The sequence below is a fragment of the Bombus huntii genome, unplaced genomic scaffold (genome assembly GCF_024542735.1).
Source record: "Bombus huntii isolate Logan2020A unplaced genomic scaffold, iyBomHunt1.1 ctg00000075.1, whole genome shotgun sequence".
Lineage (NCBI taxonomy): Eukaryota > Metazoa > Arthropoda > Insecta > Hymenoptera > Apidae > Bombus > Bombus huntii.
In genome coordinates, this window is record NW_026099333.1 from 347556 (window position 1) to 419644 (window position 72089).

Consider the following 72089-nt stretch of genomic DNA (forward strand, 5'->3'; position numbering starts at 1 on the left):
GTTGGCGTCCGACAGTCGGGAGTCGATGTCTTTTCTCTGAGAGGTAATTGGTGTCACACCGGCAGTCGTTACGTCGGTTTTCATAGGCCTTGGCATCGTGTTTTGTGAATGCGCAATGGTCCATAACGTCTTCGTGTGGCAGATGGTAAGAACATATCGCTATTAAAAAAGAAAACGAACACGTTCAAACACGTCTAAATCATCTTTTATGTGTATTTTACCCGGAAATCATTTTATCGTGAAATTTTGTTTTTCAGAGTTACCATAATTTATCTGGTAGAGTTCATAAAAATTTTTCTGAAATCAATTGCAAGCTTTTAGGAAACCAGGATTTTTCACATTTTTAAGAAGCGTTATAATTATATTGCTGATCTTTATACGTTCGTGCGAAATTGAAAAGTACGCAAATGGCGCAAAATGCATAAAATGCGCTAAAATATACGTATATAAGAAAATAAATCTCGATTAAAATTTTATTTCTTTGATTATGTTCGTAAAACTACAAACTTGTATAAAAATACGCATTCTAGTTATAAGTGTTAAAACATTCGATCTAGTCCTTATCACATTCATGAAAACCTCCATTTAACCATTCGTTGTATCAACAAACATTCATATGCAAAACTTACCACCTACCACATCCTCCGCGTATTAATATAATCCCCTTTTATAAATTATACACTTTAGAGTGGACTGGTTGGGTCAGAGTGATATAAGCTTACAAGTTCTCGAGGAGTTCTACCGAAGTTACATTTACGTTTGCATAATTTCACCGAAAAAGGTACTCTGTAGAATGACAGATTCGTTTGTTTATGTGATCCGCGATCGCAACTATTTCAAGGGGATTTTATAAATAACCATACACACAATGTTCAGTGTATTTTCGTATTCTCGTTTATTTTTGGGAGATTTGTAAAACTGTTGAACAAAATAATTGAGTAACGATTATATTTGCTGAGAAAAAGTCTTTTTCTCTGTACCCCTCCTTCTACTTCAAGCATGTAGTATTGACAATAAGATTGACAATGGCTGAAAATAATCCAAAAGAGTTTTCACATTAATTTTGTTATTTAAGCGTGTATACTATATGTGTTTGTTCCTTCTTCTCTTGTGCGCAGGCTATAGCTTAATTACTTCCAATAAACGCAGTTATATCGAATCAATGACCGATACAAATTTAGATATTAGGATTATTTAAACAAGAGATTAAAAACTAGAAAGTATTGTTTTTATACTGCATATGTACATATGCAATATGAACGACAGTTTGTGTAATAATATGTACCCCTCTTCTTAGTTTACTTTTGTATATTTTGCGACATTTGATATTAATTTTATGAGGAACGTACTTACACTTTATCTTTGTAATTAAATGTGAAATGAAAGAAAAGAAATGACATGAGAAAAGGAAATTCGATGTATGAGTATATACGAATTGACGGAATTAAAATTTAACGCTATATTTAAATAGAAGACGTGAAATATCTTGTCATCTTAAAATAACTTGATCATTCCTATTCTTTTACATAAAAACACTTTTCGACTGTAACTTAAGAAACATGTCTGCTAACGTGAAACGTGCCAGAAAAAATTAACAACTTCCATTAAATTGGCAAATTTCTCATTAATATCGTAAAACTCGCGTTTACAAAGATCAGATCAGTGTACATAATATACAAAACAAATGCAGAATATATAAATATAGCACATACGTTCTGAATTATATTCGAATTGGGCAGGGTAACCAAGTGAAAATATGTAAATTTCACGATGTGTAATGTACACTTTATCGAACTTGTAAGTAGTGTAGAAATAGAATATTTTACACGTAACAAAATATACAAACGACAATACACAAGTTAAATTATTTGTTAGATCCATGTATAACAAGCATAGTACAAAAGTGTTTTAGCTTTATGTACTGGTAATTATGAGAAATACCAACTTAATAGATGTATTTGGTATGTACCTAGTTAAGAAAACAATAAATTATTCTGAACAGATAAAGCGTTTAGTAGCTTGTGAAGTATGAATTTTCGAAAACGTAAGTATTTTATATCTAAGTAGTTAAGAAACGCGAGCAAGGGAAATCAAACAAAGGAACAAAGTTTTTTGTTTAAAAATATTTAATTTGTTGTTCTATTATCCGAGGTTAGAAGCGATAATGTACAAAATCTGAATAAATAAGATTCTTCAATATTATTGAATTTTAATTCTAGGGTAAAGTAATATCTCCGCATATTTTATTTATATACAATATGTATAAATAATGATGTGATTTGACTAATTTTGTTGAAAGAATATTTGCACTTTTTACGTAAAACTTCAGTCTTTTACAAACTTTCTTGTAATTAATAAACCAGTAAACACAATATTAATAAAATCTATTAAAATTATAAACAAACTCATAAGTTTTAATTTTAGTCCTTAAAGGTTGAAATATTTTGCTCCAATGTCGAGACATTTGTTTTAATCCAAAACATTACTATACTGAATCGATAATGTTGCATGTGCCACGAAAATGATGATAGTGTCAGATAACTTGTTGTGAAACGAAAAAGCATTGCATGTACATTTCTGTTGTTTTGTTGACCATGAGTTTGATGATCTTTTAAACTTGCCCATAGCTAAGAAATCAAACAGTATATCTAAACGAAATTAATTTCAAATTATTTTTTAGGTTCTAAGCTTTTATCTAATCCTTCAGAAGTTGCAAAATTTATTCCACAAGAGTCTTTTTTATCATAACCAAGTACACATCTTAAAACCATTTAAGTCTTCCTTAGTAATTTCTTCTTATCTTTAATAGTAACGAAAATAATTTAGATGAACGTTTTAAAATTAACACCCTGTATATTAAAAATAAAAGATATATTTTCTTCATAATTGGATAGGCCTTTTACAATGGCAATGTACAAATATCAAAATTGCAATTATACTATAACATATGTATATATATAAGCTTCACATTTAAACACAAGATTCTTTATTATATTTTTTTAATACCAATATTTTAATAATTATAACAAGGGTTTTTTAACAAGAGATGTATAACATTGTATACAAATTTTCAAAAACCTATAGATAATTTCAGTTATGCTCTTGCATCATTAATTGTTGATGGAACTCTTACCTCAATTCCATCTAGTTCCTTAGACATTACTATTTGACAGCCTAGCCGTGACCTGAGATTAAATATTATATAACTGAATATGTCAATAAATATATTTATTGCTATACAAATTAATACTAATACACAATAAGATTTCTATTTATCCATTTGAAAATCAACATTGTAAATATGCTAATTCCAACATAGATTTGTAATGATTATAGGGTCATAAATAAAAAACTATGAAAATTTATTATAATTTCAGTTTCGTAGTATTCAGAGATAGCGATTTGAAATTCTACATTGAGATGCAGATTTCGAAATACCCAATACTAACCTGTTTTTACATAAATTTAAATAGAAAAATTCACTTTATAAAATATTAAAAGGTAATAGAATTAATAATGTGAATGATTTGATACTGATTATTAATATTACTGATTATAACGTATCTGTTAATTCATATGCTAAATCCAACATGTCTAATTCTTCATCTGTTGGTTTGTCAGGAAGTGCATCATAAACTTCTTTCGAAAATATTAAACGGCACGTACTACAAGTTAATGTTCCTTCACAAGCACCTATATCAATTATATTTTAAGATTACAACATACTTATATAATAAAGTATCAAAAGTTAAAAATAATAAGAATATTAAACTTGATAAAAATGAAAATTTTCAAATATTTTCTACCTCAAAATTATTTATTTTAAATTAAGTAAATTATGCTTCTTTAAAACATACCATATCCACCTAAATCAATTTCATTATTTACTACTATGTCTAATATAGTATCTCCTACTTTCCCTTTTGCTTTGATTCTCTCTCCACTTGCTTTAACAAACGTTATATTTACTCTGAAAATAATATTTATGAAAGATAAAAATTATTTCAATATAATTATTTTCTTTATTTTTTGTGTTTCTTCAATTAATCTTCTCTTAATTATACCTTAATTATATGTATCACTTATGATAATAGAAATAATTTAAAAATAAGATATACTTGTCTTAATAATACATAAATAAAATTCGTATATCATATATTTATAACAGTGTTATATTTTTAGTTGTTCACTGTCAATGTTGTTCTTATTAATACTATTCTATTAATACTATGTTATTTTTCTAGATGTTATACTCCTACAAAGAGAAAAATTTCTTAGACATTATTATTAGCATTATTATTTTGACACCAATTTTATATTGGAAGGCAAGTACTGAAATTCTATTAAAAAAAGAAGGAAAGCACAAGAAAATTTGTATCACTTACTCTTGTTTTTCTGAAAGTGGTTGCGTGGTCGATATTCCTCTTGTTGCCTGCAAAAAGGGCAACGTTGTGTTGCTTGTATATTTTGAATAATTTGATGCAATACCGAGAATTGATCTCGAAAATTTTTGTAATTGATTTACTAACGCCATTCCACTGTTATAAATATCATGAGTATGGGACACCCTGACCGAACACCAGATAAGTATTGCGGAAAATATCAATTGTAGATCAATTGTACTTTGTACAAAAACTTCCACGGCATTCTTCGGCTGCTATACTGGGACGTTCCTTTACTGTGATAGGTTATAAAACGATTCCTAACACAAGTGACGTATCTCTACCGGACACGTGCTCTTCGGGCCACACGTTTTATGATACAAGACCAGCAAAATGATCAATGTGTAATTTTACATATCTTACATTTTTTCCAAATGAAATATTGTTTTTATTAAACGTTTAAAACCTCAGGCAACATTTATTTCATCTGATTTCAGTTTTACAAATATATATCTATAATACATATCTGTATAAATTACGGTCTGGTTATATCAAACAGGGACCGACACTCGCTAGGGAAAACTGCCCAAAAATTGAATCGTAAAAACCAATATGAAAGACAACAAATTTCTCGTTCTGCGGAACAAATAGAAATGAGCAGAGTATCTTTATCTTTATCTGAGACATTCAAAGCGTATCACGCATACGCTAAACATGAAGAAAACTTTCTTGTCTTCCATGTTCATTTTTCCCTTTCCATTTCCGAACGATTTCTTCTATATTTATTTATATGTTCGTGATTGATGCTATTGACAACATACAACTAAGGGGAAATACGAATAGTAATAGATATATGTATAATTCATTATGCAATTTTATAGAATTAAATCTTATTTATCTTCAGATATAAAAACTATATTTACCAGCTGAAACACTAACGCATATGCAGTATAATATAATCTACTTAACAATCTCGTTTTAGTTATAATATGTGATTAATTCTTTTGCTATTTCGCTATAAACAGTTTCTTGTGCATACAATATTTTTTTATAGTATTCTAATATATTGTTAGATATTGTAAAGAAAGTAAAATACAGTTATTGAAGTTTGGGAACATTCAATGTTAACCTTGCTTCAAAAAACAATCTTTCGAATGAATGGGGAATAGATTTTTAGTATTATAGTTGGTATAATGTCATCATTGTTTACAATGTGTTAGAGTTAAAGAAATGAGACAAATTAATATTTCAGAAGCAAATTCAATATTTAAATGATGTTATTTTAAAATGGCAGATGATATGAATGTTCTTTTTATACGAGGAAATGGAAACGTATGTATGGTAATGGAAACGTAATGGTTTTAACATTATTTTAGTACAAGATCTTAGCATAATAGTAATTAACAGTATCCACTACCTTTTAGTCAATTTTTGAAAAATGACATATATGATAATTTGCAATAGTTTGATAATAAAATACTTGTATCAATATTAATAACGTATAATTTGCTATCTCAAAAGGATACAGACACAGCCAATGATAATGTTTGAGATGATAGTGCATTAATAGAAGCATATGACAAAGCAATATATTTAGCAAAAGAAGAAGTTATCAAGCGAATGGGAATGGATGTTGGAAATTCTCAACCGAAAGAAAACCTACAAAATCTTAAGCAGCCTAAACACGCAAGTAAATTACACAAGGTTGTGATTTTGATAGAATATTACAAATTTGATACAGAATATTATTAAATATATTGATTAAGAAGCAAATTATTTTATTTTGCTATTTACTTATATTTATTTGTATACACATCTTCTCTCTATAGAAATGGATCATAGGAGCATCTTATCGTGCAATATACTCAGAGGATGGAGAAACTTATGAAGCTATAATATCAAAAATTTACGAAAACAATGGCACGTGTTGAAGTGGTTACCACTTCTAAGAAAACTCTACATCTGGTCTTTTTTAGTTTTCTCAAGCACTGAAGCCATCGACAGCGTGTAGACAAAAGACTGCGACGAAGTCAGGCCATAAACAGTAGACAGGCGACGTTGGCTTCGGGGTTTTTCAGTTATTAGGTAACACAGCTAGCGTGCGGATCTGGACCAGCTCAAATTGTATTTTTACTTATTACACTTCTATTTAAATATATTTTCTACCTTACAATTTATCCACGTGTTTTCTCTGTTTACACACCGAATAACCTCAACAGGTTATGGGCCCAGGGCTGTAAATTGCAAGGTAGCAACGTGAAATGAATAAATTGTTAAAGTGTTGTGCTTAGTAAAATAAGGGATAGTGCTAAAATGGAATCAGCAAGTGCGAAGGTCGAGATGTTACGCGGCGAAGAAAATTGGCTCCAGTGGCGTTTTGTTATGCGTACACTTTTGGAGGAAGATGACGACCTGATCAACGTGTGTGAAGAGAATTTGTGTCATCCAGGTAACAGCGCGGAGAAAGAAATCGCTCGTGGAAGATTTTTGAAAGCAGATCGATTAGCGAGAAAATTAATCGTGACCTCAGTAGGAAAGAAACCGTTGGATCTTCTTTTATGTTGCACGACAGCACATGAAATGTGGAAAAAGCTGAATACAGTATATGACATGAAGTCGGATGAGAATTTAAATATGGTCCAGAAGCAGTTCTTCGATTTTAAATGGGAAGAATCTGAAAATGTCTCTTACAACCTATCAAAGTTGGAACTCATAGCGGCGAAGATGAAAGTCCTTGGGAGTGAAATTGGCGAGAAAATGCTGATAACACGCATTTTATCGGTGTTACCAAACAAATTCGATCATTTTCACAGTGCGTGGGATTCCGTGGAAGAAGAAAAGAAGACCTTAGACAGGCTTAGTACCAGGCTGATGACGGAAGAAATTAGATGGAAGAAAGACGACCAGGAAACATCGGTGGCACTGGTAACAAAAGGTAATAATTATAAAAGGGAACAGCAGAAGCAGTCAAGTAAACGTGAATACGAGAAACAAGGACCAAGTTGCTTTAACTGTGGAAAAGTTGGTCATCTAAAGAAGGATTGCTTTAGATGCTTTATATGCAAAAGGAAAGGCCACACCAGCAAAAACTGTTTTAAAAATAACAAAAGAAGCAACAATAGAGACAACCAGGAACCTAGAAACCAAAATCGGGATCACAGCGGAATTGGTCTATTAGGAAGTACCTCAGCGATACAAACGGCAAACGCTGATGTTTGGATAATCGACTCAGGAGCTACGGATCACATGACAGGACGACGGGAATGGTTCAGCGTTTTCGAAGAATTCGATAACACGGTGAAGATAGAGATCGGCGATGGTCCGTTCATGGATGCGTGCGGCAAAGGAAAAATCAGAGTAGAGACTTTTGTGGACGGCAAATGGGTAACATGTACAATGAACGATGTTCTATACGTACCAGGTATGAAAAGAAATTTGTTTTCGATTAGATCTGTCGCAAGAAGGGGCATAGATTTTTGTATTTCAAAGGAAGGAACCAATTGCATATTTTTACAAAATCAGAAAATAATAGCAAGAGGTTCTGTTATCGGAAATTTGTATAAAGTAGATATGCGAGTTATCATACCGTCAGTTTGTAATTTTAGCAATAGAGCGGAGTCAAACGCGGACACATTGCAGTTATGGCACGAACGGCTATGTCATCAGAACATCAGACATGTTAAAGAATTCTTAAAGAATTCAAATATGAAAGTTGTAGAGGATAATAACTTTTTCTGTGAAGGTTGCGCGTACGGGAAACAGCATAGATCGAGTTTTCACGAGAAAATCAATCGGGCGACTAAACCTCGCGAAATTATTTATATGGATGTATGTGGACCTATGGAAGTCGAGTCATTAGGCAAGAAACTGTATTTTCTGACATTTAAAGATGATTTTTCAAAATTCACAAAGATTTACTTCTTACGACGTAAGTCAGAAGTAATTGAAAAACTAAAAACCTTTTGCCTAGAAGTTGAAAATCAATTTAAGGATAAAATTAAAGAAATTCATAGTGATGGAGGGAAAGAATTCCAAAATAAAGAAGTCAAAGAATTTTTAAGAAGTCAGGGAATTAGGCACACGATTAACGTCCCATACACTCCTGAACAGAATGGTGTCGCAGAAAGGGAAAATAGAACAATAGTAGAGGCAGGTCGGTCGATGCTATATTCGAAACCAAATCTACCGCTGTTCTTATGGGCCGAAGCCATGAACACAGCAGTACATGTCATAAATAAGACGGGGCCGACAAGACAAGATAAGAAAACACCATATGAACTGTGGTACGGGAAACCGCCGAATTTAGAAAAGTTTAGGGTTTTCGGTACTGAGTGCTTTGCTCACATACCTGCGGAGAAAAGGACAAAACTTGACAAAAAGGCTAACAAAGGATATTTGGTAGGCTATTTAGATGACGGACGAGGGTATCGAGTGTACGTGCCAACAGTAAAAAATGTAATATTAAGCCGTGACGTAATATTTAAGCCTGAACTAGAAAATGCGAAATTCGTAAAATTAAGTTTACCGAAAATTGTCGAGCGCGAAGATGTGAGTGCGCAGAGCGATAGAGCATGTACGTATGAAAGTGCAGAGAGTGAACATGAAAAACAACCTCATGGAACTAGCGACAATGTGAGACAATTGAGAGATAGAGATAAGATCAAACGAACCGATTTTTATGGTAACCCAGTAACGTACGTGGCGGAAAAATTACCGGTGGATTTTAACGAAGCGATGAGATCCGAAAAGAAAGAGTTATGGGAAACAGCTATGAATGATGAAATGAAATCGCACCATGAAAATAAGACGTGGATACTTGTAGAAAAACCTAAAGATCAGAAGGTACTTAGCAATAGGTGGGTTTTAACGATAAAGCTAAATCCGGACAACTCGGAACGATACAAAGCGCGACTTGTAATAAGAGGGTGTTCACAGAAAGAAGGCATAGATTATAAGGAAACATATAGTCCCGTTGCTCGGTTTGACACAATTAGATTAATGCTCAGTATTGCAGCCAAAAATAATTTACACCTCGGACAGTTCGACATTAAAACCGCATTCTTATATGGAAGTCTGAAAGAAGATATTTATATGAAACAACCTAAAGGTTATGATGATGGTACAAATCGGGTTTGTAAATTGCTAAAAAGCCTATATGGCTTAAAGCAGTCTCCAAGATGTTGGACGGAACGTTTCACAAAATTTATCTCGAACTTAAAATTTTATCAGAGTAACGCAGATCCTTGTTTTTATATTTATACAGAAGACGACAAATTAATGTTGATGACCATATACGTAGACGATGGACTGGTAGCAGCTTCAGACGAATCTTTAATTGATAAATTCTTCGATGATTTAAATAAAGAATTCAAAATTACGAGTTCGAAAGAAGTAAAGAGTTTTCTTGGACTTGAAATTAATAGATTAGAAGATGGTTCAATATTCATTCATCAGAGTAGGTATATCGAAAACATATTGGAAAAATTTAATATGAATGAGGCAAACAGTGTTTCTACACCTATCGAGACTAATTGGAACGAAAGTAACATAGGCGATAATGATTGTAACGCACCATACAGAGAAGCCGTAGGGAACTTAATGTTTTTACAAACCGTAAGTAGGCCAGATATTAGTTTTGCAATAAATATAGCGGCGAGACACTTAGAGAATCCAAACCAGTATCAATGGAAATTAGTCAAACGAATTTTGCGCTACATAAAAGGGACCGCAGACATGGGACTCTTATATACAAAAGCAGGCAGTCTCGAAACCTTTAGCGACGCTGACTATGCAGGCGACAAAGAAACAAAAAAGTCGACATCAGGCGTTGTATGTAAGTATGCGAATGCGGCCATCACATGGCAATGTAAGCGACAACAATGTATAGCTTTATCTACGACCGAAGCTGAATATGTCAGTGCAGCCTCAGGAGCGAAAGAAATTATGTGGCTAAAGAAAATATTTCTTGAATGTAAATTAGAGATCCTTAAGTATATGCTATGTGTAGACAATACTAGTGCCGTGAAATTAATTAAGAATCCAGAATTCCATCAAAGAAGTAAGCATATTGACGTAAGATATCATTTCTTGCGAGATTTATACAATAGAGGCGAAATTGATATAACGTATGTAACAAGCGAAGAGCAATTGGCGGATATATGTACAAAGGCATTGCCAAAACCGAGATTTGAATATTTAAGGAAAAAGTTAGGTTTGAAAAGTAAAAAAGATATTAAGATGTAATTGTTTGTAAACATGTAGAGTTTTTAGGGAGGGTGTCGAAGTGATTATTACTTCTCAAACAAAAAGAGGAAAAACTCTACATGATCTGTTTAGTCTTCTAGTTTTTTTTTTTTTTTGTGTAATAAATTAATTTGTATGGAAAAGAGAAAGGCGGCTGGCAAATGTACTTGAGAAGGCATTGACAAATTAATTTTCAGATATTTACGACAAGAGTTAGAAAATATTAAGAGATAATTTGTAAATTTGAGATAATTGTTTGTAGGGATGTAGAGTTTTAGGGAGGGTGTTGAAGTTCACTTCTAAGAAAACTCTACATCTGGTCTTTTTTAGTTTTCTCAAGCACTGAAGCCATCGACAGCGTGTAGACAAAAGACTGCGACGAAGTCAGGCCATAAACAGTAGACAGGCGACGTTGGCTTCGGGGTTTTTCAGTTATTAGGTAACACAGCTAGCGTGCGGATCTGGACCAGCTCAAATTGTATTTTTACTTATTACACTTCTATTTAAATATATTTTCTACCTTACAATTTATCCACGTGTTTTCTCTGTTTACACACCGAATAACCTCAACAGCACGTGTGTTGTAAAATTTGTAGGTAATACCTTTAGCATAATGGTTATGTCAATTAAGAAATGTACTAAAAATACATATATATATGAAGTAAAGGCTTTCGCATAGTCTATCACAGTGTCATTCAGCAGGTCCTTAACTGGGCAGGAGTACCTGTCAATGTCTATGGGGAGACCCGTGGGATATAGGGTCATGAACCATAAACATGCATGTTACTTATTGTTCATTATGAGCTGCTTGGAATATAATTCTCCTCATTAGACAAGTGATTATTACTACATATATCAAGGCAAACATTTATACATATACATTTATGCACGGGAAATTCTAATACATTGCCTGTAAGGACAGTAACCGAATGGCACTCAGTCATTCTATTAAATGACAAAAATTTCTTTTACTCTGTGTTTAGGCTATGGTAATACAGAGAAAGTCGAGTTGAGTTCTCTTTTAGAATCAGAAGGTTTGCAAAGTCAAATAGCACAACAAAAGAAAGCTTTGGAAGATAAATTCAATGAAGAGAACGATGAGACTTGTGAGACTAATTTTTCTACAAATGTAAATTCGAAAAAATATAATGTAGAAAAAATGGATTGTGACTCTGAAGAAGCAAATGCGTATAAACATCACTTCATACCGGGACCATCTTTCAATTCGATGACTGATATAATGCCACCTGCACCTCCTTTACCACCACAATTAATGGCCAAGTAAGTACAATTTAAAAATTCTAATGGAATGCTGAATACTTCTAATATTAATAAGTAATTTGGAATAAGTTTAACATTTTATTTGGAAAAAAAATACGAAATTTTAATAAAATGTACTAGATTACCAGATAATGATACAGACGCACTTTCAAGTATGTTGATGTCATGGTATATTAGTGGTTACATGGTATATTACACAGGTAATTATTTCATATAAGTATTTTATTGTATATTAAATTTTCAATGGACTATGTTATTTCTTTTGTAGGTTATTATCATGGTTTGAAACAAGCAAGAAACAATCAAGAGAACAGGAAGAACTGTTGATTATATCAATTTTTTCAATAACAATATAACAATAATATAAGATATAATAAAATATAAAACTCATTGTATTTATTTACTTCAATTATTTGAAATAAAGAACAGCTTTATTTTCATATAAGACTTTAAGACTTTTTTAAAAATAATTACTAAGATAAGAAAACATAAAAAACATATTTTTGATAAAATACACTCACATATATATGTCGGGTTATCATTAGGATTTAAGGCGCGTAATGATCCTTCGTTTGAATTAGCCATTGTTTTACGAAACAGAGAATATATTTACGCGAATAAACAAGATTTTACAAAATATTATGAATAATGAGTTTAATAAATAATAAGATTAACAAACGATAAGTTTAACTAATAATTAGATTAAAGATTAATAAGTTTAACGAACAATAAGAGGAACGAATAATTAGCCATTGTTTTACGAAACAGAGATTATATTTACGCGAATATACAAGATTTTGCAAAATATTATGAATATTGAGTTTAATGAATGATAAGATTAACAAATGATAAGTTTAACTAATGATTAGATTAAAGAATAATAAGTTTAACGAATAATAAGAGTAACGAATAATATGTTTTACGAATAATAAATTTAACGAATAATGAATTTAATTAACGCTATTAACAATGTTCCTGGGTTCAAACGAATCCACGGTCAACGGGATAACTTTTTACTATGCGTAGAATAATTTTAAACACAAAAAAATACGATTGCTAAGACACTCGGTAAATTGCTCGATGTATCACTTTCCAAGGCGATCACACGAATGAATATCTGATGAAAATCTTTTTCGCTATACGACTGCATTTGTTTGTTATATGCTCGCTGGAAACATCGAGAAGGTTCCAATCGTTGTTGCTAGGCAATTTCTGTCAAAAGTTTGTTGTATACTCTTTGGAAACATCGAGAAAGATTCAAACGCCGTTACTAGGCAGTTTCTGTCTGGAGATTGATTCCTAATACAACGTGTGTCCCATTATATCGACATCTCTAAAGTACAATTCTATGTGATTTCTAGGGAGAACAATACAACCGATCCACACCTTCGTCAGGCAAAACGTTTATCCCGTGACCGTGGCTACGTTCGGCGACCAGTTGTCACCTCGAACCCACTTTCGCTTTCACAAATATCAAACAATTACAAATAACAATTGCTTAATTACAGTTATGATAAAATCTAGGCTAAAGCATTAGAAGGCTTCCTCAAAATTGCAAAGGGAAGGCTCCGGTTTTCCTTTCATCACCGACATATATAATACAAGGATATAATACAACCGAACATTTTAAACTTAGCCTATAGCGCGTGCGCGAACACACATGCACACACATGCGAATGATTTCTCGAACGATAATCCATTTATTTATATTTTTCAATATCTGTCCTTACGATTGCGTATTTATTTGTTCCACGTATCATATTTATCTATTTGCATAACTGTAGGTGACATTTTTTTTAACAATTTTGCTAATATTTCATAACTTTTTAATTCATATTTCAAAGTGGTAACAGGTGTTTCTTTCTTTTCAAGTCTCCTCCATATCGGGCTTATTTCTAGTAGCCACGCTTGCTTACAAAGCAATTTTATATCTGCACAAGAATATCTTTCAGTACATTTTACTATGTGGTTTACAATATCTGTATTTTCTAATAAGTGGTTGCTAAGGTATAATTTGAATATACCAAGTCGAGCAACTTCATTGGGTAATGATACGTATATTTGCTTTTCGAGATGCCTGAGTAAAGCTGCATCAATGCCAATCAATCAAATCCTAATAACATATTTACAATAAATATTATCGTTCTATTATACTAATAATAATGAAGGAATACTTCAAACAACACAATAACATATTTGGAATTTGGAGAAATATTACGATATTTTCTACTTAGAAAACATTGAAATAACGTGATATACGTACCAAGGGGAATTAGTTGTAGCCAGAAGAACTACATTAGAATTCTCATTAGACACTAATCCATCCAATCTAGAAAGAAGTTCTGATCTGAATCTCTTTGCAGGTTCAGACAATATACAGTCTCCTTTATTTGTGGCGATCCAGTCAATCTCGTCGATAAAAATAATTGTAGGCGAATGACTATAGGCAAGTTCAAATAAAACCTGTTCAGTTTAACAAATGTATTATTCATTAAATATTATATTCGAAATTCCTTAAATTCATTGCCTCATCACGAATATGATATCATTTCGTTTTCCAAACAACTATTCTATTTATATATAAATGACGAAAAATAAAATCAAATCTTTTTATACCTAGAATCTCTCCTTCATAGACAAAGGAACAAAGAAACTTACATAGACAAAGCAACTTACACGTATATACTTCTCGGAATCGCCTCTCCATTTGCTGACCAATGAGCTGGCATTTATGTTAAAAAAGGTGCAATGGCATTCTGTCGCGACTACCTTCGCTAACTTCGTTTTCCCTGTTTTGTATATTTCTTGTAAACACGTACAGAAATGAAAAGAATACGAGTATCTTACCTGTACCAGGTGGGCCTTACAGCAAAATACCTTTCCAGGGGGAAAACGGGCCATCAAAAAAGATAGGATACTTAAGGGGATACACAACGGCCTCCTTAACAGCGGTTTTACATTCCTCTAGGCCTATAACGTCATCCCAATGTACATTTAATTTGTTTACTATGATCTCCTGTGACGATACAAAGATAAAATGGCGTCTTCTCTATATTAAGTAAGTGTTACGTAATTTGATATTTGAAGCGTTACTGAAATCACGTCATCGTCGATATACGTTGGACGGTTTATCGACGGGAATTTTATCGTTTAAAAGCTTTACGATACGTATATTAATCGAAAATAACTTACGCATGAGATGTCCTCAGCAATCTTTCGTAATTCCGGATTATCTGAATAAAGCTTTTCAATGCATTTCAATATCTTCGATTGCATGGATTGTTCCATTGGAACGTTAAATAGCTCTTCTGATGAACGTCCATCACTCTCATTGGGGAATATTGACGTCACTGTCATTGCGAGATTAATATGATTCGTATTGTCATCAGTTATCTTCTGCTGTAGATTCGTCTCTTTCACAGGCTCACTTCTCGCTTGTTTACTAACAGATTTGGCTTTTGTCTCAATACTTCTACAAACACTGGATCATATTGTAATACGATACGTTGAATACGTTGAATACCGTTTAATATCGTTAAATAATTTAAATTCTTACGTTTTGCTTGCATTTGTCACTTCCCTCGTCATTTCCCTTCCAGTTATTTTCTTACACAATATGGGATATTTTTGAAATTTCATCTTGTAATAATTTTCATACTCTGCAACGATAATTTCCAAATCGATGTTGTCGCAAACCCGATGTTCGGGAGATAGACGAGCTTCCCGGAATAATACATCGCTAACGTCTATATACATAAAAAAATGTAGTTTTTAATTAATTATAGTTTTTAACTAATTAAAAATATTTTTCGCAATGACTGAACACTATAAGATAACCATCAAACAACTGTTTTATCTCTAGGTAAGACAGGCAAAAGAATGTATTTACTATATAAATCCTCGAAGATAATTTCTTGTCTTCTGCTTTTTAATTTCCAATTTTTAGATGGATAAGAATAATTTGAATTTATACTTCATATATTTGTTTATAACTAGTTAATCTACATAATCGATTGAGTTATTCTTAACTACTGAATTACCGATGTCGAATTTTCAAATTTGGTTTCGCCTTCTCTCTCCATGATGTCCACTGATTTCTATTTCGATTGGTCACTGACACTATTCAAAAGAATTGGAACTAGGAATATATTTTAATTATAATATACTCACCCATTGTGTTCCAAATAATCACATACAAGGTGTAATATGTTCCGATGACGTTCCGAAATACGACTCTCCTCCTAATATAATTATTTTTTCATTACAATAATATAAGGTTTTTCATGTAATTTTTTGTTACATTTGCGAATTCAACGAGTTACACATGATTTTTCATGAAACACGAACGTTAAAAATATTTGATACAGCCTAATTATAAAAATTGTTAGAAGCAAAAGTCATAGATACTATGTGCGAGTATCGCATGAAACGAACAGCTATTAAGAGAACTGCAGCAATATTACAAATCAAATAACAAAACACACTCGTCTGTGACGTGGAAATTCTAAAATCTAAAATCTAGAATATTCCTTACCTTTTTTCGCAGATTATAAAATATCTTATTCATACTACCTTGCATCGATAAATCACCGTTCATAGTGACACTTTCAAATCGCCTATCGTTTCTCAATGCATACGAGAATTTCCGTTTATTGCTTTAAAAACAACCCGTCCATTGCGTTTCTCTTAAAAAATTCTTTCAACTCTGTTGAAAACCGAGCATCAAACAAGAGACAAACGATTTGTTGTCATGGAAATGTTTGGTTCACACATAAGCAACGCACAAATATAATGATAGAATAGCTGAGTGTGTGTACTGTATAGTAAGATGGATGCAACATGGAAATAGAAAGAGAACACCATGTATAGATACTTCCTGTCCTTGTTTAATCAGGCATGCACACTAGTGGACACTGACGCTGCTCGTATACCGCTGTTACATATTTCCTGTACAAGTGCGCGTCATTAGACAAGGACGGAACATCCTCTCTCTACTTCTCTATCGCGTTTTTAGTTCGCTCACGAGCTCTGTACTTATATCTATTACATTTCCACCATAAGCAGCGGCCGTGCAGTGACTTACAAAAGTTCCGAACGGTTCCATCCTGGGCGGACGGTTAATTGCGTTCGGTACTTCGAGGCAGGAAGGTGAGTACAGAATCGCTCCTCTTAGTACTCTTATTAGAAGTGTTATCATCGAATATAAGTTTTTTCAATAAATTCTTATCGTTTTACAATCTTTCTAGAATACAATGACGTCAGCAATCGATCATTTTCGCGAATTTATTGTAAATTAATTGGGGGAATATCTGGAGTTCTTTATCGGTTTCGACTGTAAAATCAGCAACTATTCGAATTTTTCATTCATAATTGTGACATTTTCGACTCTTCCGTTGCCAAGACCCTCTTGAGAGATTTTTGGCACGTTCCATCACCCTTGTTAAACGAGTGCACATTGGTGGATATATTGATTTTAAAAACCAATACGTGTACGAGATTTATTATCTCACTGGGACAAAGAAATCCGTTTTATTCGCGAATTTTCCGTGTTTCTTCTTAATTTTCGTAAGTGTCTGGCGCGGAGCATTATTTGAATGAACTTTTCATCGTTCAGATTATATTTCGTTTAAAAAGATTGAAATTGATGTCGAGAAGAAATGAAACAAGGTGCTCGGGCATTCTTTCGTTTCCCGGGGAAAGAGAAATATGAAAAAAAAACGGTCGTTCTTCCTTCTGCCATTTTCGTCCATTACCAAAATGGCATGACCCAAGTGTCCCGGGCCGTGAATCAATCAAGCGAATTTTGAATAATTTTTGAATAATATCCAGTTAATAATTTGTGAAACAAATTAATTTCATTTTATTGTTGGAAACAAATTAGTTGGATTTTTCTTTCTTTAGCAGTTTTTGCCAGAGTTGACCTGACGTGCTACTTCAGTTTCCATCTTCGCTTCTTGAAACTTCCAACGTCCTTGGTGTTGGAGTCTCCTTGCCCAGGTGAGTACATAGCTTCTAGATACTCGTCGCTGTTCATCCTTACGAGCCTCTCGAGCTTTAGTTGTCAATTGTTATCGTTAAAGGAAGAGAAGCTCGCGACAGATGTTATCGAACAAATCGTTTATTCTCGAAAAGTTCGAACTTGTTCGTTGCGTTTGAATATATATGGACGGACGCCATTTTTCATGACATCATCATGATTTGTCATGTCGTGAGTATAGCTTCTGACTACCATATGTTTGTGATTTATGTGAAATTTGACCACTATACCGTGATAGAATAATATTTCCAATGAATTATAAATATTTTACATTGTGAATTATAAATATTTGTTACAAATTATATCGTACTTGAGATGAAAATGAACCATATATCTGCTTATGGAATATGAGGTAGTAAATCATTCGAAACATAATAACGATTAATTAAGCACATATACAATAACGTTTACGAATGAATATTGCGAATTATTGTATGGCTTTAATGCGGTATTTAATGTTTTGATTGCGGTCTTTGAAATGGTATCATAGGTGCTGATATAATATCGCGCGAAAAAGGAAAGACCAGTGGTTAATATTGCAGGTGCACCAGTGCGTTGCGCTCGTCGAGGGTGGTTTTGACGCTGGTGCCGAGGAAAGGCGCAGAACGTGTTCGATCGACCCGCGAACGTAGCCTGTGCTCATACTGCGACAGAGTTCGTTTCAGTTAGGCTCAGTCGCTGTTTGTCCGTCGACAGCGTATAGTCGCGTCGGCCTACGATTCCTTTTTTCTTCTTGTTTCTTGCGAACTCTCTCGCAACAGCCGTTCTATACGTACGCCGCCAGTATATCGCGTGATCATCGTTCCCGTTGCTCCCCTTACCCTCTCACGTCCTTCGAAGAAGACCTCCCTTTGGTTTTTCCTTGTTTGGAGGGAATTCATCGCTCGGACACATGGACTGCGAAGTACGAGGGTATTCCAATTTTTTAATATATAAATTTAGTTTCCTCTATGGTGTTAGAGAACATAATGCGAGCATTTTATGATATAACGAATATATTCGTATATATTTTAGTTTATTGATTCGTCAAATTTCCCTAGTAGGCCGGCCTGCAGCTCACATGCAGCACTTAGTAAAAATTTGTTTTGTTAGAGGTTGGCCATTCTTCTTGCTATAAAAATATCGTGAAGTCATATCATATGATAAAGCACCTTCTGAAAGCTAGATGCTCGATAACGAGCCTAATGATTCTCGGTAGTTTGTAATGTCAAGCTTTGAATTGGCGAGATCGCTTTGCTGTCAAACCGCCGTCCAGCGGCGACCACATTCTTTAACCACGTTCAAGGGGTATATCACGCTACAGAAACCATCAAAGGGTTTGCAAGTTAGTTGCCTTTTAGAAGTGGGGCAGTTGGTTGTTACATGTCATCCGTAGTTGCTGGCTGTTCTCCTTAGTCGCCATACATCGTAGAGACGACGGTTATAGTCGCCAGTTGTCCTTGCTAATGGTTGCTTGTTGTCGCTAGTTAGTTCTCGTTATCGTTATGTATTCCATCAATCACGCGAAATTTAACGTATGGGATTTTATTCTTCTTTATTCTTTCTGTAGGGAGATTTTTTAAGACGAGGAAAATATAGAATATTTCAAGACGACGGTAAGGTTTGAATTTAAGTAACTATTTTATGATACAACAAAGTGGAAAAACGATTTAATTTTATAAAGTTTAAGGTAATTTTTTAAAAAACTTCGAATTTAAAAGATTCAAATAGATATCTTAAACGTAATTAAACCCTCCATATCGTAAGAAATTAAATGAAATTGCGCAAGAAAGTTGATACATTTAATGTATTATTTTAAACATTTATTTAAAAACATTTATTTAAAATTTAAGTGTAGGCGTTGACGCGCGCGCGCCATTCGAAGCATTTGTCAGTTCGTTACATCTGCGGTAAAAGTTGTAACTACGAAGAAGCTTAACATATGGTGCGTCTCAAGACGACAGTAAAAAGTATTAAGAGATTTTTCGAGATTTTTTCTTTTAAGTTTCCAAGTACTTTTTCTATTTAACTTCATTTTTTTGCATTTTCTCACAATATTCGATAAATAGAGACGAAATATGACAGTTCTTAGTTCGGGGATTTATTGGTTTGAAACTTACTTCAAAAGTGTTTCTGGAGTTCGTGCGGTTAATACTACTGAGTACGACTTATTCCGTATGACTGGACAAATCTTTGTTGATACTGTAAGCGTAACTGGTCCGGATATTGTCTTGTGGAGATAGAAAAATACACGAAGTATTGATTGAACTACATATTTTTTTAATTCTTTTTTAATTCTTTTAGTTCTTCATATATTGATAATAGAACGATATTCCGCTACTTTGAGCACAATATAGTAATGTTTAAATAAATAATAAAATTTACGCATTTCGTCTTCATGCGTCGATAAGAAAATGCAAAAAAAGTTAAATAAAGATGATGCGTAGATGCGAAGTTTAGTCAGCAATAATATTTAAAACCTCTAAAATATATTGTACACATTTATTTGCAAATAAGCTCAATGAAATTAAACTGTAACTGTGTTTCCAATAATGTCTTCGATGTATTGCTCGCCATTATGTCGGATTAACAACTCTAAGTGATCGACCTTAATCACTAAATGGCGGCCGTGATTCAGTGGTATAGCTTTACATATGACGGACATCGCAGGCGCTTATAAGACGTCTATTGTGAAACGTTTCCAATAGCACCGTTTATGTGATAGTGGAATCTGAATATATATATATATCGCTGAAATATATATCGCTTATCACTTGAGTCTGACACGATCGTTTTTAAATAGAATCACAATTTTTTATTCTTTACAAAATCAGTCTATAAAGATTATGTGCAAATAAAATAGATAAATAGATAAATGGTTGTACAAACTTATAAAACAGATATTACAAGTATATCTAAATAAATGATATATTTATAAATTGTAATATTTGATCTAAAGTTTAAATAAATAAAAGAGATACTCGTGACTTACAATAAAAGTATTTTTTTTCAATTTTTAAACAAAGCAAAAGTGGATAACAATTTTTCAAAATGTAAAAATCAACACAATGGTTGGTTTCTTTAATTAATCAATAACGTTTAAAGTTAATTAATGTCCAGAGTGGTTTGTACATTTTGTATTTCGCCGTATTTCAACGTTCGATATGTAAATAGAACTTGATGCCTGAAATATCGAAAAAATAATTAAATCCGATCGTTCTGTCGAATTTGCAAATTGTATACTCGTGTAAAATCGAGTGCGCTTGTGTATGCTGATACGAAATGTGGTAGTATATTTTTCTTTTTTCGATTATCGTTATCACTTTTTGTGTGGAAAAATTAATTCCGTGAAATGGAAGTGCAATCAATACGGTTTATCACGAAATAATAGCACAACGACGGTACATATTGGTATTGACGTCAGCTTCACAAAATTTCTCGAGTATCGCGGTCGACTATTTGGGTTAAGAATTCATTTTCAAGGTTCTACAAGCACGAGTATCTTATGGATATGAAATTTTCAGTGTACATTTTAATAACCATATTTCATATTGCATGCTGCGGTCCAAGAAAAATCCGCAGTTAATATTCTGCTAATCCCTGCTGCTTTTAAGGACCATAAGTAAGGTCCGTAAGGTCGTCCGTAAGGTTTAAAAGATTTCGAGTAGATTTGTATTACGTATTTTATCTTCTAATTTTTAAAGAGAGGGTCGTGTTTAATTAATTGAAAATGACGAAACTGTAATGGGACATTATTATCAAATATTAAACGTGGTTCCATTGGGTACTTTTATGGTCTTTGCGAGATATATATGCATTATATGTTGCTATTAGCAACGCGTAGCGATGAACGATGGAGAGCAGTACCTTCATTATCTCGTCTCGGCTGTGTACATATCAGTAATGCACAGTACTCGTACTAAATATCTTACAAATTCCATACAGATTTTCAGATTAGTTTCGAATAATACCAACACGACCATGATAGTCACAGTACAGTATTAAATAGTGCCACTATGCATAATACACTCCTAAAATGTTTCTACAAATATATTTGTCCGAATATTTTTGTCAGCTACTATATCCTAACCAGGATTTATTAAACAATATATAGATTTAAAAAAGAATATATAACGACATTACTTGTTTAGGCTAGATTGGTTTAACTTGTATAGTTTTAATAACTGTGTAAGATCAAACAAGAACTTATCGTTAGTTTGGCGAGATTTGATTACACGAAGCAACATAATTGCTTTGAAACTCAGGACAGAAAACAATGTCAACCGGTAGACGCGTTTGTCTGGTGAACGTGTAACGCGTGAATAATAGATAGCGACAATCACGCGAACGCTAGTTACAGCTGACTTGGCTTACATTGTAGCATTCAAACTAGAGTATACGAGCCGTAAGCGCTATTGAAAGTTCAAAGGCCGACTAGTGAGCTTCATCCTATCTCATTTTTTAATCAGGCGATGGATCGACGAATCGTATTGATTTCGAGGATTATTATAGTTCTGTGGCAATTTTAAAGCGTGGTTTGTCTAATCTTGTCTCGATAGCTACAGACTCTTTGGCGAGCAGCCTGAAACTTGATCCAGTTTCGAGAAAATGAAAAATTCGTTTCTTCTCTTTGCTTCCCTGTTCCCTCTTTCCTCCTTTTTCCCTTTTTACATCGCGTTAAGACCCGTTAAATAATATTGACTGCCGTGGACGCTGGCTGAGAAGTGCACTTTATAACTAGCTTTAAAATCACTGACGTCGATGAGGACAAAGGTAAGTTAGAGGGTCATTTATCTGAGCTGGTGTTATTCGACCTGAACTCTGCAGCTTTTCAGAGCTTCTTTCGTTTTTCTTTTAAGAGCAGAGATGTTAACTGGTCTTTTGTTACGTGTAAGAAGTATGTACTAAAGCTTATTTAGCACCAATTGGTTGCTCAAAGTCGAGATATACATACCTATATTATATTAATACGTTACAGAAGATTACGCGTTAGTTAGCTTATGAGAATTTATAGTGTGTCACAGATCACAAAAGCAGAATGACTACTTTTTCATAAACGATATATGTATATGAATTGAAAGTTTAACTATTACGCCACATACTTCTCTCGATAAACGTCGTCGAGTGCATATTGTTAAAGAATATTAGCCATTTGAATTAAATAATTTCGAAGATACTAATGCTTCTGTGAAGTTTTTGCAGGCTGTTAATTTTTTATTGAGATAGTACAAATTTTGAATAACTTCGATTAGAAATAAAAATCACATTACATTAACGCGTAGAATGTAACGTAACGTAGATAATGTAAATATAAATTATATTACAAGGAAATAATACGGGTAAGTAATGTGAAACATTCTGGTTAAAATTGCATCCTTTGAAGGCTAGGACACACAGTACTTACGAAGTAGATTAAGTACCAAATGGGGTACTTAAGAAAATTCATGTTGTCATTGTTTAATAAACATCTTCAGCTAATAGCTTTCTGCAAAAGCTGGTTTAAGTTATGCTAGCTTATTCCTTATTAATTGCAATTATATTGTTCGTATCTCCTAGAGGATTAACAATCCATTTTTATAATGGATAATAGAAGTAAATTCCTATTAGGTTGTCCCAAGTTTCTTTCGTTTTATAAAGAAATGACAGATGCACAACATATTTTGTTTTATGTTATTCTATATTATTTTACATTAAATTGGAAAAAGGTGGATCACACGTAATTCAATAAAATAATATAAAACGAAAAATGTTGTACATCTATTACTATCTTATAAAACGAAAGAAACTTTTAAAACAACCTAATATTTCTCTACTACGACGCTTTTACAGTGCTAAAATATTTGATAAAAATGTTAAGAAATTCTAATATTGATTTAAGCGTATCGATTTATCTGCTCTTCATATTTAATCAAACAGAAATTGTTAATTATGATTTCCACTTAAAAGCGGATTGCATATTATGAGGATAAATTATCAAATTCATCTCTAATATAGACATTAGAGAATCATTCATAGCCGCAATCCTGTTTACCGCTAACATTCCTGGTACTCAATAATTCATTAGATGATTGCTTTAGCCGCACAGAATACACCTACAAATAATTAATCGCGATTAATATTCCATCGACTTTTGAAAATCCCTCATGTGATCTATTTCATGCGATGAGAATACGTATAAATTGAGATTGCGATCGACCATCCTCAGTCGGATAAATCGAGTGATTCAAATTATAACACAAAAAAAAGTTAAAACTAGTTACATTATCTTATTCAATTTTTATGTATTATTTGGCGGAAGAAACTTTGGTAATTGGTAAGTAAAGTTCACCTCCTTAATGTTAATGATTTTAATATGTTATTAAGCTCAAAGTTCTAAGGAATTTTCTATATATATATATATACATATACATAACTGTATGCGTATATGTATAATATACGTATAACAACCAAAGTTCAGCTCTCAAGTGTACGCAAAACTTTTATGTTCATTTTACGCTATACCAGTATGTTTCATGAATTTGTTTGCTAACAGTATCGAAACAAATAACAAGCAGAGGACGAGCTATTCATGAATTGTTTTGCCAGCGTGTACGCTCCCAATATTTTCTATTTGAGAAAACATACTTGTTGCTATTGCAACTACAAATATTTTTACAGTCGACGCTTTTGCCGTGAATCATTGTCTAACATGTAAAATCGAGAAAAAACATGGTTTATTGTGATGGAAATGTGGAAAACCGCAAAACCGATATAGAAGGGAAAATAAAGGAAAGGAAGGTTGATAAGTAGAAGCTTGGGGTCAAGTTTAATTCACTGAAACCGAGCTGCTTGTATTATCACAAAACAAAATTGCCAGTACGTCATTTCCGTACTCTCGTCCTCGCGAAAATGGTTTCGCTTGTTAAGGAAAAACGAAGAGACAGGGAAGAGAGGAAAAAGCAGACGGAGAGCGCTTTTAAAAAGCTGGCGAACCGTGTGTTACCACAACGAGACACGCGATGCTATTTGTCGCTTTAAATTGTACCGCAACTCGTTTTTGAGATCTTTGCCAGGGGCGCGTTAAAACATGCTGAAAATATATTTCTGGCTTTTCTGGGGTTTAACTGAAATATGACAAATAACGTTGTAAAACATATGTACTTATGACTTACAGAGTAATTGAGTGTACAAAATATATAGTATACAAAATAGCCAGCGATTTAGGGCTTTAAAAGATCAAAAGGAAAGAAAAGAAAAGAAAAGAAGAAAGATAATATGTTGTGGCAGTCTAAGTCGATCTAAGAAAATAGATAAAGGGAGGGAGGAGCAAAGCTAGTTAATCTGGAAAGAATCCAAGCGTCAATTTCAAGCATTTACAGAGAATCAAGCGGGCTGGTTAAAGTCGTGAGTTGAGCAATTATCCCGCGTTAGGTTCAATCAGGTTAGTCCCACGCGAAATTGATCCAACCATGCGAAAACGAGTGTATTCTGATTTCTGTCGCAGATACTTCTGGCTAGTGCAGTACCTACACGGTGGTTGTTGAAATAGCCGCTTCTCATCTATTTTCCGCAGCACGGACATCATCCTTTGATCCCTTACGACTAACGAAGTTTTCGAAGATGTACGGCAGTTTGAGATTCTACTTGAAAATGATCATGATTGCGGTCTGTGTGCCGTCTGCTCTTCTTTTTGTCCTTCCGTTAAAGACTGGTAAGTTGATACTGATTAATTATGCGATCGAAAGCCTATATAATGGCTACAAAAATGCCGCTAATATAATATTCCTTCTTTCTTGTATCTGTCTGCCTCTCAGGTCGTTTTACTAATTACAATAAGTAATTTCGACTTCTTTGCGCTCCCTTTTAACGCATTCGAGACCGAAAGAAATTCATATCAGTCAGTAGGCAAGAGTATAATATACATATTTTATATATAACTTATGTAGTAATGTATATATCATGTTAATTTCATATTTTTTTCAATATAGAATTATATATATATATATATATATATTACATTACTACATAAGTTATATATAAAATATGTATATTATACCCTTGCCTACTGACTGATATGAATTTCTTTCGGTCTCGAATGCGTTAAAAGAGAGCGCAAAGAAGTCGAAATTACTTATTGTAATTAGTAAAACGACCTGAGAGGCAGACAGATACAAGAAAGAAGGAATATTATATTAGCGGCATTTTTGTAGCCATTATATAGGGTTTCGATCACATAATTAATCAGTATCAACTTACCAGTCTTTAACGGAAGGACAAAAAGAAGAGCAGACGGCACACAGACCGCATTCATGATCATTTTCAAGTAGAATCTCAAACTGCCGTACATCTTCGAAAACTTCGTTAGTTGTAAGGGATCAAAGGATGATGTCCGTGCTGCGGAAAATAGATGAGAAGCGGCTATTTCAACAACCACCGTGTAGGTACTGCACTAGCCAGAAGTATCTGCGACAGAAATCAGAATACACTCGTTTTCGCATGGTTGGATCAATTTCGCGTGGGACTAACCTGATTGAACCTAACGCGGGATAATTGCTCAACTCACGACTTTAACCAGTCCGCTTGATTCTCTGTAAATGCTTGAAATTGACGCTTGGATTCTTTCCAGATTAACTAGCTTTGCTCCTCCCTCCCTTTATCTATTTTCTTAGATCGACTTAGACTGCCACAACATATTATCTTTCTTCTTTTCTTTTCTTTTCTTTCCTTTTGATCTTTTAAAGCCCTAAATCGCTGGCTATTTTGTATACTATATATTTTGTACACTCAATTACTCTGTAAGTCATAAGTACATATGTTTTACAACGTTATTTGTCATATTTCAGTTAAACCCCAGAAAAGCCAGAAATATATTTTCAGCATGTTTTAACGCGCCCCTGGCAAAGATCTCAAAAACGAGTTGCGGCACAATTTAAAGCGACAAATAGCATCGCGTGTCTCGTTGTGGTAACACACGGTTCGCCAGTTTTTTTTTTTTTTTTTTTTTTTTTTTTATCGGTGACTGCCATATTCTCTTGAGTTTCCAAATCGTAAAGAATCTTTCCCCAGGGATTGGTCAACTGTGTATGTCCCCATGCGACGTAACTTGCTTAAGGAACACGAGCCGGTGATATGCAGGCAACGTATAATTGATTATCATTCGCTCTGAAACGCTGAAGTAATGACCAGTGCAGTGGTCCAGTGGTCATATTGAATGCCGCTGGATATATCAGCATTTGGCAACCTAACCCAGAGAAGCAGGAAATATGAAGCCACCGAATACCAATTAACTTCGTAGTTGCACGGTTCACATTCCATCATTTCTGAATATGCGAGGACAGTCCTCTTATTGTGCTTTTAATTCTTTTATTTGTTTCATTTTCAGCAAATATACTGGTTTTTTAAATTAAGCTTCTTTTTATACAGAGTTACAGATTATATTAATTTTATATAGAATATATTTAAGAAAGATATTTAATTTTTTGCTAGTTAAGTATTGATCGATTAAGTTACTGTACCTTTGTTCCGATAAATGCGTGCCATTTCCTCGAATCTAATATCATAGCAAATGCCAATACCTATTTTGCAGCCCTTCACATCGAACGTCGTTAGGGAGTTACCAGGACTGAGTGAATCACTCTCTCGAAAAGTAATCTTATTAGGAATGTCGATGTCGAATAGATGTACCTAATAACATAAAAATGTAGTCGCTAATTCTATTGCTGCAACTTTTGTAATTTAATATCAAAGTTACCAACTCCTAAACTTTAATTATTTTTTATTTAATAACTGACAGCGTTTTTATCACTTTCTTTTATTAAAAAATCTTATCATTTAATAATGTTTAAAAAGGAGAAAAAATAAGTATAATAATATTTTAAGTATTTGAAAAATTTATACAACACAAACACATTACAACAAAAATGGGCGTTTCCCGTATCATAACGTATTTTATAAACCGTAAATTATAGAATTGGTTATAGTATACGTATGTACATATGTATATTCCTAAATTATTCCTAGATAGAGTCACTTTCTTCGCCCCAATATTTTCAAATTCAAAGCCATAAAGGAATATATTACTTACCTTTCGGTGTTTTGCTATCAAAGTTCCATCGGGACCCCAAATAGTACAGGTATTGTACAATTTATCGCCCTCTATTTCAGGCATCGTACCACCAACTACATAGATGTTGTTTTCTTTAGCTGCGTTCGATGAAGCAACGCTCGTTTCACCATCAGGAATACTCTCGGCGTATTTTGGAAAGTACTCTGCGTTGCAATATTTCAATTAATGAAATGTCTTTTGTTCCAACCATAAATTAAATTGAAATGTTTGTCAGTTTTTTATTTTTTAAATTATTAAAATAACTAAGTTTTATATTTCGACTTAATTAAATATGCAATTACTTAGCTAATAGTATATATAATAAATTGTTTCTACAGGTTCAAAATGAAAAATGAATATTTAGAAATATTTAATTACGACAATGTTATTTGTGTTAGCATCAGTGGCTTGTTACTCAACGACTTTGCTAGTACTTTTTGAAACATAAAGTTAGTTTTCAATTAACACTTATACTAGAGGCGGAATTATAAATGCAAAATAATTGATAATACTAATTTATAAGTACCTAATTATTAGTATCTTCAAAAATATATTTATACAAAAATCACGATAATCATGAAAATGGGGAAATCCTATATTCTCGAATCAATTCACAATTTATTTTGTATATTAATTAGATTCCGCGCTCATCAGTACGTACTCACTGGCGAGATCGAGAAAATGTATCGGCAATTCCTCGTACGACCAGAGGATCGGAAATATCAAAGGATATTATGGCGCAGCGCGAGTGGAGAAACAGAAACATATGAGCTTAACACCGTAATACTCTTATCATAGAAATAGAAGCAGTCCTCAATTCCCGCCCGCTAACTCCTATCTCCACCGATCCAAATGATCTCCTAGCCCTCACTCCCGGACATTTCCTCATTGGCGATTCATTAATGTGCTTACATGATCGAGATTTCAGAGACATTCCATCGAACCGACTCTCCAAATGGCAGCATATCCAACAGCTTAAACAACATTTTTGGAACCGCTGGCATAAGGAGTATTTGAACGAGCTAACCAACCGCAATAAATGGAGCAAGGGTGGACACAGCATCCAAAAGGGCACAATCGTCATCCTCAGAGAGGACAACGTTCCCTCCATGCATTGGCCTCTGGGCCGAGTTCATCCAGGCGCCGATGGTGTTGTCACGTAAAATAACAAAATAAAAAAGGAATTTGAGGTAAAAAATAAAAAAAAGAAAACTTTATTTTTTTCTAACATCAATACACTTTACAATCTACTTCCGAACTCTGGGCGTGACTTTTTAAGACTGACTTATGATTTTACTTTCGATCGGATCCGATTACTTTCTTTTGTCATCCCTCAACATCCCCACCGTCCATGCATTTGCTAGGCGTCCGCGACCGTTGCCACGTGCTCTTTCTTCTAGAACCTTCGGTGGAAGGACCGTTGGGATGTTGATGGTTCATTAGGCACTTCAGCGATATACATTGTCGCCGAGTGCTTTATCTCTATCGTCAGTCCGTCGGATTTGAAGTATGCCGGTCGTGACAGTGTCATCCGGACAGCTACAGTTCAGACGGCAAAAAGCATTTTGGATCGGGGCGTCAAAAGGCTTGTCCCACTGCCAATTCAACCCGATCTCGAGAAACCCGAACAACTAGCCACCGAGACGAAATAAGATGGGAACTTCAACCACACCTCGCTAGTTTGATCGGTACCCTCTCAACGGGGGGAGAATGTTACGCCATGCGGCTTACCATAGGTCATATTCTTAACTATCGATCGCGGCACTATAATGTCGCAGACGGACCGTCGCGTCTGCCCGGCAAACAAACATTGTAGTGGCAAGCGCATGGTTCATTAAGCAGGGCGACTTCCAGAAACGTCGACTCGTGGTCGTTATTTTACCTCGCGTAAAAGAATGTGGCGTGATCCGAACGTAGTGGGGGTCGCCTTCCAGAAAAAACGAAAAAAATCGAAAGGCGTTCAGAACTTTTCGAGAAGTCGAACCGTCAACACAGGTGGTATGTCGCGCATTACTTATCAACCAAAACGCAGTTACATTTTTTTTGTTCCATTTATATCTTTCTAGTTAATAAATTGTTCAAACAAACATGAATTTATTTGTGTTAATTCTGTGGAATTTCATTGAACTACCCTTATTATCATAATCGAAATAAGGGGATCGATCAGTTCGTGGCGTCGATTATTTAATCGTAACGGGAAATTACAACTCTCGTTGACGTGCTATCTCGCGATCGCGTCTCTCCGCGAACGGTCGAAACAAAATGATTCACTAAAAACTGTCCTGAATTCCTAAGAACTTATTTACCGCAAAACTGACAAAGTGTTTATTTAAAAAATGAGGTTGAAGGTAGTCCTTTTCTTTCATTTCATTCATTTTCATTTTCTTTCTTAAGTATGGCTAACACAATATCTAATCAATTAAAATTTTATATTTTCACGTGAAAAGTTTCTTTAGATAATTATTATCAACATGATGACTAACTCTTACGGATTAATACGTGTCTGTAGGGCAATCCGGTGGACTCGATCGGCTTTTTACTTCGAAAGTTGAGTAATCGGTGTCGCTTTCTTACGCATCTTTGAACTGTATAAATGTTTTAAAATTGTTTGATCCAGAATGTACCACACCGGACAATCAAGAAGGCAGGTGCCTTGACTACAGAAAATGTAAACCTCTGCAAGAAATATGGCAGATACAGTACCGTACAGCCACCGATTTTTATAGACGATCAGTGTGCAGATACCAGGGCAATGTTACGATCGTTTGCTGTCCGAACGATCCAAACAAAGAGAAGAGAGAAATTTTAATAAAAACTGTGTATAAGTATAAGGCTTTGCGACCACCATACTGTGGTTTTAGCAACGTCTCTCATACCAGGGTAGTCGATGGTAAACCAGCTGAACTTGGTACGTTTTATGTCTTTCTTTCCGATTAATAATAAGCCATTTACTGCAAAGAATGAACTTTAAAGGCATTAAACAGCACATCAATGTACATTTCAATTAGACTAAATAATAATGCTATGATTTTATCGGTAGTAACTTTACTTATTAACTTGAATTATTTCTTTCTTTTACTTCATGTTAGGAAGAGTATCTTTTTGCTTGAAATAAAAAATTAATATAGGAGTAATAATATGGATAGAGATCAAAAACTGTTAGGGCAGAAATTACACGTTTGAACTTTATAGTTCAGTATAGTTCAAATAGAAATTATATAGAATTATTTAATAATTTGTATTCCACTGGAATAAAAATTTAATTTCTGTCTTTATCAAATCTCTATTTCAGAGTATTTGTACGTATGTACTTATCGTCTGCTGTATGATCGAATATCGAATAGGTAATAATCGTTGTTACTCGTTATGTGAGAAAAAATTATGTATATTCACAACTATGACTATTGCATTTTAGGCGCTTGGCCATGGATCGCTGCATTAGGTTTTTGTAATCCCCGAAACCCAGACAAACCACTATGGAAGTGCGGAGGTTCCCTGATATCGGCTAGGCATGTTTTGACCGCAGCACATTGTGCACATATGGATGGAATAGAAAACATACACAATCATAATATTGCCATTCTTAGATTGGTGGAGGAGGTGCCATTTTCGAGTAAGTCCTCAAATATATATATATATATATATGCTATTGAGTATTACTGAAGTATCATATCCTGAAATTTCTTACTGTACACATATATTGTGTCATAAAGCGTGTATAATTCTTTCTCATACTTTTGGTCATTCGTTTCCTGCATTTTCATTTATTTTTTTATTTTTCAGGGTACGTATATCCCATTTGTACGAAAGAGCCCCTACGAAAGAGCAACTTCGTCGGCTATAACCCCCTTGTTGCTGGATGGGGAGCATTAAGATATAGTAAGTGATATCAATTTTATAATAAAATTAAACAGTTCCAGTCTTAAATATCTTTCTTATTTTCTTCGTAGGACGACCACGACGTAATGCATTAATGGAAGTACAAATACCAGTGATTAAGAACGCCGAATGCAAAATAGCTTATTCCAAATTTCCTAATGCACCTGATATCACTGATGGTATAATATGCGCCGAACATGCTCAGGGTGGAGAGGATTCTTGTACGGTAATTAAGTTACAGAGTTACTACAAACTATACGGTATCTGAAGACACGTCGATTCGAATTAACATCAAATCGACGTCTTAAACATTAAAAATAATAGATAAACACAATTTAATAGTTTTGCCCACTTCTCACACCTCGTTATGGTATTTAATCTAATTTCCTTCTAATCTTAGTTTTGCTCAAAATACATATAACATGTACGTTATAAATTGGAGTATTTCAATACACAAATCAATAGAAGATTATTACTGTATATAAGTATAATTTCAATACAATTCGATCGATATATTTCAGTATCTTTGATTAAAAATTTAACGATCCTTTCAGGCTGACCGCGGCGGACCACTGCTGATACAACATGAATTAACCTCGTATTTAATAGGTATTGTGTCTTATGCTTATAAGTGCGGCACAGCTGGGTATCCCAGCGTTTACACTAGGGTCACATCGTACCTTGACTTCATTCTCCAAGCGATGCAATAATATGATATTACTGTTCCATAAATATCATTGTGTAAAAAACGTAAAGTTGGATTTTCTTATTGTGGAGATAAGAAACAGCTCAAATTTACATTGTTTTGTACGTTACAAATTATAGGCTTAAAATGTACGAAATGTAACTTTGAAACGACACTAATTTTTTACGCACGATAAACCTCCACGACTTAGGTATGTAAAGATGATAAACGTATATTAATTCTATAAATTTGGTAATAATAAACCAACTTTCTGAGAAGTTCTGTAAATTTCGTTTCTGTTGTATCAAGAGAATAATGGAATATTCCACTTAGATCGTATACTTCTTGTACGTACGTACAAAATTTTCCGGCTAATCTAAAACACTTCATAAGATAGAGAGCTTCTGGAAATTCGGACACAGAGAGTGCATAAAATACAAGATAAGTCTCGTGTCTTTCAAAATTATTTTTTATTCGCTAAAAACGTCCTGTGTACTCATGCAATCACATGCAACCTCGAAACTTCACTTATTTTTTATCACTTTCCAATTCAATACACAGTTTCAGCATTTTTGACTATATGTAAGAGAAATTTCCATTCAGCCAAAGGTGTACTTACAGATTATAGATTCCTATACGACTCTCAGTAAAAATTTATCCGCACTCCAGATAGTTAAAACTTCTGTCGACCGTATTGATCCATCTGCACTCTTCGTATGACGTCAATATCTGTTCAGTGCTGCTGCGCAGGTTTCTTTGTGTTACGTCAATTCGTTTGTGACCGTTGCGCGAGTAATGGCGCTTTGCAATGGTGATTTGCAGGAAAACAGTGCAGGATGCTGTGATTCGTTTCTTGTGGTCGGAGGTTATGTTTGATGCCTATATTTATCAAAGATTTAATGCACATTATGGAGAAAGTGTTTTGTCACGAAGTGTGTTTGAATGGGCACAAAAGTTCAAAGAAGATCGCACAAGTGTTATGAAAAAACAGCTGGACGCCCGTCCACATCCACGATGACAACATTGAACGTGCTCATGAACTTATGCTCTATGGAATAGACAAGTGACACTGGATAATGTGGCAAATCATTTGCAAATCAGCCACGGCTCTGCTTATGCAATAGTGCACGACAGATTTGGATTTTAAAAAGTTTGTGCGAGATGGATGCCGAAAAAGCTGATGAAAAGGTGAAGACGACGATGCATTCGTGGTTCGCAGCTCAGCCCAAAACATTTTTTAATGAGAAAATACAAAGGTCCTTCGGCAAATGGACAAAGTGTATACAGAAATCGAGTGATTATGTCAAAAAATGATGTGTCTTTTTTGACAATTGCTTAAAATAAATTCTACACCGACAGAGCGGGTAACTTTTTACTCACCCTCGTAAGACACTTAAATTTCCAATCTATTATGATGAATAAAAGAGCTTATACTATTAAATCTAATTGTATTTTGTTGCATGAGAGTACACGTGTATGTGATGTACATTACCTTTATATCCCCTTGAACGCTTCAATATTGCGCATATATACTATATTTTGTACAGCTTCTATAAAATTTCGTATGTTTGTTTAGGCTGTTAATCTAGAGGCTGGAGTACAAAGAAGTGGCACAATGATGTGGGCTGATGACATTTATAATTATCAAGGAATCACCCCTACATTCGCTCAGGTATATATCGTTGACTATAATGTATTTAACATATATGATTGTTAGAATATTAATAATTAATTTTTAATTCTATCAGAATTTTAATGAAACTGTCCCTTGGGAAGGAAGAACTGATACCTTGATATCACGGTTTGTACATCCTATATATACGACAAATTTTAGAACATTATATAACGAAGAACCAGATCGTCGTGGCCATGTGATGTGAATAAAAGGACTTGAATTTGATGATATTTTTATAATGTTAGATAACATAACTAAGTATCTTCACAGTAAGATAGGATGACATGGTTTACATGATCTTAATGTTGTTCACTTGAGTGATGATATTATAAGGAAAAGTGTAATATCACAGGTAGGATGATTCATAATTTAGAACTACTAACTCATGTATGTATTAAAAATTAAAGAAATATATTAAATTTTATAGGATATTTATGTTTAGCAACCAGTAATTCAGAGATTGGTATTCATGGTTACTATAACGAGGCTGTAGAAACGCACCCTTTCTTCTTTGCAAATGGTCCTGTATTTATGTCTAAGCCGAAACTGGAACCTCTGAATAATTTAGATTTATTCTTGTTATTTTCTAAAATACTTATCTACAGTATACCATAAGGAATGATACCGTATCGCACCTAATCAAGTGCCTTAAGAAACATCAACAGGATATCACAGTAATCCCTTATCGACAGATATGTAAGTAAAAGTTATCTGTCATTGTTATACACAATTATGTGTTAGTGTTATACACAGTTATTTATCATTTTCTATTAATTCAGTTGTAGCCACTACAATATCTATGACACTGGTAGTAATTATAAGAACAATAATGATGTTCTATAAGAGGAAATGATGATTAGGAACAAAAACTTACAGGTAAGTCAAAGTATATGTTATTTGCCATTTGAAAAGAAAGTTACTAACTTGGAATTTTTTGATAAATAATAATTGTGCAAAATATATTGGATTTCAAATTTGTCAAAAATTGATATTTAAGAAGCATTGTAATAATATAACATTAATATTTTGATTTTTCAGAAGATATCATGCGGTGGATGGATAATATGCAAAAAATATTAAGCAGTATATGAATTTTCATATTGCGTAGAGATAACAAAATGAATTTTAAAAAATGTCGACACGGTAATAAGAAATAGCATCATGACAAAGAATATATAAAGACAGTTTCATTTTTTATAAATAAAAATTTGTTGTTCCAGATTTTGAAATACAGTGAAACGTTTAATTAGTATCTTAATATCTTTAAATAATTATTATTTTAGAATCAATTGTAATTGTATCATACGTACTTTTGAATTCGTGCAAGAACATATGTAATTTTGAAGTAGTTATTATTAGGAAACTGTTAGACGCGAACAGTATGCGAAAAGTTAGTATGCAGTGTAATAATTATCAATCAAAACACAAGAATTAAATTCTTGAGGAAAAAATTTCCGGAATTTCTTATTTACATGATTATAGAGAAATCCATAATAAAAAGGAGCTGCTTTCTAATACTTCGCTTCCTTGTAATGCCTACGTTAACAATAACGAGGTTCGACTTTTTGTTTTTAGAGGGATACTGGAAAATTTGAAAGTACAGTACCATTGGGAAGAAAATCACGATATTGAAAACGATATTTGCAAGTAAATTTCCAAAAAATCTGTTTTCAAATTTTCGCTTTCTATTTCACATTAAAAGAAAGGGAGGGCTGCCTTCTTTTTCTGCAAGACAAAACAAACATTCTGAATCTCGTATCAATGAATGATGTCAATAAGTTATTTTTCTTTTCAGATTGAACAATATTCCAGATTTATTCATAATTTCATACTACGCGAAGAATAGACTTTCATAGGTATATAAAGGAAATATTAAGTATAGGAAAACTCTTTTTCGTTGTAGGTGACATATGCTTCACGGTTGAACACATGTATTTTTGAACACATATAAATGAAAAAGTACTCTTATGGAGAAAAAGAATTGATACCTTCGATTGACATTAGATAATGTATATAAACTTATGAACAATCACTATCAGTTTGTATTTTAGGTGCACACGCAGATTTGTTGGAGTTCTTATAAAATGTACTTCCTGTACGAACGTTTTATTCTTCCAAATTTTACGATACTATGTCTCATATAATAACTATATGGATTAAACGTAATATAAATGATCCGAAAATAGACTCGAACGACATTAATTGTCTTTCTATTTATACCAATATCGAAAATACAAGTAAAGCTGGAGCAATAGTATGCAAGAATGGACTATTTATTATTTTAAACCAAATCATAGCATATTCAGAATGCACAGTATTATCATGAAACGACGAGTTTTATGTTAATTCCGACCGATTACAATACCTTTCTTTCGTTTACAAGGAACGACGAGACTGGCAGTTGCGTGATTTCCAATGCAAAAGCCGCGATATCTGCACGATAACCTAACCTCAACCGATTTTGTTGTACTATTCTTACGTGGACTTCGTTTGTACCACTTTCGTAACAAAAATAGAATACGTAGAACACAGCATTCCATTATGCGATATTGTCGATTCCTAACATCCGAAAAATCAGAGATAATTTTTTCCCTACAGTTGTACATTTGTGTGAAAAATTACGAACGTAAAGTTGTTTGGTGCATGCACAGTCCTCCCCTCCGCTGCATTTGCGTGGACATGCTAGAAAGATTCACTTTTCCACGGTGAAACTGTATGTATTATAATTTCATTTTTACAAAGGTCGAACATCCTACTATGCATAAATTTAATATTAATATAAGCAGGTTTCGTGTTAAGTATTACATCTGACGTATAAGCACACGTGTGTACGAGCCTTGGTTTTAAATGTCTTATAGTAGACACCGAAAAGATTATTCAGTTGGATATCTGACTCAACATCAATATTTTACTAGGAGATAACATGTTAAGAACACGTTGGTGGATGGCATGGGAGATGATGAATGAAGACATACTTCTGTGAGATACATAAAATAGTAGTCAGAACGTATTTTGGCGCTTGGGGACAGCAACAGCTTTTTTTTTGTTTTTATTTATTTGTTGAAATTACAATCAATTCTCGCGTTGAGAATTTTCAGTAATTTTTCTGGCGTGGCGCAGTGACATGGCTGTTTATTTACAATAAGTTAATACTTATTATAGATAGGTATAATTTATAAGTATTATAAGTAAGTGCATATGCTTAATTTGGATAATTAAATGAATCTAACGTTTAGGTCTAGCGAGTAGTGCCTCTTCAGCCTGCGAATCTGGTCCGTCGTATCGAGTAGTCCAGTGATTAGGGGGTTTCGGTGTTTCTTGACTCTTTTGCTATATCTGTCGCTATATTTTGCTATTTCCTCTTTGACTGTAGGTATCTTGAGGTCGCGATGGATGGTTTCGTTGGTAACATACCAAGGTGCGTCTATTAAGGCTCTTAGCGCTTTCGATTGGAATCGTTGTAGTATTTCGATGTTGGAGTTACTTGGACAGCAACAGCCGGTGATACTGTCATACACCTCCATTTATAAACTTTCGAAAATCGATGTGACCTTCAAACTTTAGTGTATTCTGTTTCACAGCACAAAATGTTTCCGAAACGTAAGTTTATTGTTACAATAAACTTGACTAGTGGCTCTGAAATACTATCCTTGAAAAAACAATGGGGAAATTGGAGCAAAAAAAAAGAAGGAAATAAACAAAGACCTTGTTGGTTCGTAAAAATAAAATATGCTACAGGAAAAATTTTTTCCAACGGATTGAGATGCGACAAGCTTTAAAAGCTATGACGCGAATCGAGCGTTTGTCTACAAGAGCGCATTTTCGGTGGATATATATGTCGGAATGACATTGGGGATAGGGTTGTCGGTGTTTGAGGAGTCTTCATTGAAGGTAGCCATCGTTGCGGTGTAACGAAGATACGATTTATTGACACAGGTATGAATAACACAGGTTTTGACAATCTACCACGGCGGTGAGACGTCCGCGACACTAGTGACAGTGGTCTCCGGTTCAATAACGAATCCGCGGCCAACGGGATGACAGATGGGCGTTCTCGCTGAATCTAAGTCTGACTCGTAAAAATAATTGCTGAGCGTAAAGACGTTACTCTTTGGTCGACGGGAGCGCGTAAAAGAATGCCCGTCCCGTCCCGATGATGTCACAGAGGAAAACTATAATGGGGTGTGTCTAAGGACACGAGATCATCGGATTCGTCGAGGAAAGCCTTCGTTTAGGAAGTAAGGGAAATTGACGTTGCTGCTAATTGGTCAATCTCCATATCGGTGGTTAGAAAAAGATGTTAGCCGCCCTCGAGGGAAAGTTGCTAGTGGGAGACGCCGCTCGTTGAAAAATATGTCTCCCCTATCTTCCCGTAGTTGGGACAAAGACTGTTTGTCTGTTTGAAGGACTTTAGTTAACTAAACCTTAAGATTTATAACGGGCCCTCCAGCTAGCCGAACATGTACTGCGGAGACGCATCGACATCTGGCAATCATCTTACTCGAAGAATAGGGTCTGCGTGTGGCGAGCCACGGGACAGAAACCGTTGGAATGTTTACTGTCGCGTGTCGCCACGAATATTTCTTTTAAGGAGAGCTATAGAATTACTCCATACCTTTGTTAGGCAAAGCGTTTATCCCTTGACCGCGGCTACGTTGGGCGACAGACTGTCACCTCGAGCCAAAGCTCACCGTCACTAATCTAGAACAATTACAATCGGATTGAATAACTACAATTGTTCAATTACAGCTATAGTAGACTCTAGGTTACAATGTTGCGGGATTATCTAAAATTCCAAAGGCTCCGGTGTTCTTTCATCTCCGACATATAATTATATAATGACTCATTGAAAACCAGCTTTCATTTTTTGTTGATAGTATGGTAAGAAAATGTGAAGTTCGAACGCTTGTAACGATTGCCTGAGTTGCGTCATCCTTGGTTTTAGGAAAAGATAGGGAAGTCACTGAAGGGTGTCGCGGCTTCGATGTCTTTCGTAGCTGCGACGCGGAGGCCTCTCGGTTGTTCTTTGAACAATCGTCAACGTGGACGAACGTCAAAGCGAAACCACGCGAATTCGGCATTTCCGATAATACGGAACTCTGTAAACGTGACTGCGTTGAATTCGTTCGATTAATTCCTAGCAGTATCTATAAACAGTGAACTTAAGGCCCCATACACAACTGCATACGCTAGGTTGTAAGAAATAATAGCTATATAAGTATGTAGCGGCGCATGAGTTAGAGAACGATGCAAATCGAGAGCGACTCATATTATTGTTTTGCCTCGTGACACTTACACAGTCTTGACGTACATGTAACGTCAACAAATATCTCCAACAGACTCAGGAAACCTGAACAGCCTTGCACACGACACCGACTCCCAAAACAAAGGAATATGAATTCGGCACATAGGCATAAGATAAACGAACATCTAGAAGGGCTGTGTCTTGATCGAGTCTTTCAGTCTTTCGGTAACGGTCAAATCGCACACTTGTAATCCTATTATAAAATAAAGGTAGCTCGAACTCTGGTTCAAGAACCCAACATTTTTTTATTATTATTTTCCCATTATTTTTACGTGACATTTTGGCGATCCTGCCAGGATCCATTCGCTTCAGTGTAAACGAAGTTACGATTTCGGTCTACGGACATTATTGAAGATCGAAGGATTCGAACTACTTGTGTTATGAACTTTGCTGTCAATAATTTACCACGGTGGACCAAATTAACGGGGCCACTGTCAGCATAGAACAAATCAACAGAACGAGTTTGACACTCAAACAACACATTTGAACGCGCCACAGAGGAAAACACCGCAAGGGAACCTCATTCTACGAACTTACGTATCAAGGTGAGAAAAGTCGGAATTCTTTTAAACAATATAGAACGCGAAAAGTTAGTTTCTCTAGTAACTCTAGCGAAGAGACAATATGAACAAGAAAGACACAAAAGCCGAGACAAGTTTACCCTCTACAAGTGGAGTTCAAAATAAAACGGGAACACTCGATTCCTCTACCAGAGCAATTTTAGACTTAATACAGAGACAGAACGAAGAATTTCGACAACAATTTAACGAAATAAAGAATGCTTTAAAATTAGCGAACGAAGAAAATAGAAAACGCGCTAACGAAATGGAAATATTAAGTAGAAACCTCTCTCGTGTTAAACTACCACAAATAAACGTAAAATCAACTGAATTCGGTTCTATGATGACTGACGATGACGATAATATATCAGTATTAAAACACGATACTAATCCACCTCCACCTATGCCACAAAAGCCACCAACATATGTCCAACCATCCAATCCAACAGCTGGAAACTCTGGAAATCTAAAAGCTGTTTAGTATCTCCGATACTAAACGGAGAAAACGATATAAGTGTAGAAGATTTTATTCGTGAAATAAAAGAAATGAGAATGATGTGTAGCGAACAAACGTTATTATTAAAAATGATCAAAATAGAGAAAATTGTAGGAAAAGCCGCAATGACAATCCGCAATATCCATATTAACGAATTCGAAACTCTGTACGAAGGATTAAGACGTAACGTAGCTACTCAAGCATCAGTAAGAGAACACCAAGATCAGTTAAGAGTGATAAAGCAAGGAATAACCGAAAGCGTGCAAAATTATAACATTAGATTTCGACGTGTTTTCAACAAACTTCAATACAGCATTACCAATGAATATAAAGACGAACTAACTCGATGAGCGATGAACGATCGACTATACATGGTTTCTGTGATTGACTATGTAAGAGGCCTTCGTTCAGAAATAGGACACGTGCTATTGGCTAATCCCCCCCCCCCCCCCAAACATCATCGATGCAGAAAAAAAGGCAATGGACGTGGAAAAATACTTTCGCGAAGACAACGCTCGCAGACGGATGACACGACAAACAACCACTCCACCATCTTATCGTAACCAGACGTCTCGTCCAGTAGGTAACCGCTTCACGATTACAAGTAACATGAATAACAAAACTCCACCCACACAAAACATTCTACCAAGAATGAATAATTTTACAAAGCTTGAAAATCGACCATTAAACGAAAGGCCACAAACGAAATGTTTCAAATGCGATCGATTGGGACACCTTGCCAATCAATGCCAAAATTTTCGAATACCGCCTCAAACAAAAGCCCCTCCAGGAATAAACCACATTCAAGAACAATCAGAATTAACAATGCTACCTCAGGAAGATTATCCACAATACGACTACAATTACCAGGACGACGAGGATTGCGATTTTTCGTTGACTCGGGAGCAGGAATCAACTTGCTTAAACGAGGATGCTACCCAGGAAGGACAATAATACCAGACACATAGAAATTCTCCATGGAACATTCCAAATACGAATCCAATTCCAAAATTAAACTAAATTTATTCAACAAAGAGATAGAATTTTCCTTAGTAGATGATAATTTCCCTATCATAGAAGACGGCATATTAGGCTTACCCGGTTTAAATCAATATCGATTCGAACTCTCCAATAAAACATTAAAATTAGATAATAATACTCTTCTGCTGCAGCAAGAACCACCCCTCGCATCGGGAGAAATCGTTCAAAAAATTGTATACTTCGACGGAAAGCCAACGCCAGTATGCTTTATCAATGGTGGTAAGTTTTCAGTCCAAATTTCTAACATTATTGAAAATATAAACACTGTAGATCAAATCGAAAAATTCAAATCTTTGATTCGACTATCGCACATAGAAAAACCTCTTAGAGAACCTATGTAGTATTTTCGTCTGTACCTACTTAAATTATATTTATCTTATTTTCCTTTAAGCATTCGTGAACGTAGTGGTAATGAACTTCAATGTGTTTAGAATTTTTTGTGAAATTTCCGTACTTTGCTATACTTATCACTCCAGAGTTATCGTCATAAATTTTTACAGGGTTATTGTCTAGATTTACATTGAAGACCTTCATAATTTCTCTAATAGACATTAATTCACTCACCGCTTCCGATAGAGCTACATACTCTGCATACGTCCAGGCTTTTGTCACACACCTTTGTTTTTTAGATTTCCAACCGATTACATTTCCATACAATTTAATTACATATCCAGAAGTAGATTTTCTATCTAAATGATCTCCTGCCCAATCAGCGTCCACATAACAATCTATCGTTTCACACTTTTCATTCCTTTTCTAATGTAACCTTAAATCTTTAATATTAAATATTTCAATATTTCGGTACAAATATTTCAATATTCGCAAAGCATATTTAAAATGTGTCTCGCTACAACAATCTTGAAATCTACTTAAGATAATTCACACTATAACTTATATTGGGTCTGGTATTTGTACTAATATACAGCAATGCGCCAATTAAATTCTTGTATCCAATGTCATTTCTATTTATCTCAGCGTTTTCAATTTTTAAATTTGTTTCCGTTGGTGTACAGTACAATTTGCTGTTTTGTAATTTATATTTGTTCGCTAATGATTCAATGTATTTCGTTTGGCTTAGTTTCATTTCATTTTTTATATAATCATACTCTATATTTATTCCAAAATATTCTTTTACTTCACTTAAATCTTTCATTTTAAATTTATCAGGTAATAGCTTCTTTACATTTTGTATCCTTTTTTTGTTTTTACTACAGATTAACAAATCGTCTACATATATTAGCAAATAAACAACATTTTCCCCCTCTCCATGAGTATATAGGCACAACTCTATGTTATTCTTCTTAAAATCCAATGTCGTCACATACCTATCAAAACACTCATACCAATCCCTCGGACTTTCTTTTAACCCATAAAGCGCTTTCGATAATTTACAAACTCTATTCGTTCCGTCCGCATATCCCTTTGGTTGATTTACATATACCTCCGAGGTTACTTCACCATTTAAAAAGGCAGTTTCTACATCCATTTGCTCAATTATTACTCCATTTTGACAACAATATGATAGCAATATCTTAAAGGTCTGATTACTCGCCACTGGAGAATATATGTCATCGGCTACGTTTCTTTGTTGAAATCCCCTTACCACTAATCTAGCCTTATACCTGTCCTCTGATTTTTTCGTGTAAACCCATTTTACATCTAATACTTCTTTGCCTTTTACCCTTTCTACCAATTTCCAAGTTTTATTCTTATAGAGACATTCTATTTCCTTATCCATAGCCTGTTTCCAAACTTCACTATTTTCACAACAAATCGCCTCCTCAAATGTGCAAAAGATATCTACTCTACAATAATTTGCGTGAATCTCACTACTGTTTTCCTTTTCTGGATACCTTACTGGAGTTTTCTTATTACGTGTAGATCTCCTAGGAATCTTTACGCTTTCAGAACTATTATCATTTTCATCTTCTCTACTTTCTAACTCTTCCTTATTCATGCTGTCCAATAAATAATTATCTTTACTATCATCGCTAACTGCATCGAATGAATTCTCCTCAAAACCGATACATTTTTTGTCTGTTTCTACGACCTCTACATGTCGCTACTGTTATTTTTACACCTAATAGGACTCTCTAACCTACTTCACTATATCCTAACAGAATTCCCATATCTGCCTTCTTATCCCATTTGGAAACTCTTTTTTGTTCTGGCCTTCTTACAAAAACTTTACTTCCATATAGATGTAGATTTTTAACACTTGGTTTTCTCCCGAAGAATATTTCAAAAGGTGTCTTTCTTTCTATAGTATTCGCTAATATTCGATTTTTCAAGTATGCCGCTGTACAAACTATTTCCGGCCAGTACCTTTTATGTACTTTCGCTTCCGCTAACAAGCAACGCGCCATGTCCATCACTGTTCTATTATACCTTTCCGCTGTCCCGTTTAATTCATGTACGTATGTTGGGCAACTATTTATTCTTATACCTTTATCCCTAGCAAATTTATAAATTCGATTATTTAAATATTCTTTACCATTATCGCATCTTAATATTTTTAACCTCTTGCCCGTTAAATTTTCGGCTTCATTTACGAACTGTACGAAAGAATCAAAGACCTCATCTTTTGATTTTATACAATAGATCCTAGCTATTTTACTATAATCATCGATAAATGAAATGAAATATTTTTCTCCATTGTATCCGGTAGTCTTAAAGGGACCACATACGTCCGTATGAATAATTTCCATTATTTCCCTAGCCTTAGTTCGATTATTTTTGAAAGGTAAGTTATGCATTTTGCTTTCTATACACACCCTACATTTCAAAAGTTCCTTTTCAAATTCATTCGGTATGCCAGTCATTAGCTGCTCTTTACCCAAAATCTCTAAATATTTAAAATTTACGTGTCCTAGCATCCTATGCCATCTTTCCTTTTTACTCATACCACTACGTTCGGCGCTGTTTACTAAGTGCTTCTTCCCTTTCAATATACTTTTTATTCTATATGTCCCATTCTCTTTGAACGCTACAGCTGTAAGTATATTATCCTCATCTATTACTTTCGCAATATTTCCTTTGGAAATAACCGTATTCTTATTGTCTGCTGGTTTACCTAAACTAATCAAATTTGCGGACATTTCTTTCGCGTAAAATACTTTCCTCATATTTATTTTATTTTGTTTTCCGAATGCTTCAAAATAACTTATAACATTCCCAACTTTTGTCGCTTTTATCGGTCTATTATCGCCTAAATATATATTTACCGGTTCTTTTAGGTCGATAGATTTATCGAAATAATTTATATTATTAATTATGTGATCGGTACAACCGCTATCTAATAGCCACACTATTTCGTTCTTACTTATTTCATTCGTCTCACTGCTGTTTGCTGCGTGCGCTGTTGCCATCCATATGCCTGCTCCTGAGTTGCCATATTCGCTCGTGCCGGCTGCTGATTGACGATGGAAGTTTCCACGCCCCCTGTTCGTATTGCCTTTGTTTCCTCTTCCTCTGCTGCGACCACGTGTTGACCCACGCCGATAACTGTTACTGCTTCCCGCTTGGACGCCATTTTGACACTCTCATGCAAAATATCCCACTCTTCCACATTTGAAGCATCCTTCCTTTTTTGCAGCAAAGGCATTAGTTTTCATTTCTCCTCGATTAGACTTATCTTTCTTTTCCGCTATTTCTATTTTATTCTTCACGCACGCTACCGTTTGTTTCTCTTCTTTCACTGCATCTATTATATCCGCTATGTAGCTATACTCTTCGGGTAACGTATTGTTTTCGCACGTTCGCTGGGAGACGCGATCTCGAAGAAGCGCGCCAACGGGAGTCGTAAATTCCCGTTACGATTTGCTAATCGACGCCGCGAATCGCTCGATCCCTTATTTCGTTTAGGATAATAAGGGTAGTTAAATGAAGGATAACGCTGTTGCTAACAGGTTATTATATATTTTCACAAACCAACAACTTCGGTGTAACACAAAATGAATATTTGTTATGAGATGACTACGAATGAGTGCGACCTGAGTCTCTAGACGGATTATCGCGTATACTGATGGATTTGTCGACTCATTGTATTCGAATTGCTGACCGCTTGACGAGATGCTTGATTGAGACTGACTGATCTTCGGGTGTAAACCCGGTCGAAGGATGTTGACTGTTCGAAGGATGTAAAGTCAGTGATGTTCGGAGACGATGCTGTGGCGGAGGAAAGCTAAGGATGGGTGTGTCTAGCGCACGGGACCATCGGATTTGTTGGTGACGATTTTGACTAAGGGAGTGAGGGAAATAGTCTTCGTTGTTAATTGGTTAAACGAAGGGTCTTAACCGCCCTCGAGAGAAAGTGGTTCGTGGGAGGAAAGTTGCATCATACGTGAGAAAAACCAACTTTCCCTTGTCAAGCCGTAGTAGACAAAGGTCTTTAGAAATGCTTTGGAAACAGACGTTTGTTCAGTTTGAAGGACCTCGACTAGGAAATTCCTAAGATTTATGGAAGATACTTGAGACTATTGAGGGTACGCAGTGAGTATCCGAAGACATCTGGTTGCCATCTTGCCCGCGGTGTGTGGCCTGGGCTAGGTAGAGTTACGCGACGTAACACGTATTTATCATGTAATTCAGCTTTTCCCTCTCACTCACTTTTGCGCCTGCACCTTTTAATTCATTTATTAATTTTTCAAGATCGCTAAAAAACGATGCTGAATCACTGTATTTATCAAGACTTATCTTCTCCAATCTCCTTCTGCACACGATCTAGTGCCGTCGATTCTTTCAAGTACACTTCGTCGAACTTTTTCATTATTTCATACGCTGTTTTTTCTTCCCTAATATATTCTAATTGTCTATTTGAGAAGGCACTGTAAATTATATTTATCGCCTTCAGATCCTTTTTATCCCAGTCTGGATTGTCTGTTTCAGTCTTCACTCTAGTTATAACAATATCACATTCTTTATATCTCAGAAACATTGTTATTCTTTTCTTCCACATACCGTAACCCTCATCATCGAATATCGATAGCATAATTTCCGATCTCTCCATTTTAATTGATTTCCTATTCTTTACTCAAGCGTTCCTACGTGCTTGAAGTATTTTTTCTTTTATTTTATATTCTTTGAACGTTTCTTCCCTTACTAAACTCGCAAGACTAAAAACCACGCACTAAATAGCTTGCAAAACTAGTAACCACGCTCTGCTACCATGTTAAGGTATAGAGAGGATTCGAAAATACAAATAGTTTACTTTATTTCGCACACAACAGCTATACATATATATATTACACTCTGAAGACTTCGATAACCTTCTTGCACGCACGCTTGTTGTCAACCACCTCCTCTAGATTCTCCTAACAGCCTCCAATCGTCTTTTGTCTCTACTGAGACCTGGACGCCCTCTGACGCTTACACACACATTCACGTGTACAGTGTAAATGTATCATCTACCTAACAAGATCATCAACGTAAAATCCTACCGTCCTCCCGAACATCAACCGAAATAAATAAACAGATGACTGAAATGTTAAACAAAGAGATTATAGAACCCTCCGACTCTCCCTATAACTCTCCTGTCTGGGTCGTTCCAAAGAAAATCGACGCATCAGGGAAACAAAAGTGGCGAGTAGTGATTGACTTTAGGAAGTTAAACGAACTAACAGACCAAGACGCGTATCCACTACCTGACATTGACGATATACTATCACAGCTAGGAAATAAGAAATATTTCTCCTCTTTAGACTTATCCTCAGGGTTCCATCAAATACCCATGGACGAGAATTCAAAGAAATACACTACATTTAGCACACCACAAGAACACTTCCACTATAATAGAATGCCATTCGGGCTCAAGAACGCACCTGCTACCTTTCAAAGAATGATGGATACCACGTTAAGAGGTTTGATTAACAATCATTGTTTCGTTTATCTCGATGATATCATTATATTCGGGCAATCGATAGAAGAACATACTAAAAACTTAGTCATTATATTCCAAAGACTCGGGAAAGTAGGTCTAAGAATACAACCAGATAAATGTGAATTCTTAAAGCCCGAATTAGAATATCTAGGACATGTAGTGACAGCAGATGGAGTAAAACCTAACCCTAAAAAGATAGAAGCAGTAAAGAATTTCAAACTACCAAAAAATCCTACAGATGTAAAATCATTCCTTGGGCTAGCTGGATACTATAGAAAATTTATTAGAAACTTCTCTAAAATTGCCAAACCTCAATCTATTTTTAAAGAAGGACATTTAGTATTAATTCATAACGATCATAAAGAACACAAGATAGATACTGAATGGCCAGGGCCATACACCATTGAAAAAGTGAAAAACCCCTTATTATGAAATAATAGTAAATCACTCGATTAGGAAAATACATGGTAACCGTATTAAACCTTACTTTCCAGGACGATCTTCACCTTCTTCATAGTTAGCTAAGCTAAACGTTATACCCCTTAATGGTAGTTCTATATATCAAGAAAAATTAGCTCATGCATACTTATATAGCGAATCCGTAAACGTAATTACAGGTTTAGACATTAAGGATATATATGCAAAACTCAGCGAAATTAAAAGATTTAGACTAATGTTAACAGAACATTTTAAAAGTGAATGCCCGTATTCCAATGAAATGATTACACGCGCTCGCAAAAGAAATTTAGACAATGTAATCATGCATATTAAATTTATGACACACACTTGTTACCGAAGAGGCTCATTGAATTTTGTTGGATCCATTTCTAGAAGTCTATTTGTAACTCTGGATAACGATAATTTAGAATTAATGAATAAAAATATAGATAAATTTTTTGATGAAAACAATAACTTAAAAACCAATATAACTTACAAAACAAATTTCAAAACTATAGCTTTACCCTTAACTGACAGTCTAGAAGAAATCCTAACAAAAATTGAAAACGCTCCAAAAATCATTAATAATGTATAATCGTATAGAATGCACCTCAATCAAATTTCCAACGAAGTAAACTCTCTTAATTATGAACATAGAATTAGAAGTCTTAAGAAATAGGAACTAAGTGTCTTATAAATTATTAGTTATATTGATCTAGCATTACTAGGAACATATGTATATTTAACAAAATAGGATTATTCGATATTATAAGCAAATGCCTACCTTCCAAATTATGTATTCGCGTATTATGTTGTAAAACCAAAGAAAAAAAAAGACACAGGTATAAGCAATATCTCTAGACCAATAGAGCGCACCTTTAAACACATATTCCACACCTGAAATACAACCATTACGAGAATTACCTGAAGACACCAATTCAGTCATCCTCGAAGCAAGGCATGCAAGATTCCAAAAGGGCATACAAAAGGAGGCACTACACCGAAAATAAGAGTCTGGAGGACCAGCCGCACTCTAACACTGGGGGAATGTAACGTCAACAAATATCTCCAACCGACTCAGGAAACCTGAACCGCCTTGCACACGACACCGACTCCCAAAATAAAGGATTATGAATTCGGCACGTAGGCATAAGATAAACGAACATCTAGAAGGGCTGGTTCTTGATCGAGGCTTCAGTCTTTCGGTAACAGTTTAATCGCACACTTGTAATCCTATTATAGAATAGAGGTATCTCGAACTCTGGTTCAAGAACCCAACATTTTTTTATTATTATTTTCCCATTACTTTTACGTGACAAGCAAAGCGTAACGATAAACAAACTCCGGGCAAAACAATGTTGCCGCTACGTGCAATCGTCAACCGAGGTTGAATTTAAAGTTTTCGATACTCCCCCGAGTATAAATAAAAGAACACGATCGTTAAGACAGTTAGTATCGAACATTCTTATAGCGAATTAATATCGAACGAACGTAAGCATTACCTTGTATACACATATCGAGCAACACTAAGCGAACGACGACTAATTCTGTACTGCAAATAATTTTAAATACATTTGACTACACTAAGTATCAACTCGTCTGGTCATTAATCAACAACGCGTTTAATCGTCCTCCACATACATGTTGTATAAGCTACTATGTGTATATTTATTTATGTTTCCCATAGTACAGACGTATTCCTTATTTTATTGTAGCTGTGTAATTTCAGTAGTCTTGCATAAAGGACATCTGTTTTGTTGCAATTGTATCAGCTATTAATTGTAATACTTGAAGCGTTTGTATCTAATCGTCATGCATCTGTGGTGGCACTCGACCATGGAACTTTCCAACGGCTTCGCGACACAAAGCGCTATACCTTCAAAGCGTAAGGCCGACACGCCTAATGTACCATTGATATCCCTACAGTTCTTTCGCCGAATATTCGGAAGAATGCATACGCGGCAACCGTTGCGGACATCTAATAAACGCGTGCGTAGTGGAGATATCGAGGGGCAACAAAGAAAAGAATCCATTTGGTTTCGAATCAAAGATTCATTCTGCCCCGAGCTGCGGAGTGCGAAAGGTTAAGCGTCATAGCGAAGCAAACACAATTAGAGATACGTGATTATTGACTCTTGATAGTTAATCGTTAATCGTTAATCGTTGTTCATCGTTAATCGTTAATTGTTTTTGATCGTTCATCGTTAATCGTTAATTGTTGTTGACAGTTAATCGTTAGTCGTTAATTGTTGATCATAAATTGTTGACTGTTGATTGTTAATAATTTAATTAACTTTTTTGTTGAACATCAAGAGTATTTCTTGTGGGCACCTTCACCCACTATCCACCTCACATCGTTATTCTACATACGGAAGGCAAGATTGATATCAAGTTCGAAGGACAGACCGCAGAAGTCTGGTCTCTGCTATTACCACGAGACCTTTCGAGACCGCGCAAGGAAGTGCCGGGCCCCTTGCAACTGGACCCAGTGAAACGAGACCAGCCGTCCGTAAACGCGGCATGTGGCGATGGCTTTAGTATCCCATCGCATTTTCGTGACGGACAGGGCACTAAGGATCTCTTTTCTTGTGAACACCGGTGTCAATATAAACGTATACCCGTGCAACAAACTACGCGGATCCGCGAACAAAGATACGTACGAGCTGTTCGCGGCGAATCGAGTGGTCGAAGCAAACCGAAAACGCCTTTCGCGAGTCAAAACGTATCGTCTCTGACGCCACAATGTTAGTGTCACGACCGGCATACTTCAAATCCGATGGACTGACGATGGAGATAAAGATGTGGCGGCACTCGGCGACAATCGGCGGCAATATCGCTGAAGTGTCTAATGAACCATCAACATCCCAACGGTCCTTCCGCCGAAGGTTCTAGAAGAAAGAGCACGTGGCAACGGTCGCGGACGCCTAGCAAATGCAAATGCATGGTGGGGATGTTGAGGGATGACAAAAGAAAGTAATCGGATTCGATCGAAAGTCAAATCATAAGAGCTTCAGTCTTGGAAAGTCACGCCTAGAGTTTGGAAGTGGATTGTAAAGTGAATTGTTGTTAGAAAAAAAATAAAGTTTCTTTTTTTTATTTACACCTCAAATTTCTTTTTTTATTTTGTTATTTTACGTGACATTAGCGCATCCGGTATCGGCAACAGCGCGTGAACGACAAATGGCAGCCGCTAGGATTCGTTACAAAATCTTTGTCTCCCGTGCGATTAATTCTGTATTTAGAATAATTTTAAATATATTTGACAATATCAAGTATCAACTCGTCACGTCATTATTTAAATCATCCACCACAAATCCAAAAACAGAATAAGGAAAACAGAGAAACGAACAAATAGAAAATTAAGTTGCTAACATGTTTTTCTATAATAATATTTTAACATCAATATTGTAATACGCAATGTGTTACGCCGCCTAAAACATCTGCACGCCAGCCCGCGCGACCGGACAACAACCGACCTGCGTAACGTCACTTCGACCCTCAATAAACCTAAGGACCCACCATAACTTTCACTTCCCTGTATTGTTTCGCCATGTGTCTTCAATCCGTTTGTCTTGAAGAATTTCTAAAGCTTAAAAATATTCTCGAAACACAGTCGGTTTTTAGAGAGGTCCTTGGGTTTATTAGTCGCACTTAAAACACGGAGAAAGCGGGTATGCACCCATTAGGAAAATCCGAATAGCCCTGTAATAAAACAAGCTAGGTTTTTCTCACGCACACAGACATCTATCCACCACGATGGTAGGAGACTCCCTACTCATCCCTTCGAGCAGTAGTGCAGGTCATGACCAATCGACACCGCGGTTCGTTGCCCTCACTTTTCCTAACGAAAGTGGGAACAACGAATCCGCGTTCTTTAGGCACAGGGGCACACCCACACCGAACTTTTCTTCCGTATTAGAAAAAGAGCGACAGACAGTCTAAAAACTAACGCCTAACGCGGCAGTCTACACATAGCGCGAGAGTCGCATACTTCACGCAAATCTTTTGTCGGTTCTCGGTGTTGTCGAACACACATCTTCTCTCCTAAATATATTATAGTGCTAAGTCCATTAATACATTAATTTCCATTATAAGAGCCCTGCTCTAGCTTACATATCTATCGCATCTTCGTGCGACAAGTTGATAACTATTTATTTCTCTACGTCAGTGTAATCTAAGTGTTGGAAATATATAATTTATAATTCTGTGAATCACAGTGTTATACAAACTCAATCACCCCTATTATCTCAATGGAAATCAGGGGATCGATCAATTCGTGGTGTCGATTGTTATAATCGTAACGGGGATTTACGACCCCCGTTGACGTCTCTCCTCGCGATTACGTCTCCCCGCAATTTGTCGAAATTTACACAATGTGAAAATGAAAAAATTGGAAGCAACCGAACTACGGATGAAACTAAATCACTTCGCTGCTTGTAAAGATAACTTTTAGTGTTATAAACATAAGTCAAGTAGCAAAGAGCATAAATTGAATTTACCCAAACTCTTCTTGAAATCTGACAAAATGATTCTTTATTTTGTCAAAAAAATCTTTACGTATTTTCCATTCCCATTCGTCGGTTTTTTCAGTGGCGTGTTTATCGCTACGTCGAAACTCCGTCGGGTAGCAGTTAATTTCATTTAAAGTAGAAAACTATTCAGAAACGTGTATATGTTACACAGCAACAAACCAGTCGCCCTGTTATTACCTCGTTCTCAACAGTTCAAATTTCAGGGACAACCGACTACTTAGTATCGACCCAGTACGTCATATTTACTCGCCAAAAGAATTGTAAACGAAAATTGTAACCAGACGTGCCGTTAGTAACTACCATTTTTCGCGAAACTTCTTTTTCATTTGGCGGAAATTTAAACAAACCCCGAAACACCGTGGCGTTTTGCAACTGTCTTTAATCCTTTAAGATAAAAAAGATTGACGCAAAATTTTGACGGGATGAAATTTCACGATATATTCAGGTGAAACGATGCGAAATTAGAGCGAAGCTTATAATGGGAATATAGTTTGCTTGTCTGTTGTCATAAAATGAGATATGCAGAATATATTAAAAAATAGAGTATATGTAATACGAAACTTTATATTATTCATGTTATTATGGACAAAATATCACAATATGTTCATATATTTAAATCTCCTCCGAAAAAGATTATTGTATGTAGAACACAGTTTAACTGTATTTTGAATTCTTGTTTATCAGATCACAATTGATAAGTTGATATTAGGATGATTATCCTCATTTGAAACAATTTTGTGACTGTTACTTGTCAATATACTTTATATCTTATGTACATTTTAAATATAGTACGCAAACTCGAAGTTGCAAGGAACATTAATAAAAACTCAATATTTCAATAACGCCTTTCATGATTATAATTAAATATTTTTTCAAAATGTCGTATCAGTGTTACATCTAGCACCCCCTCCCCCACACACAAAAGTTTACCAATTTATAATATATGTACTAGTAGATTGACAAGTTACGATTTACAGGTTATATAGAATTCTATTTTATGATTTTATAATTTTTCGTTAAATAGAATAATCAAATAACTTGCAAATAGTAAAATTTCATTTGTTTTATCGTCAAACTTGTGCAAGGGAACATATTAATGCTGGTAACTTTAGTGACTTGCAAAATTTCAATAGTGCAAGACAGGCCAGATATTCAATTGCAATTGGTTGCTATCCATATTTTCATCGGTCTTACAATAACCTTATGTTATCAATTATGAATTAAAAAGTTAATGAAATCACAACTCACCCAAGGCCAATGGGTATGACTTCTTTTCGAAGATCGATTGAAATCTCGAGTTTGTTGTTTGAGACATTCAGTTACCACAAGACAAAAACACCACTCCATTACAGCCGACATAAACAAAACATGACAGATTCTTCCAATTCTCGGACAACAAACATAGGCATACATACTGTTTTAAAGTCACAGTCTGTCGTTGAACTTTCGCCAAGTAACTTGATACGCACATATACACGTCCCTCGAAATCAGTTTTCGACGAAAATACATACGTGACATGTTATGTTGCAACCGAACGTGAATTTCTCGCGGGAAATAGCCTGATATCGTTTATTTATGCGTCTCTCAAATACGAATTTTACTATACACTTCGTTTAAGACACGCCATTTTGCAAAACGATTATCGAAAGATTACTGCTTACATCGAGATCGAGAATAGATTCGCAGGAAGCTGGATGCCGCGATTTCTTCCCGCGCTTTACTTTCTTCCGAAGTTGTGATTGGTTGATTTCCTGCTGCCATATTCGGTTTCGCCGAGAATCGTGAACACGTACGCTGGAAGCAATGCGGGGTAATTATTTAATTTATTTCATAATATTATTTAACATATATCGTGAAAAGTTCTGAATATTCGGATTCTTCTGTTATCGTTTCATCGTATGTTAGCATTATCAGCTCTCGATATCGAATTGACAAACAGAATTTTTCTCATACAAAGTAAGTCACATTAAGTATATGTATATGTATAGTCGAAGCAATGCAATTAAAAATTTTTCCATTTTAATTGCTATTATTTATCACAGACATTTTACCGAGCATTCATTTTATAAATCTTATACATACATATATATATATATATATACATCTTATACATATATATATATATATATATATATATATATATATATATATATATATATATATATATATATATATATATCGGGTTTACATTAGAATTAGGGTTAGGGGCGTGAAACGAATCTTCGTTTGGGTTACACGTTGTCGTTATGCAATGGAGAAGACATTGACTAGTGCAAATACGATTATTATAGAACCGGACAAGTAACCGCGGTAGTTAGGTGCTCGAGATACTAATGACAATGATCCTAGGTTCAATAACGAATCCGCGGTCAACGGGATGACAACAGAACGTACTCACAAAGTCTAAGTCTGAGAATGATCACTGATCGCGAAGGCGTTACTCTTGGATCGATGAGATCGCGAGCGAGAATGCCTTTCCCGTCCCGATGATGCCACACAGGAAAACTATAACGGGGTGTGTCTAAGGATACGAGATCATCGGATTCGTCGAGAAAAGCCTTCGTTCAGAAAGTGTTGCTGCTAATTGGTCAATCTCCATATCGGTGGTTAGAAAAGGATGCTAGCCGCCCTCGAGGGAAAGTTGCTAGTGGGAGACGCCGCTCGTTGAAAAATATGTCTCCCCTATCTTCCCGTAGTTGGGCCAAAAACTGTTTGTCTGTTAGAAGGACTTTAGTTAACTAAACCTTAAGATTTATGACGGGCCCTCGGGCTAGCCGAACATGTACTGCGGAGACGCATCGACATCTGGCAATCATCTTACTCGAAGAATAGGGTCTGCACGTGGCGAGCCACGGGACAGAAACCGTTGGAATGTTTACTGTCGCGTGTCGCCACAAATATTTCTTTTAAGGAGAGCTATAGAATTACTTCATACCTCTGTCAGGCAAAGCGTTCATCCCGTGACCGCGGCTACGTTCGGCGACTGACTGTCGCCTCGAGCCCAAGCTCATTATCACAATTCTCGAATAATTACAATCGGGTTGAATAACTACAATTGTTCAATTACAGCTATAGTAGACTCTAGGTTACAATGTTGCGGGGTTATCCAAAATTCCAAAGGCTCCGGTGTTCTTTCATCTCCGACACGGCCATCCTGACTATCACACGTCCTCGTGTGTAACTAAAATATCGTATTTCTTACATTAGATTCGATACAACTGACATTATTTGCGATTTAGCTAAATGTCCAAGTAAGTCAAGGGTCCAGTGCAACAACAAAGTTTCGTTCGGAGGTTTGACAACGGAAAAATAAAAGAGAATAGGAATTTGTAATGTTATAATTTGTATTCAAAGTGTTAGGTGCGTTCTGTGAGTCGCCAGCCAGACCGTAATGACACAACAGATCATTTTCGATTTCGTACACCGGTGAATCTCAGTTTGTTGGATCATATTGCCACGTTGGGTGCATTACACCCAGAAAGCACGTAAGCCCACTCAACGGGTTACAACAAAAGCACGTAACCCCACTCAACGGGTTACAACAAAAGCACGTAACCCCACTCAACGGGTTACAACAAAAAGCACATCAACCCACTCAACGGGTTACAACAAAAACACATCAACCCTCTCAACGGGTTACAACAAAAACACATCAACCCACTCAACGGGTTACAACAAAAACACATCAACCCACTCAACGGGTTACAACAAAAACACATCAACCCACTCAACGGGTTACAACAAAAGCACATAAAACCACTCGGTGTATTACTATGACCACAACGCAGTGTTAATGATCCTCTGAGGTCAGTGTACTTGCATCGTTATTATCACCGCCGTTGTCATCACCGCAGACGTCTAACTCAGCAGGGACGCAACCTTCTGGCATTTTTCTCAGTCTGTCGTGTCTGTCCTTATATGATCGTTTGCCGTCTAAGGTTTTTAGGGTATATCTATCTCCTTCCAAAATCTCTGCTATTACGAATGGACCCCTGAATTTCGGATCTAACTTCGTCTGGTTTCTTTCCTCGTTTTTACGTAACACGAAATCGCCAAGGTTGAACCTAACTATTTTAGCTTTGTTTTTGTCGAACCTATCGTTATCGTATTTGGCGCAGTGATACATCGAGCATTTTCGACGATCGCATTTACGTCTAAGTTAGTTTCGCTTAGTAAGGAGTTATCCCGGTGACCGTGGATTCGTTTGAACTCAAACATTGCTAATAGTATTATTTAATTTAATTATTCGTAGATCGTATTATTCATTAGGCTTAGTGTTTGTTAGACTTATTATTAGTTGTACTTATTATTTGTTAAGCTTAGTGATAGACCTGTATATATGTCTAAATAAAATCTCGGCTTTGTGAAACGATGGCTAGTCCACACGAAGAGTCGTCGCGCGCCCAAAATTCGAATCGTGACACGACATATATATATAACCAATTTATAATATATATATGAACACACACACACACACACACACACACACACACACACACACACACACACACACACACACACACACACACACACACACACACACACACACACACACACACACACACACACACACACACACACACACACACACACACACACACACACACACACACACACACACACACACACACACACACAAATATATATACACACACAAATATATATACACACACAAATATACAAACACACACATATATATATATACAAACAATAGAAATACTTTCGTGTGCTATTATACGTAGTTCGATAGTTTACATTTCACGGGCCCCGTGTTGCACCTGCGTCGGTTTCGTTCCTGTTTCCAACGTATAAGTGTAGCGTCAGTGATTCGCGTGACGCGACGCAACCTTCAACGTTTGTTTTTCTCCGTTTATGCGTTGTGTGTTCGTTTGAATGAAAACGTCGCGAGTGTTGTAACAAAAACCACGGAAAACAGAAGAAGAATACGGGAGCAAAAGGAATTCCAGGCTACAGCAGAATGCCCATTGCCCAACAGGGTTTCGTTCCATGGTATTTCAACGAGGTAAGCTACCTCTTTTAGTACGCTTCAAGGCGCCTCTTTCCAACCAATTAATTTGCGTCCAACACCATTTTAACTTCGTATACTCAGAGAAAATATCGTTCTTTTGTATTTTCTAACTCTGATCTATGTATAAATTTACTGCGACGGGTCATTTCTACGGATTAACGTATCTTATAAAAACGTTGCGTGAAATGTTAATAATATATAAGTCTTGAAACATTTGTACTAATTTCATAGAGGAACGTAGTTGGTACCTTCCGGGTGGCATATTGTATGCTTGTTACATGAACTTTCCAAATATCTTACAGTTAAATGGTTGGATTGTTTACTAGAATAAGCAACACAACATTGTTTTTGATTTATTGTGAATGAATTTATAGAATCATATTATTTTACACATATACACTATCGCGCAAAAGTATCCCAACATTTGATTACTTTTGATATTATGTTATTTAATTGCACAATCAAATTGATAGTATGTACCGATATATAATGATTACGATCTGTATTATTATCTTATTCCTATGATGTGGTTTTAACATAGGTCGTAACAAAACGGTCAAAAAAATTCTTTATTCTCAGACTCTGTAGCCTGTAAGAAACGAATTAATTAATTAAGAATCTCGTTGTAACCTACAGGTTCGGAAAAGGCTGATAGGCTTTGGTCTACGTGGTGGTTGGGAATTTTCATTCGTTTCGAGTTCGCTTAGCTGATAAATAGTGAATGTGCATTTCTTCCAAAATAAAGAAGAAAGCGAAGTCGATAGAAACGTGGGTCAAATTTGAAATCATTTCTCGATTATGTGGAGGTTGATTAAACGCGTTGGTGTATATAGTGATGAGACGAGTTGATATTTGGTGTAGTCAAATGTATTTAAAACTATCGGCAGTACTCTTCTAACGATCTCCCTCTAACGAATTTAAATTCGACTTCGGTTGACGGTTGCGCGTAGCGGCGATATTGTTCTGTCCGGAGTTTGTTTATTATCAAGTTTCGTACCTCGAGACGGTATCAATGCCCCGAGGCAAAACAACAACATGAGTTACTCTCGATTCGCATCGTCCTATGACTCATATGCCGCTACAATATGCAATCGAATAAAGTGATAAATAGCTTGCAGATGTTTACGCGTCTCTGAAAATGTTAAAAGATATAACATGTTTAACGCGAAGTATTCGTGATAATATTCGCTGCAATTTGAAATATCTGCGTGCAGTCTCGTAGGTTTTGAATAAAAATTTATCTTTTATCGAAAGATACATACATGTTTTGGCCTATATATAGCTTTGTACTCTTGTAACCTAAAAGAGAAGTCGAAAAAAAGTGATGTTAACTCTTGCAGTAAAAAATTCATTTATGTCAATACTACTTTTAGAAATGCACCAAGAGAAGCAAGACAAATTATTGACGAAACACAGGATAGTCATTTCCGATCCAAAAGAAAAACGCAACTAAAATAATATGTAGATAGCTATTAAGGCAATAAATAATAAAGTCATTGAAATGATCCATCATTTCAAACTAATATCGCTTCTCTTTACTTCAGAACTGCTATAAACATATTAAATATCATTTATGTCTTGGTTCCCTTGCGAAGTTCTCGAAGAATTCGTCAAATGATGTCATGAACAATATAAATAATCGTAAAAAATCTATATTTGTGTTTAAAAAATAGGCGAATAAAGAGAAATAGGATAATCGAGACCGGTGAAAAAGGAACAACCAACATCCCGCATCTGATACAAGCGGAAGAGAAATCAATTTCTATCATGTCGCACGGCGAACAAGAACGCAAATACGGAATCTTTTGTATAATACTACTCCAAACTCTGTTGAGTCGCAGTAATAATAATAATCGGGTGTTGACTTCTGCTCGTTTTTACTTGAAGTTTGCTCGTTACCTCTTTGAAATTTGGTGGATCGTTTTCTGTCGAAACCCGTTCCATCTGACGTTAAAATCAATAAAAACAATATTACGATAAAGACTTTTATCTCCATTGTTGTCAACTTCCGTCAAGTCTTCGTTTTCTGCTCGCTGAATATAATACGGATTCCCAAAAACTTTCTTCGTATGAAATTTTACTAATGTACATTTATCAAACATTGCACATTTTAAAATAGGTTATCATTATAAGATTAAAAAAAAAATAGCTAAAAATATCTTGAAACAAAAGAAACCAATTTTGAAGTTTGTTAGCCCGGAAATGTCATGGTAGGAAGGTATACTTCGATATTACTTTTACTATCGATAGGCGTCGCCGTCGTTGCTGTTATCATATACGAGACACAACAAATCACGAAATTGACAAATCACCGGTGATCTCCTCGAGTCGCAGTTCGAACGTTTCACAAATAAGTTAAAGAATTAAACTTTAGATATAGTGGTAAAATTTATTGTATGAATCCAACAGAGTGACGGTTCAGGGTGTTATAACAAAGAGGTATAGAACGCTGATTTGGGAGACTTCTTGTACTGAGGTTTTAGTCCCTCTGAAGCGGCTATCGTCGGGTGTATATCAGAGGCGCCTATCCGTTGCTATCTGGTTATTGTTTCGATAGCTGTGGCATGTAGGATGTTTTGTCTACTCTATTAGTGCTTCTAAGCGTGTGATACTGTCGACGATTCGCCTGTGCATGATTATACATTGAGTAAACGGATAGCCTGAGTTGGAGTTTTGATGATTAGGATAATCGAAATAATTCATAGCCATGGTAATATTTTAACTAATTTATTTTGTTGTCTTTTATAGGCCACTGCAATGAGAAAAGAATTCCTGAAGCCAAAGAAAATGATACACCCAAATAGCAGAAAGTCTATCGCTATTACGAAAAAAGCCAAAAAGTAAATACAATTACTATTAAATTATGTGATTTTGTTATGTACATTTCATTTATTTTATATGATTATATAATACTTTTGTGTAATAAAGAAGGAAATGGACAATGTGTTTTGTTTCAGAATATCAAATAGACAGAAGGCAGAAATGTCCTGCTTGATAAAACAGAATTCAATAGGAGAGAAAATATCGTGGATCAGAAACAATATGATTCCAGGCGTGTGACCCTATACTCCAGAGATAACTGCAAGTTTGTTAGAAACGGAGGTAAAACAAAAATGTATACACATGATGATACAGAGATTGTACATTAAAGATGTGATTAGTTATAGTTCTATATTTGATCCAAAGGTATGTAGCAAGAAATGATGAAGAAATGGAAGAAATTACTATTAAAAGGTCTATAGGTAGCAACAGGAGTAGACAGCATGCTAGGAGGGAACATATAATTAGAGTAGAAAGAACTAGGAGAATATCATACACGTGGAATAGGTAAAGAATTACAGCCAAATTTATTTTCAATATATCCTGATGTACAAACCCTCCTTTATTTTTCAGAAATTTCTGATATTTTAAATGCAACTCAGTGTGAAATGTTATTGAATTGGAATAATGAATTACAGTGTGCGAATAATTTTAAATTTATAAGGTTTGGCGAGAAAGATTTAAAGAAAGTATTAGAGCTAAGAAAAAGAATGAAAATAAGCCATATTAGACTATCCAAATCTCTATTAGCTATGCCTGTAAACAAGAAGAATTTATTCAGCAAGCCAATTGATTTAGATGAAAATAGTGTAATGGAAATAGAATAAATTCTGTAGATATGTCTTTTTATCTTTCATCTCTATTTAAAAACAAGAAAACAGAAGAAAAGCGAACAGTTTCGTCCTTTTTTGTTTGCGAAATGCTAGAAACCGCATTTCGTCTTGCTCTTATCTCCCACGAGAAACAGTCACGTCACAAGATACAAGAGTACGATAGAAGAGAAAAGAAAATGTTCGATTGTGAAATATACAACAAAACTGAAACATGCAGATGAATCACGTGCACGTTATGAATATTCTGCATCGTTTCTCCGCCTTTCCTTCATTTTTTTCGCTAGCTGCTCCATTATTTAAGAACGAAGATATAGTAATTACTCTCAAAGTTGTACATTTCGAAATGGTAGGAAAATCAATAGTACAATGATAAATATACGATTTTAAAAGCTTTTTAGATTTCTTACATACTTAGCATTAATCAAATAGCTTAGTATATAAAAGAGTTTACTTATGTCGCATGTTATAAATGCAGCTGCGTTCGTTACAACAATTCCAATTCCAAGGAATTTCTCTCGAAGATCGCAGTGAAGAATTTGCTTTGTTAAATTATTACTGGTATACTTCGTCAACTTGTGGTATATCGATACAATTTGTCAACCATCACTTTTAATAGCTTCTCGCTAATAAAAACATTTCGTACCTATTTAATAAGAAGCAGTATATTCTTAATTATTTAGAAATTTACTTAATGATGTTTAAAAATACGAATATGTTTAAAAATTATAATGTAAATATATATATTTCATTTCATGTTTTACTAATATATCTCTAATTTAGATTAAATATCTGAAACTTGAAAGAAACTTTTAAAACTTTCAATACATCGCATACGTTTCAAATTTAGTGCATAGTTACATATATATATACGATCGATCTTACTCGATCATCTTACTCGAAGAACAGGGTCTGCGTGTGGCGAGCTACGGGGCAGGGACCGTTGGAACGTTTACTGTCGAGTGTTACAACTATTTCCTTCTTAAGGAGAGCTATAGAATTATTCCATGCCTTTGTTAGACAAAGCGTTCATCCTGTGACCGCGGCTACGTTCGGCGACTGACTGTCGCCTCGAGCCCAAGCTCATTATCACAACTCTCGAACAATTACAATCGGATTGAATAACTACAATTGTTCAATTACAGCTATAGTAGACTCTAGGTTACAATGTTGTGGGATTATCCAAAATTCCAAAGGCTCCGGTGTTCTTTCATCTCCGACAAATATATTATGGTATAGTTCCTATTTTCCGACCGCGTGGAAGGAAAATAGGACAGCCTTAATACCAAAGGCTAATAAAGATGGAAATATGGTCGAGAACTGGCGACCAATTACGATCGGCCCAATTCTAGGCCGCATTTTCTCATCAATCCTCGATGGGCGGCTAAGACGGGGTATAGATCAAAATATAAGGCTGTTGAGATATGTGTAATTTTCTGTGCTGGACTGAGTTAAGTAGTAGAAATACTTATATGTATGTCGGAGATGAAAGAACACCGGAGCCTTTGGAATTTTGGATAATCCCGCAACATTGCAACCTAGAGTCTACTATAGCTGTAATTGAACAATTGTAGTTATTCAACCCGATTGTAATTATTCGAGAATTGTGATAATGAGCTTGGGCTCGAGGCGACAGTCAGTCGCCGAACGTAGCCGCGGTCACGGGATGAACGCTTTGCCTAACAAAGGTATGGAGTAATTCTATAGCTCTCCTTAAAAGAAATATTTGTGGCGACACGCGACAGTAAACATTCCAACGGTTTCTGTCCCGTGGCTCGCCACGTGCAGACCCTATTCTTCGAGTAAGATGATTGCCAGATGTCGATGCGTCTCCGCAGTACATGTTCGGCTAGCCCGAGGGCCCGTTATAAATCTTAAGGTTTAGTTAACTAAAGTCCTTCAAACAGACAAACGGTCTTTGTTCCAACTACGGGAAGATAGGGGAGACATATTTTTCAACGAGCGGCGTCTCCCACTAACAACTTTCCCTCGAGGGCGGCTAGCATCCTTTTCTAACCACCGATATGGAGATTGACCAATTAGCAGCAACGTCAATTTCCCTTACTTTCTGAACGAAGGCTTTTCTCGACGAATCCGATGATCTCGTATCCTTAGACACACCCCGTTATAGTTTTCCTGTGTGGCATCATCGGGACGGGAAAGGCATTCTCGCTCGCGATCTCATCGATCAAAGAGTAACGCTTTCGCGATCAGTGATTATTCTCAGACTTAGACTTTGTGAGTACGTTCTGTTGTCATCCCGTTGGCCGCGGATTCGTTATTTAGCCCGAGAGCATCGTCACTAGTGTCGCGAGTGCCGAACCGCCGTGATCAATTGTTAAGACTGTAATAATTCTATCATTGTAATAAACTACGCCTGTGTGTACCGTATCAATGGCTAATCCTCGAGAAGATTCATTTGACGCCCACAACCCCATTTCCAGTGATGATCCGACATCAGAAGTGGGATCAGAACGGTTGCGAACGCTGGAAGGGCAGGTCGCTGTCATGAACAACCTAATTCATACGCTAATGCAACGACCAAATACGGGAATCACCAAATTACCACATTTTAACCCAGAAGTCGCAGGCGCCGATCCAGCCGCGTGGTGCGCGGCTGTTAGTAGGGCCCTACAGAACAACCCCCTGCGAGATGACGCACTACACTTTGCCTTAAGTGACTCTCTACAGGGTTCTGCAGCACATTGGCTGGCGCGAACGACGGGAAACGGAGAACTTGGCCTAAAATTAAGGAACGATTCCTTACACAGTTCGGTGGCCGAGAGACGTCCTCATCGTTAATCAAGGTATCCAGGGAACCGCGGGGAGCGGGCGAATCCACGGGGGCGTTTGCCGGCCGTGTCCGTTCCCTCCTGCAGACGCGGTGGCAACATTCTACGCTAGACGAAATACTTAACGCTGTCACTCTCTACATATTAATTCCACACGACCAACGTCTTAAACGATTGGCCCTCACGAGCGATATCAGAACGGAGGACCAATTCCTGAGCGAAATGCGACCCTTCTGTTACTAAGAAGAGTCGACATTTTCGCCGAGATATGCACCGGCGGAACCCGAAGCTAAGCGACGCAAGTTATCGGGCCACCAGACGAGGTGTCATTACTGTGGTACTCTCGGACACAGAATAAAGGACTGCCGCAAGAGGATGCAGAACGAACAGCAGAGGGATGCACGACGCCAGGAAGGAAACCGACCGGCTGCACCGTCCAAGGCGGTTTGCTACAGGTGTAATGCGGAAGGCCATATCGCACCTAACTGCCCGGCGCGACGGGACGGTAGACCAGGCCCCAAGGATGAGCGTAAAGTCAACTCCTGCGTGGTGGAGTCCCCAGCCGGTAGTTTAAGTCATCTGGGTGAGTCGTTCCCATTTTACTTCGATTCCGGAGCCGAGTGCTCATTAATTAGAGAATCTGTCGCTCCGAAATTCTCCGGTAGGAGAACGACAGATATAGTAGTTATGCGAGGAATAGGAAACACCTGCGTTAAGAGTACATCCCAGATCTTATCTACGGTACGCATTAACTGTTTTACATTGGAGATAACCTTCCACGTTCTGGCCGATAGTCACCTGCATTATGATATCATGATTGGCCGCGAGATCTTAAGCCAGGGTTTTGATGTAACTATTACACGGAATAGCGTCGATATTTGTAAAACGAAGACTATTAATGCCTGTAGTAAAACCCCCGAGGACGAGATCAATATCAATGCGGTTGACACTGACGTGGTTGGTAATGATAAAAGTCGGTTAATTTCTGTCCTCGAGAAATTCAAAGATTCATTCATTACGGGCTTCCCACGTACTCGCGTAAGCACGGGCCAGTTGGAAATACGGTTAATCGATCCTAATGTTACCGTGCAAAGAAGTCCCTACCGACTTAGCGAAGAAGAGCGTAGGATAGTGCGTGAGAGAATAGACGAGTTAATTAGAGCAAAAATCGTGAGGCCGAGCAACTCACCGTTCGCGAGCCCTATCTTACTTGTAAAGAAGAAAGACGGCTCAGATAGACTGTGCGTAGATTTTCGGGCATTAAATAAAAATACTGTCGCGGACCGGTATCCCCTACCCCTCATCGCGGATCAAATCGCGAGATTGCAGAAGGCGAGATACTTCATTAGCCTGGACATGGCCAGTGGATTCCACCAAATTCCCATTCATCCTAATTCGACGGAATATACGGCGTTCGTTACACCCGACGGGCAATACGAGTACGTGACTATGCCGTTCGGATTGAAAAATGCACCATCCGTTTTCCAGAGGACCATTCTCAACGCCTTAGGCGACCTCGCGTATTCGTTCGTTGTTGTTTACTTGGACGACGTCCTAATTATTGCCGACTCAGTAGACCAAGCTCTAGAAAGGTTGAGCACCGTATTAGATACCCTCGTGAAAGCCGGATTCTCCTTTAACTTTTCGAAATGCTCCTTTTTAAAGACATCGGTACTCTACTTGGGATACGTAATTCGTAACGGAGAAGTCCGTCCAAACCCGGGTAAAATACAAGCCTTGAGTTCTCTACCTGCACCGTCGACCGTCACACAACTTAGGCAATTCATAGGTTTGGCCTCTTATTTCCGAAGCTTCATTCCCAAATTTTCACAAGTAATGAAACCCCTGTACGCACTTACCTCGAGTAACAAGAATATACCTTGGACGGATAGGCACGAACAGATAAGACAAAAGGTAATTTCCGTTCTGACTGACGCGCCGGTGCTAATGATATTTGATCCCAATTATCCCATAGAACTACATACGGACGCTAGCTCGGAAGGATATGGAGTCATTTTAATGCACAGGGTCGAAGGTAAAAGTCGAGTAGTGGAGTATTACAGCAAAAGGACTAGCCCTGCGGAATCTAGGTATCATTCCTACGAATTGGAAACGTTAGCAATTGTAAACGCCGTCAAGCACTTCCGTCATTATTTACACGGACGAGAATTTCTCGTTGTCACCGATTGCAACTCCCTGAAAGCATCCAGTAGTAAGGTACACTTGAACGACAGGGTTTACAGATGGTGGGCTTACCTGCAAACTTTTACCTTTGACATTAGGTACCGGGAAGGTAAACGGATGGCCCACGTAGATTTCTTTTCGCGAAATCCCGTAGACTTGGATCGCAGTACGTTCAGCAAAATCGTAGAGAAAGAAATTAACCTAACCGAAATCTCCGACGATTGGCTACTAGCGGAACAACGTCGCGACCCACAAATTTCCGAGATCGTCGATAAATTACAGAACGAAGGGCTCGCGGAAGACGTCGCGAATACGTATGAGTTACGGTCCGGCACCCTTCATCGTAAAATACAGAGAAAAGGTAGAACTCTCTGCCTGCCCATCGTTCCGAGAGGGTTTAGGTGGTCTGTTATTAACCATGTGCACCAGTCCATTATGCACTTAGGTTGGGATAAAACGCTTGAGAAACTGTACGAGTATTACTGGTTCGAAGGAATGGCGAAGTATGTTCGCAAATTCGTAGAGAACTGTCACGCTTGTCGAGTTTCAAAGGCAAGTTCGGGTAGAGTACAAGCCGAATTACACCCCATACCTAAGACCAGTATACCTTGGCATACGGTTCATATGGACATACTAAGCGGTAAAACCGATTCGAAGGAATACGTCATTGTGTTGGTCGACGCCTTCACCAAGTTCGTATACTTGCACCATACCCGTAAGTTAGACTCCATTAACACCATTAAAGCGCTTAAGTCCGCTATATTTTTGTTCGGCAGTCCCTGCCGGATAATAGCGGATCAGGGAAGATGTTTTACGGGCAAAGAATTTCGAGACTTTTGTCAAGATAAACACATTAAACTCCATTTAATTGCGACCGGAGCTAGTAGGGCCAACGGGCAGGTAGAGCGTATTATGAGTACGCTAAAAAACATGTTCACAACAATAGAAACCACCGGGCGGTCCTGGCAAGACGCGATCGGGGAAATACAACTGGCCTTAAATTGTACCATCAACCGCGTGACTAAGTCAAGCCCGTTGGAACTACTAATCGGTAAAACAGCGAGACCCTACGGCTTATCCCTACCCGACAGTATCGAAGAAAGAGAGGTAAATATCTCCCATGTAAGACAGCAGGCGATAAAGAATATAGAAGCAAGCGCCAAATACGATAAGGATAGGTTCGACGAAAACAAAGCTAAAATAGTTAGGTTCAACCTTGGCGATTTCGTGTTACGTAAAAACGAGGAAAGAAACCAGACGAAGTTAGATCCGAAATTCAGGGGTCCATTCGTAATAGCAGAGATTTTGGAAGGAGATAGATATACCCTAAAAACCTTAGACGGCAAACGATCATATAAGGACAGACACGACAGACTGAGAAAAATGCCAGAAGGTTGCGTCCCTGCTGAGTTAGACGTCTGCGGTGATGACAACGGCGGTGATAATAACGATGCAAGTACACTGACCTCAGAGGATCATTAACACTGCGTTGTGGTCATAGTAATACACCGAGTGGTTTTATGTGCTTTTGTTGTAACCCGTTGAGTGGGTTGATGTGTTTTTGTTGTAACCCGTTGAGTGGGTTGATGTGCTTTTGTTGTAACCCGTTGAGTGGGTTGATGTGTTTTTGTTGTAACCCGTTGAGTGGGTTGATGTGTTTTTGTTGTAACCCGTTGAGTGGGTTGATATGCTTTTTGTTGTAACCCGTTGAGTGGGGTTACGTGCTTTTGTTGTAACCCGTTGAGTGGGCTTACGTGCTTTTGTTGTAACCCGTTGAGTGGGCTTACGTGCTTTCTGGGTGTAATGCACCCAACGTGGCAATATGATCCAACAAACTGAGGTTCACCGGTGTACGAAATCGAAAATGATCTGTTGTGTCATTACGGTTTGACTGGCGACTCACAGAACGCACCTAACACTTTGAATACAAATTATAACATTACAAATTCCTATTCTCTTTTATTTTTCTGTTGTCAAACCTCCGAACGAAACTTTGTTATTGCACTGGACCCTTGACTTACTTGGACATTTAGTTAAATCGCAAATAATGTCAGTTGTATCGGATCTAATGTAAGAAATACGATATTTTAGTTACACACGAGGACGTGTGATAGTCAGGATGGCCGTGTCGGAGATGAAAGAACACCGGAGCCTTTGGAATTTTGGATAATCCCGCAACATTGCAACCTAGAGTCTACTATAGCTGTAATTGAACAATTGTAGTTATTCAACCCGATTGTAATTATTCGAGAATTGTGATAATGAGCTTGGGCTCGAGGCGACAGTCAGTCGCCGAACGTAGCCGCGGTCACGGGATGAACGCTTTGCCTAACAAAGGTATGGAGTAATTCTATAGCTCTCCTTAAAAGAAATATTTGTGGCGACACGCGACAGTAAACATTCCAACGGTTTCTGTCCCGTGGCTCGCCACGTGCAGACCCTATTCTTCGAGTAAGATGATTGCCAGATGTCGATGCGTCTCCGCAGTACATGTTCGGCTAGCCCGAGGGCCCGTTATAAATCTTAAGGTTTAGTTAACTAAAGTCCTTCAAACAGACAAACGGTCTTTGTTCCAACTACGGGAAGATAGGGGAGACATATTTTTCAACGAGCGGCGTCTCCCACTAACAACTTTCCCTCGAGGGCGGCTAGCATCCTTTTCTAACCACCGATATGGAGATTGACCAATTAGCAGCAACGTCAATTTCCCTTACTTTCTGAACGAAGGCTTTTCTCGACGAATCCGATGATCTCGTATCCTTAGACACACCCCGTTATAGTTTTCCTGTGTGGCATCATCGAGACGGGAAAGGCATTCTCGCTCGCGATCTCATCGATCAAAGAGTAACGCTTTCGCGATCAGTGATTATTCTCAGACTTAGACTTTGTGAGTACGTTCTGTTGTCATCCCGTTGGCCGCGGATTCGTTATTTAGCCCGAGAGCATCGTCACTAGTGTCGCGAGTGCCGAACCGCCGTGATCAATTGTTAAGACTGTAATAATTCTATCATTGTAATAAACTACGCCTGTGTGTACCGTATCAATGGCTAATCCTCGAGAAGATTCATTTGACGCCCACAACCCCATTTCCAGTGATGATCCGACATGTATATATCAGTGTGTGGAAGTATGTGTGTGTGCGCAGCGTCTCGAAACAAAGGAATGTAAACAGTCAGTCGGTTAAGAGTCGTCGATGAAGAGTCGGGTGTAGAAGGTTCTGAGACGCGTGCAAGTGTGTATCGATAATTATATATAGAATCGTTCATGTAATAAATATATCATTATTTTAGTAATAACTGTCAATATACATTTAATGTTCCTATAACATTATTTCGGCTTCAAAGATCCACAATTCTCAACATGGTAGAAGATCGTGGTTGCCGAGATTTAAGGTTATGGAACCACGTGTAACCGGGAGTGAATGTATAAAAGTCGATTTATAAAAAGGAATAAAAAATTGGAAATAAGTTCTGAAGAGATAAAAAGGCTATTAGTAGAACAAATAAAAAGATTTTGGATAATAAAGAGAATTATTTTTTGAAAAAAAAAAAGGTGTGAATATAGAAAACGAATCAAGATGCCAAGGGACGATGAAATTAAGGTTCAAATATTCGATGGACGCGATTACAGAATGTGGAAGAAAAGAATATTAATGTATCTAAAGTGTAAAAAATGTTATGAACCGGCTACACGAGAGAAAATGGACACGGATGCGCAAGATAAGTGGGATGAAAAGAATCAATGGGCGATGAACTACATCTATAGTAGTATAACGAATGAGCAATTAGAATTTGTTGGTGATCAAGACACTGCTTTAAAAATAATGCAAAAGTTTGATGAGATGTATATGAAGGAATCAACAGCAGTGCAAATTTGTATAAGAAGTAGACTAGACATGATGAGGTTGAAAGACTTTGAAGAATCAAATTCATTTTTCACGGAATTTGAAAAAACTATCAATGAATTAAAGAGTGCCGGTGCAAATGCAAACGAACGTGAAAAACTCGACTACATGCTGAAAGCACTAGCAGAATCATTGAGCTATGTTGGTGACTTAATCGACTCAGTGAAAGAAAGTGATCGGACTTGTGAATTTTTGAAAAATAAAATTATAATGTGGGAAACGCGTAGCAAGAAAGAAAGTGATAGAACAAAGTCAAATGTATTTACAGCCGAAAAAAAGGACATAAAGTGCTATGGCTGTGGAAAGTACGGTCACATGGCAAAAAATTGCACAAACACGTATAGAGGCGGAAACAATGGCGCAAACAATGGAAGAACACAACAGCAAGGAGGTGCGTATCAGCCGCAGTAGAATAGGGGTCGCGGCGGACGAAGTTTTGGCCAAAGAAGACGAGGATACGGCCAACGAGGATTTGGCCAACGAGGACAAAGCAGAGGCCGGCAACAACGCTACTACGAGGCAAGTCAACACGACGCAAATTATTCACACAACGAGGGCTACGACGACCAAGAAATTGGATCTTTCCTAACGAGAGTAGAGCGCGAAAATAATAAAAATGAAATTACGGTATGTACTAGCGATACGCGAAAAATAGATTGGATATTGGATAGTGGATGTTTAGATCACATTATAAATAATGACTCTTATTTTGTTGAGTACGAAAATTTAAAAAACCCGATAAATATGAAGTTAGGAGACGGTAGAATTCTAAAAGAAACAAAAGTCGGAAAAATTTTAACTTACTTTGAAGTAAACAAAAGGAGGATTAAAATTACAATGTCTAATGTATTTTACGTGAAAGAAATGGATAATAACTTAATTAGCTATGCGAGAGTAACGAATGAAAATAAGATAGTCTCAGCAGGAAATACTTTAAAGATATATAACAAATACAGAAAGTTGATAGGGATAGCATTCAAAGATCATGGTTTATATAAGATAAGTAGTTACATTGAAAGGCAAGAATCTCATGCTAAAAATGTAGAAATGTACCCTTCCAAAATAACCGTAGAAAAGCACGCGAGATTTTAGAATTAGTACATACCGATTTAAATGGACCTCATAATAATACCGGGTTTGATGGATCCAAATATTTCTTGACATTTATAGATGACTACAGTAAGTGTGCATTGATTTATACTTTGAAATCAAAAGGTGAAGTTTACAATTGCTTCCTTGATTACATAAACAAAGTCGAAAATCTTACTGGTAAAAAGATAAAGAGATTAAGATACGATAATGGAAAAGAATATATGAACAAAAGCATGTACAATCTAACTAGGGAAAAGGGAATTGTCGTAGAACCATGCCCACCTTATGTTCACGAATTAAATGGAACAGCTGAGCGCTACAATAGAACAATCATGAATTCCGCTAGATGCTTATTACATGATTCAAAGCTGAATATTAAATATTGGCCGGAAATAGTTAGAGCCGCGGCGTACTTAAAAAATAGAACCGTTACAAACACATATGAAAATAAAACACCATTTGAAATATTTTTAAAAAGGAAACCGAATATAAATAATTTAAGATTGTACGGAAGTAGAGTTTTCGTAAGAATACCCGAAGTTAAAAGAAATTCGAAATGGGACAAAAAAGCAGACACTGGGATACTTGTAGGTTATGAAAACAATGGATATAGGATACTAGTTAATAATAAAATTGTAATTGCAAGACACGTAGAATTTATAGGTGAAGATGATAATTTAGTAGGATTTCGAGGAGAAGATGGACCAGGCAATGAGACAGAAAAGGTTTTTGACGAACATTCGGATGTAAACGAAAAGGTCGAGCAGGTTGCAATAAAAAAGGAGAGAAATTTAAGTAACGAATCAGAAGAAAAACTTGAGGACACAGAAAGTAATTTGAGAAGGTCAGGACGGGAAAGAAAGAAACCTCAAAGATATGGTCAAACGAGCTCATATTTCATTTATGTGAATATAGTTAGTGCACACAGTCCTATGAAACCTA

At 36.2% G+C, this 72089-nt stretch overlaps 5 protein-coding genes and 3 long non-coding RNA genes across 14 annotated transcripts; 4 read left to right on the plus strand and 4 right to left on the minus strand.

Moving 5' to 3' along the window:
- Window positions 1-2852: 2852 nt before the first annotated feature.
- On the minus strand, window positions 2853-5145 carry LOC126876454 (adrenodoxin-like protein 2, mitochondrial). Of its 4 annotated transcripts, none has more exons than XR_007694199.1 (5): window positions 4386-5145; window positions 4119-4255; window positions 3858-3970; window positions 3450-3693; window positions 2853-3185 (listed from the first exon to the last, which is right to left on the minus strand). XR_007694199.1 is itself a non-coding variant. In XM_050639310.1 (4 exons), the coding sequence occupies exons 1-4, from the start codon at window positions 4532-4534 to the stop codon at window positions 3095-3097; spliced, it is 486 nt and encodes a 161-aa protein (XP_050495267.1). In that variant the 5' UTR covers window positions 4535-5136; the 3' UTR covers window positions 2853-3094. The 4 variants fall into 4 exon arrangements, 1 of the variants encoding a protein (XP_050495267.1); XR_007694198.1 differs by having other exon boundaries at window positions 4065-4255; XR_007694197.1 differs by lacking the exon at window positions 4119-4255 and having other exon boundaries at window positions 4386-5136.
- Window positions 5146-11238: 6093 nt separating this feature from the next.
- LOC126876442 (survival motor neuron protein-like) lies at window positions 11239-12233 on the plus strand. The gene is made up of 5 exons (XM_050639298.1): window positions 11239-11260; window positions 11609-11731; window positions 11807-11906; window positions 12027-12106; window positions 12175-12233. Exons 1-5 carry the CDS (start codon window positions 11239-11241, stop codon window positions 12231-12233), a joined length of 384 nt encoding a protein of 127 aa, XP_050495255.1.
- A 37-nt stretch (window positions 12234-12270) lies between these two features.
- On the minus strand, window positions 12271-16974 carry LOC126876451 (katanin p60 ATPase-containing subunit A-like 2). The gene is made up of 5 exons (XM_050639307.1): window positions 16077-16974; window positions 15463-15652; window positions 15099-15387; window positions 14583-14955; window positions 12271-14369 (listed from the first exon to the last, which is right to left on the minus strand). The coding sequence occupies exons 1-4, from the start codon at window positions 16078-16080 to the stop codon at window positions 14770-14772; spliced, it is 669 nt and encodes a 222-aa protein (XP_050495264.1). The 5' UTR covers window positions 16081-16974; the 3' UTR covers window positions 12271-14369; window positions 14583-14769.
- Window positions 14819-17595, plus strand: LOC126876462 (uncharacterized). The gene is made up of 2 exons (XR_007694208.1): window positions 14819-14964; window positions 16968-17595. It is a non-coding gene; the product is annotated as an uncharacterized LOC126876462 (long non-coding RNA).
- A 9187-nt stretch (window positions 17596-26782) lies between these two features.
- Window positions 26783-28164, minus strand: LOC126876456 (omega-amidase NIT2-A-like). Its single transcript, XM_050639313.1, has 3 exons — window positions 27986-28164; window positions 27417-27585; window positions 26783-27142 (listed from the first exon to the last, which is right to left on the minus strand). Exons 1-3 carry the CDS (start codon window positions 28067-28069, stop codon window positions 27009-27011), a joined length of 387 nt encoding a protein of 128 aa, XP_050495270.1. The 5' UTR covers window positions 28070-28164; the 3' UTR covers window positions 26783-27008.
- A 1390-nt stretch (window positions 28165-29554) lies between these two features.
- On the plus strand, window positions 29555-36510 carry LOC126876449 (venom serine protease Bi-VSP-like). 2 transcript variants are annotated; one of them, XM_050639304.1, is made up of 10 exons: window positions 29555-30004; window positions 31422-31619; window positions 31790-31885; window positions 31957-32111; window positions 32440-32494; window positions 34160-34242; window positions 34319-34597; window positions 34673-34941; window positions 35025-35121; window positions 35284-36510. In XM_050639304.1, the coding sequence occupies exons 1-7, from the start codon at window positions 29902-29904 to the stop codon at window positions 34448-34450; spliced, it is 822 nt and encodes a 273-aa protein (XP_050495261.1). In that variant the 5' UTR covers window positions 29555-29901; the 3' UTR covers window positions 34451-34597; window positions 34673-34941; window positions 35025-35121; window positions 35284-36510. The 2 variants fall into 2 exon arrangements, with proteins under 2 accessions (XP_050495261.1, XP_050495262.1); XM_050639305.1 differs by lacking the exon at window positions 29555-30004 and adding an exon at window positions 31208-31350.
- Window positions 29940-31107, minus strand: LOC126876468 (uncharacterized). Its single transcript, XR_007694215.1, has 2 exons — window positions 30973-31107; window positions 29940-30488 (listed from the first exon to the last, which is right to left on the minus strand). It is a non-coding gene; the product is annotated as an uncharacterized LOC126876468 (long non-coding RNA).
- A 20841-nt stretch (window positions 36511-57351) lies between the features above and the next one.
- On the plus strand, window positions 57352-61188 carry LOC126876460 (uncharacterized). 3 transcript variants are annotated; one of them, XR_007694206.1, is made up of 5 exons: window positions 57357-57519; window positions 60274-60365; window positions 60483-60627; window positions 60687-60852; window positions 60919-61188. It is a non-coding gene; the product is annotated as an uncharacterized LOC126876460 (long non-coding RNA). The 3 variants fall into 3 exon arrangements; XR_007694207.1 differs by having other exon boundaries at window positions 57358-57519; window positions 60483-60640; window positions 60712-60852; XR_007694205.1 differs by having other exon boundaries at window positions 57352-57519; window positions 60483-60852.
- The last annotated feature ends 10901 nt before the right edge of the window (window positions 61189-72089 follow it).

Bases quoted from the DNA above. Each gene is read 5' to 3' on its own strand.
- LOC126876454 (XM_050639310.1), bottom strand. From the start codon at position 4,534: ATGGCGTTAGTAAATCAATTACAAAAATTTTCGAGATCAATTCTCGGT. The intron at 3,971-4,385 runs GTAAGTGATACA...TATTATTTTCAG, and splicing joins CCACTTTCAGAAAAACAAGA to AGTAAATATAACGTTTGTTA. The intron at 3,186-3,560 runs GTTATAATCAGT...ATTTAATCTCAG, and splicing joins GCATATGAATTAACAGATAC to GTCACGGCTAGGCTGTCAAA.
- LOC126876442 (XM_050639298.1), top strand. From the start codon at position 11,239: ATGGTTATGTCAATTAAGAAAT. The intron at 11,261-11,608 runs GTACTAAAAATA...CTCTGTGTTTAG, and splicing joins GGTTATGTCAATTAAGAAAT to GCTATGGTAATACAGAGAAA. The intron at 12,107-12,174 runs GTAATTATTTCA...TTTCTTTTGTAG, and splicing joins TTACATGGTATATTACACAG to GTTATTATCATGGTTTGAAA.
- LOC126876451 (XM_050639307.1), bottom strand. The intron at 15,388-15,462 runs GTAAGAATTTAA...AATATGATCCAG, and splicing joins GTGACAAATGCAAGCAAAAC to TGTTTGTAGAAGTATTGAGA. The intron at 14,956-15,098 runs GTAAGTTATTTT...TACTTAATATAG, and splicing joins TTGCTGAGGACATCTCATGC to AGAAGACGCCATTTTATCTT.
- LOC126876456 (XM_050639313.1), bottom strand. From the start codon at position 28,069: ATGCCTGAAATAGAGGGCGATAAATTGTACAATACCTGTACTATTTGG. The intron at 27,586-27,985 runs GTAAGTAATATA...TTATGTTATTAG, and splicing joins TGATAGCAAAACACCGAAAG to GTACATCTATTCGACATCGA. The intron at 27,143-27,416 runs GTACAGTAACTT...TCTCTGGGTTAG, and splicing joins ACGCATTTATCGGAACAAAG to GTTGCCAAATGCTGATATAT.
- LOC126876449 (XM_050639304.1), top strand. From the start codon at position 29,902: ATGTGGCGTGATCCGAACGTAGTGGGGGTCGCCTTCCAGAAAAAACGA. The intron at 30,005-31,421 runs GTATGTCGCGCA...ATTGCATTTTAG, and splicing joins TCGAACCGTCAACACAGGTG to GCGCTTGGCCATGGATCGCT. The intron at 31,886-31,956 runs GTAAGTGATATC...TTTTCTTCGTAG, and splicing joins ATGGGGAGCATTAAGATATA to GACGACCACGACGTAATGCA.